This window comes from Ambystoma mexicanum, chromosome 8, assembly GCF_040938575.1.
Source record: "Ambystoma mexicanum isolate Mex_15411 chromosome 8, UKY_AmexF1_1, whole genome shotgun sequence".
Taxonomy (NCBI): Eukaryota; Metazoa; Chordata; class Amphibia; order Caudata; family Ambystomatidae; genus Ambystoma; species Ambystoma mexicanum.
The window spans coordinates 1,452,917,308-1,452,989,396 of NC_090929.1; positions in this window are offsets into that span (position 1 = coordinate 1,452,917,308).

Consider the following 72,089-nt stretch of genomic DNA (forward strand, 5'->3'; position numbering starts at 1 on the left):
AACTAAGAGTGTTAGATGGTAAGGTCTTGGATGGCATTGGTGGATGTCTGTGTGACTGTTTACTCATAGCCAATGAGCTAGTGGTGGAGAAAAAATTTGTGGAAAGGGAGGAAGGACTGCTGCTGTACTGGGGCACGGCCCTGGTGGTACTTTGGGAAGCACGCGTGCCACATTGTGTGCTTCTCACCATGCGGCCCAATGGAAATGGGACTCTGGGGATTATCCAATTAGGTACTGAGGGTGTGGTTCACTGAAAGGGGCAGTCACACAGTGTTACATTAACCTGCGTAGTGACGGTGGCCGAGATGGCGAAACACATTGTGTTGATTTTAGGTGATGCCTTTGTGATAGATCATAGGCATACACACAAATATGCCTTGGAAAGACACTTTGGTGGCAATTTCGGTTTGGAAGGAGTGGACGCTTTGTGGAACGCTGTCTATGAGCGCAGTTTCCCCGATATGCATGCACTTTGCAAAGACCTGGCCACTTTTGCGACTGTGGATATCTTTGTCCTGGACTAAAGCGGTATGCATATGGGTTACGTGGCTTGTTTGGGTTTGTTCTGTCGACTCAGGAAGTTGCTGAGTGCAGTGTGGCACCTTTTTCCCACTTCCCAGGTGCTCTTCTCATCCATACTACCAAGAAGAGTATGGGACAATGCTGATGAATGATGTTCGGAGTCAGACGCTGGGAGGTGTCTCATCAACAGAAGCCTGTCAGATTGTGTGTCCACTCGTGGGATGCTATTCTGCAACAATGACCTCATTAGTTGTGGAACTGCTGAGTTTTTTCATGAAAATGGCATTTCCTTGTCGCCCATTGGCAATGCTGTTTTGTTTGCCAATCTACAGTATGCGTTGAAGAGTTTACTGTAACAATGTGACCAGAAGAACACAGAAAATCAATTAATAACAGGAAAAAGGGTGCTTCACTACAGGTACTTAAAATGAAAAATGAAAAAAAAAAACTCTTTGAAGAGCCGCCCTTAAAAACAAACTCCCCTATGCTGGTTGGAATTCATTCCCCCACGGCCGCACGCAGCAGGAAAACCTCATCTGGGGATTTTGAAGATGGCCATGGAAATGGGACTGTGCAGGGTATTACACAATGCCGTTTCTGGGTTTGGTGTGTACGCAGAGGACTGGTGTTCAAAACTGATACTGTTACATGGAGATCTCTTCAATGTGATTGGTGGGTGCGTGTGGAACATTCTAACAGAACATAATGATGGCATGCAGGAAAGCAGGAATGGAAATTGAAGAAGAATCGTTGCTGCTTTAGTGGGCCGCGGCCCTAGCGGTACTTGCGGAAGTGCACGTGCCGCCATCTGCGCTTCTCACCATGGTGGCCAATGTAAATGGGACTGTGGGCATTGCCCAATCAGGTGCTCAGGGTGTGCGTGACAGGCAAGGTCGGCAATAGGGAGAAGGACTCCTCCTGCTTCACTGAGGCACAGCAGTCGCCGTACTTTGGGAACCGCATGTGCCACATTCTGCACTTCTCACCATGCTGGCGAATGGAAATGGGACTGTGGGCATTGTCCAATTAGGTACTGTGGGTGTTACACAGACAGGGGCGGTCGAACTGTTGTATATCACTCTGCGTAGTGAGGCTGTCTGACATGGCGAAGCGCATTGAGTTGACTTTCGGTGATGCCTTTGTGATACATTGTGCTGCGCTGTGTATGACTGCAGTTTAGGCAATAAGCATGCACTTTGCAGAGACCTGGCCACTTTTCATACTGTCGATGTTATCGTCATGCAGTACGGTGGTATGTATATGGGTTACCTGGCTTGTTTAGGTTTCCTCCGTCGACTGAAGAGGTTGCTCAATGTCGTAAAGATGCTTTTTCGCACTGCCAAGGTACTTTTCTCATCCATAACACTAAGAAAAGTAAGGGACAATGGTCATGGAAGTTGTTCCGAGCCAGAGGTTGGAAGGTGTCTCTTCAGCAGAAGCATGTATGTGTTCGTCTGCAAAAATGAACTCATTAATTGTGGAAATGCAGAGTCTTTCCAAGCAAAAGGCATTTCGTTGTCACCCATTGGTAATGCTGTTTTGTTTGCCCATCTACAGGATGCAGTGAAGACTTTACTGTAACAATGTGAGCACAAGAAAACACAAAATCAAATGAAAACTGAAAAAAAGTGTGATTCAGTAGAAGCATCTACAATACAAAAGAAAAAGAAAAGCTCTTTCAGAGCCGCCCTTACACACAAACTCCCCTACCCTGGTTGCAATTTATTCACCAATTCTCGCACGCAGCACGAAATCCACGCCCAGGGATTTTCAGGTTGGCCATGGAAATGCGACTGTGCAGGCTCAAGAATTGCGCAATACCGTTTCTGGGTGTGGTGTGTATGCAGAGGACTGGTGTATGGAACTCATACTGTTACATGGAGAGCTCTTCAATGTGATTGGTGTATGCGTGTGGAACATTCTAGCAGTAACCAATGCTGGCGTGCTGTAAAGAAGGAAGAGGAAATGGAGGAAGGAATGTTTCTGCTTCATTGGGGGCGGCCTTTGCCGTACTTGGGGAAACGCACGTGCCACATAAAACCGTTTGCCGCATGTTACCCATGGGAATGGGACAGTGGGGTTGCACAGTAAAGGACCTTGGAGAGGTACCGGCGGAAGCCCTGTGAGAGGGGCCGCAAGATAATGAGTGGCAGCTCCTGCTCAGGACATTCTGAGCTTGGCAAGCCACGGAGCAGTAGGCTGCCACACGCTCTCCCCTGCAACCTCCTGCCAGAGTCTGTGACTCACCTAAATACAGGGACAGCAGGACAATAGCAATCATATAAGTTGATGTTGAAATGCATGATGAAAGGTGACTTAAATATAAAGGCAGTGCTTTTTGTGAAGAGTTAATAAAAGCACACCAACTCACCCTTCAGGTCTGGTGTGATCATTGACAGGCCACTACAGGGGGCTATCGCAACTGAGGGTATGGGTTACAGGAAGGGCTGTTAATATTTTTCTTCATTACTGTGCATACTGAGCCGGGTTGCCATTACTTGTAAAGACAATGCAGCACAGCCGACTCGGTCCAACCTCACTTACAGGGCAAAGTACTGTGGCCTGCTAGTCTGTTCTAAAAAGCTACAAACAGATTGCGGAGGAGCTCTGAAGTGTGGCCTTTTGTAGGACTGCTGTGGAGAACTTGCACCCGTAAAACAGGCCTTAATTTTTCAAAAATATACATACATGTGCAACAACACATTGTGGTGTGTTTGTAAGTGTGTACTTTCTGAAAAACACTCCGTGCATTGCACAACACTGCACTTTTCCGCTATCCAGGGGTCCACATCGTGTCCCCGAAATAAGGGCATGGGTGCGGTCGCATGGTGACATCACCACTGTTCTCCTTTGGGATGGCTGTCCACAGGACACGTTTCGAGGGAAATACGTTGTGTGCATGATCATAAATGTCCTATGCACACCGTTGCCACGTGTCTACTGAATAATAGTGTAACACACGTGCACCAACCATTTTGGGAGACGCTGGACATTTATAGGGTATAGCAGGTGGGATGTTTATCTGTATAGCTACTTGTAGGACATGGGTGGGTGCCTCAAGCTAATTAGAGTTCCTTCACATATGCTGCACAGTGGCGGTGTTACCCGGACACACAGGAACAGATACACATGCGTCTACTTGCACAAGAAGCAAACGTCCGCTCCCACACGTAATTATAGATGGTGCATAACATGCGCCCATGAGGATCTTGTTGGTTTAGTACGGATGCTTGAATTGTCATTGAGCATAGGCCGGGCAGGTGCAGTGTTCGTAGGACACCTACCTTTTACTTAATTGCCGTCATTACTACGAGGACTGTGTGCCGCTGAGTCATAACAGATTTTCTTTTAAAAACAATACCACATATACACTCAGCAACAATTTAAATATCAACGTTTACTTGCACACATTCATACACACCATTTGGAAATGGAAGGGGTAGCAGAAGTGGATACTTATTGTGGGCATTTGAGGATTTCCATAAGTTGGTTGTGAGGGGAAGAAGAGATTGAGGTATCACTGTAATGTCTCCAATCACACAGATTTTGAGGGGATGACATGTGTAAGGGATACACATGCAGGTCTGCCAGTGCTGTTTTATTTTGTCCATAATATACTCTTGCATGCAATCTTTTAGGGCGGCACAATTGTTCACCAATTCGTCCATTTTGGCTTCCAGGGTGTCCATTTTGCTATTTACATAGTTTCTCTCCTTTCCTATGCCCGTATATTGTTGGGGAAGGGGTGCTGCTTGGGCTGCCTTGCTTTCCTTTCCTATATGTTCTGTTACCGAAAACAAAAAGGGGTAGGTGTACATGAAGCAATATATATTACATAATTTACGTTCCACACTACTGTGAGTAGCAATGGGGTTAGTATCGTAAGTCATTGCGTCATGAGGGAAATGTTCTTCCAGCCACTGTAAGGCGCTTGCCATTGCTACGTACAAAAAACAAACGTTCTGCTTCTGTGAGGTATGATTGTTGAAGGAGATGTCACTTCTGTTGTTGGTGCACTCTGTTATGGTGTACACCCTATGCCTTTGTGCTGTGTGCTTCTTAAGAACACATTTTTCAGACCTTCTCTATTTTACCTTCCAATTCATGTACATGCTGCTGCTTGCATATGTTCCTTGTGTTTGCTGAATGGTACCACTATGTAGATGAGCCCTGCCTTTCTGAGCAGGTTGGATAACACCCGCTGTCAGTATACAGACATATAGTCCGCGACTGCTGTTTGCATTAACATGGTGCCAGCTGGCTCACTATGTTGTACAGTACACCTTTACAAAGTAAGGGTATCCAGGTACAAATCTATGAAATTCAGTATGGTTACAGGTAAAACCAAAAAAAACTAAAATTTGCCAGTTATGGTAAGCTAAGCAACCATAACTCCTGCTACCACTGTGCACTGCAAGGACCACCACCCATGACATCAAAGATGACATCATAAATCACTGTTGACATCACATGTGTATTTAGTTTTCATGAAAAGCCTCCACAAGGGATTGTCATTGTAATGTTGGCAGAAAAATATCAGAGATCATTGGAAGAACTACCATGAGATAAATAGTTCATTAAGCAATGCATTGCTATAAACACCACTGCATTACAGAGTTCATTCCAGTACATGAATCAACTCATGTAGAAACGTAGCATAGAGGTGCAATATTGAAAATCTTCCCATGTTGGATAGTGAAATGATGAATGCTTTCGTTTCAGAGTTTTGTGTACTTTGTACATGTAACAAGTAGCTAAGCATGCCTCACTTACTACATAATTGTACTCCTATACACAAAACATAAAGAGAGCACAACGCATACAAATACGAGCATATACAGTAAAAGTATAGTAAGTAAAAAAGTAGCAATACTACCAGAAAGTGTTCATAACCTAACTGCTTATCTTCTTGCACAGAAATGATTGCTGTGCTTCAGGCTTCCTTCTTCCCATATGTATATGTATCATATGCTGTAACTGAACCCTAAGGACAGTAGAGTAAGTACATATGAAAATGGTTATTTCTACAAATATAGTACCTTTTCTTTTTTTTCATTTCCTGACTGTCAGTGAAGAAAAGCAACTGGTGCAGATAGGTCACTGAACAAAAAAAGAGGGCGTCAGACATGTGATGCCATCAGTGATGTCATCAGTGATGTCATCAATGACATTTGTGATGTCATCTTTGATGTCATGGGTATTGGTCCTTGCAGTGCACAGTGGTAACGGGAGTTATGGTTGCTTAGCTTACCATAACTGGTGAATTTCTGGGGTTTTTCGGTTTTATCTGTAACCATAACATCCCTGTAACGTTTTTTCACTGAAAAAAAAATAAAAATAAAAAAAAATATATATATATATATATATATAGAGGACATTTCCAAGAAAAGCACCATTCAGTGCCGGGTCGCACAGCGGGTGCGGCAGAAAAGATTGCACCATACAGGACCTCTTGGTCGAGTAAAAAGTATATTTAATAAGGTACAGTTTCCATAAAACACCAGAGAAAGAAAAGCAACACGTTTCATCACACAGAGATATCACCATAGTCAAGGTACTTGTGTCTAGGTTGCAGGCTGTAAATGGCAGCGGCCATCTTACAATGTACGGGTGCAAATAAACAAACTATAGCACAAAGCAGGAAAAGCTAAATGCAGTAGAAGCCTGCTGAGTAAAGTGCATAGTGCAAACAAATATCCCATTGATATCAATAGCAACGTATATAAAAACACACACACATTATAAACATCATCAAAAACACAATATCATAAACACATGACAGAATGACACAGTATATGCAAGCTGATTAAGGTGCAGAGGCACATGTGCCCATATTATTACGTATCCTAGAAGGAAAGATTAGCAAATCAAATGTGCAAAATATTCAAAGAAAAAAGAATACATATAAAATCCCAAATTCTAGCCGAAAATATGAAATACAATAGTGAAATGAAACTGCCCATGACAACCAGGGTGGCACAAAACATCAGCACAATCTATTGATATGATGCGCATATAAAGTGTTTAATGCAGATGACACAAAACATGACAATAGGCCTCAATCCGAGTTGGGCGGTAGGGGATACCGGGCACCGGTAAGGAGACCGGTGCCGGTAAGCCCCTATCACACAATTTCGAAGTCCCTTAACGGGAATCATAAGCGACGTGTGGTCGGACCACACATCCCTTACAGGTCCCGCTAAGGGACCAGGGCGCAAATAACGGGCTTGCCATTCACGACCCCGTTACCTGCACCCTCCCCATTCCCATTGAGCCCTATGGGGGCTCAAATGGGAATGGGGAATGGTTTGTTCAATGGGGACTTACCGGTCCCTCCAGGGTCGGAATGGACCAGTAAGTCCCCATTGAACAACACCGGCGGCGGTACCGGTATGGGAAGCAGCCATGGAGCTAATTGCTCCATGGCTACCACCATACTCGGAATGACCCCCAATCACTGGTTGTGGACGGGCAAGAGTCCTCGCAGTGTATCAACACCCGGAGTCAAATTAGTGCAATAAAAAATGAGGGGGACATGTTTGGAAAATGCGCCTGATAGTAGTATGTTAGGCGGCGACACACAGAGTAGTCAACACAAAGGTAGTATAAAGTGCAGAGCGCATCAGGATGCAAACAGAATTAGCAGCAAATAGCATGCAGCATAAAGTGCAAAGTGCATATCCTGAGGAGAAAACATGGCCTAAACCCACATAAGTTAAGACTCCATGCATGAATATAAAAGCATGGAGGGAATAAATAAAGCGTGCAGTGCATATTGCCCCCATAAGCCTGTGAGGGCATACAAAGTGCATAGATGCAAAGATTAAAGTGCAAAATGCGTAGACAACGTGCCAGCCTCAAGAACAAGGTAATAGAGGGTACATGAAAAAAGCAAAGAACAAAGCTGAACATAAAAGAAATTGCGAGAACCCGTGCCGATCCAAAACACAATGGAACAGGAAAATAAAAAGCAGTAAGAAAAGAAAACAGGGGAAAAGATGGACACACATCACCAAATGCATAAAAGAAAAAGCTGGAAACAAATAAAAAGAACTAACCAAGATATAAATGCAGAGGACAAAACTATCCCATGTCGTGTTGGCAGACAAAAATGATTCGAACCGGGGCAGACACAATCTGCAATCCTGTGAAAATGCATGCAAGCATCCCAAGACAAAACTGAAACAAACAAAAAATGTCTGAATTTATGTATTTATTTCTTTTTTATAACCGCCTAATACTGGACTGGAGTTCAGTTTCTAAGCGCGGATCCGGGATTCAACCCTCTGTTACTCTGCCAGCACTTTGCCCCTGTGCTATCCTCCGTTCGCATATCAAGGAAAAGAAGGAAAGAGATGAAGAGCCATGTCCATATTTGTAATAACATGTAAATTAGCAACAATGCAACAGCAAAACAATGAAACAAAACAGAATAACCGCCAATCCAATGTCTGCTCGGTCTCATAAATTACAGTCCAATTAAGGTCTAGAGCTCCACGTCAATATTATGTCCAAATGGAACCTTAGTTTGGAAGTCCACAATAGTTATATATTCGTTTTTGAACTTGTCCCAGCTGAACAATGTATCTTATCCACTTTATTCACTTAGGTTAATCAGCCTAGTTGCACATATGGCAGGCAAAGCAGTTCTCCATTACAATAATGTATACAGGGCCTGATTTATTAAAGGCTTTTAAACATTGTGTACTCTTGGCACTAACTTTTGATAAATAGATCACTCGTTCAAGGCCGGACTGGGGCATAAAATTGGCTTGGGCACCAATGAAAAAGTGTCTCACAGTCTCAAATGGCAGTTCATTACTTTTGTAACTGTTTCAATAGTACCCAAGGGGAAGTATTTTTGTAAAATGTGTTGCAAATTGCATATTTGAAAGAATATGTGTTCTGTAACATTCTCCCAAACTACAAGCTGCACAGTGAAGTACCTCATCAAACTGGCCCATTGCCAAAAGAACAGCCCCACCTTGGACCCCAAATATGGGCCAACTTTCATTTAAAAAACGTGAATGTTGGGCCTGCACTTCGGGTATTGACCTAGTGCCCCATAGGCCAGTCACAGCCTCCACAGTGTACTAGATCCCCACATCCCGGAAGTGGCCGCAATTACATCCAATGGCACTTTGCCCTAACCCTGCTTCATCCATGCATGTGCCCCGGGGATTTTAGTAAAAGAGCAATGCGAGTGCAACTGAATCAGGGGGCACTGGAGGTGCGCAGCGGGCTTGGTGTGGAGGGAAGGAGTGGTGCCGTGGGCATAATGGATGACAGTGTCACTGGCACTCGCCCAGCCTATCCGTCACTGCGCGTGCAGCCACAGGGCCGTTAGCAGGGAGCCTGCAGCCGCCTTTGTGTGCTCTACTAATATAACACACAGGCCTTGGGCACCTTGCCATCTCAGACGAAAAGATAGCAGCATGCATTATTTAGCACAGATTTCCCAACCCTGTGTCTTCTTTTTCATTTGTTTCATAATTAGATGCCTATGAAGGTAGAATACATCTATCGTAAAATCATTTTTAAACTTTAAAAAAAAAAGCTACAGAACCTGGGCCTTGTTTACTGTTACGCTTGGCATGAGTTGGGAAGACTATGGACCTCATTACATGGAAGGCGGTAGGGGATTACTGGCACCGGTAAGGGCACCGGTGCCGGTAATCCCCACCGCCCTACAACGAGGTCCCTCAGCGGGTCCCGTCCTTAACGTGTGTTCAGACCACACGTTAAGGACAGGACCCGCTGAGGGACTTCAGTGCAAATACCAGTACCGCAAATTGCGGTATCGTTATTTGCTCCTTCCCCATTCCCATTGAGCCCTATGGGGGCTCAAATGGGAATGGGGAATGGTTCCCAGAATGGGGACTTACCGTTCCCGCAAAGGTCAGAGTAGGCTGGTAAGTCCCTATTCCAGGAACTCAGCCTCCGACGGGGGTAAGGCGGTAGCCATGGCACTAATAGCGCCATGACTACCGCCTTCCGTGTAATGAGGCCCCATAAGAACACCAAGGGCCCGATTCATGGAATATTTTCCCGGTTCAAAGTGAATTTGCACTGCTGAAAAGCGACTTTGCACTGCCGACACAAACCCTGATTCATGGAACCATGGAAAGTGTATTTTTGGAGTACAAAGTCCGGGCAAAGTCATTGGGCCTCATTACGACCCAGGCACTAATGGGTTAATGGCGCCGTAAAAGGCTGCGGCACCGTTAACCTATTAGCGCCTAATTACGAGGTCCCTTTGCAGGACCCGACCTTAACGGCTGGTTTTACCAGCCGTTAAAGTAGGGACCCGCAAAGGGACCTTGGTGCTAAGTATGGTGCCGCAATTTGCGGCACCGTACTTAGCGCCTTCCCCATTCCCATTGAGCACTATGGGGCAAAAATGGGAATGGAGAAGGGCCATGGCAGCATGGGGAATTACCGCCCCGCCAACCTCGGAATGGGGTGGTAATTCCCCATTCCGCCATGGCGGACACCGGCATGGACCATGGTGCTAATAGCACCATGGTCCTCCGCCTGGGTCGTAATGAGGTCCATTGTGTACTGCAAAAATGACTATGGACTGACTTTGCACTGCAAGAATACACTTTGCTCGGTTCCATGAATCAGGGTTTGTGTCGGCAGTGCAAAGTCACTTTTCAGCAGTGCAAATTCACTTTGAACCGGGCAAATATTCCATGAATCGGGCCCCAAGTACTTAATCCGTGACCCAAATCGGCTGCTGTTTTGCAAGGTGCATTAGTTCCGTTCTGTGGCCACCCGCAGGGGTTCTTGGCTGGACATGAATAAACTTTGAAAAGAACAGATACATTCGAATGGTCTCTGTTAGCTCGGGTGAATGCAAGTAATGTAATTGAAAGAGAAAGCCTTCCCACCTGTTACCATCAAGGCTGGCGCTGTCTGTTCGCCGGGGGTAAGGGCGATCTGCAGCTCTGCTGAAATAACTGAACTCTGCACTGACATCTGACCTGATTTCATGGATCCTCACTGAGACCCCCTGCATCAGAGACCCTCATGACATGTCTTGCTGCAGGCGGCTGGTTTTTCTAGGTGGCCCACTGTATCCTGCACAGCACAAAGACATGGGTCCAGTTAGCAAAGTTTGCTCACGAGTTTTTCAGCACTTCAAATGGTTGCACTGATTTCTCAAATGTACACATAGTGCCCGGACCCCTTTTTTGGACTCCCACAGCATAAAGTGTTTGTATGTTACACCCTTCTTCATCAGATTGGTTCTGTTAGAGGTACCAGGACCACCTCATAGGCAGGCAATATCTCGGCAACCGCTTACCTTAGGATTGTGAGCTGTGTGTACAGTGGACTGCATCCCTTGGCTCTCCACATGATTTTGACTACAACGCCCGTCAGCCCTAACAAGTCCAGTTAATGGTGAGGCATCATGGGAGTCGTTGTTCAAAATATCTTGCTAACCACAGGTTGCAAAACCCTGTCCTAAAGCATCCTCCAGAGATGAAGCGCAATTTTATGTTGGATGTGCGTGGCTAAGTGAGGAAGAAAGCAGTGTTTTACCTGTTTAATATTTACTTAGTAGCAAAGATGAAGGTTTTCTTTTGTTGTCCTGTTTACCTAAATTTAACATTGACTCATATTATGTTGACTTATACCGCGCACCGCTACCAACCCATGGACAGTCTCCAAGCACTCGCATGGCTCTGCAAGAAAAGGTGGCAGGGTTTGTTAGTCGGGAGAGGGAGGTAGGGTAGGTTCAGAACCAGGAAAACTGGCACGTGTGTTGTCTTGTGTGTGAGTTGGTTGTGCGACCAGGCTTGTTGTATCCATAAGGTTAAGCCTCAGTGTCTCGGTTATGTACTAATGTTTATGTTGGCTGTGTGTATCATGTGCGATTAGGGTGGCAGTATAACTTATATGGTAGTATATAACTTTATGTAGTTGGCATACTGGCAACTGTACAACTAAAATAATCAAACTCTTAAAACGTACAATACAGTATAATACAAAAGGTAAAGGCACAAATAAATAATAAATAATTATAGCAGTAAAAATACATGTTTTATGGAAAAAAAGGCTACAAAGGGACAAAACAGGAATAGATTCTAAATTCGAGGAACGGCTACAAAGAATGTTTGTCAGTAGAAGTTTTTCGCACTTGTGGTATTTCCAGTTTTGTTAAAGACCTGTGCTGTAGCACCTTGAAGCGTCTTTTGTGCTAAATGGAATTACAATAATGGTCACAACCCAAATAATCGGACAGACTCAAGGAATATTGGAAAGTGCTACTTTATTAGCAATTCAATAAACCAGGGTCAACTGGCAGACATTGGACTGATGCTTCACACTCACACAGCAGCTTGATTACATAGAGGTTTTATACCCCAAAATGTGTCATCGATGACATCATTCTACTTGGCAAAATACTAAACCTATTAAGGGCAGGGATTGGTGAAGAGAACATATCTAATTATAGACCATATAAGGATTAGTGCATCATTGGCTACCCCTTATCTGTAGGGCACACCTTGAACTACCTCTAAATACGTATAGTACTGATTATAAAAGACATAACAACAGTGAATTGGTTCCTGCAACATTGAATCTTTGGCTGTCCCCCAACCCCTCTGATTGTTTTGCATCCTATTCCAACCTTGGACGTTTGGCTCTTTAGCATAACGTACGTGATAAGGAAATCTCTGTGTTTGAATCCCGTCAGACTACTCCCCATTTTCACAATTAGTCCATCATCTTTCATCGGTAGGCCATCAGTCAAAGTATTATGTTTTAGTTGACCTTGTTGCTGCTCACTGTCCTTGAATTTTCAAGGGAGTGTTAGCACACCACTATCTCAGCTTAAGGCTCTAATGCATAGACTTTGTTTTCAACTTCCAAGTCACATGTGAAAAGACCACGAATTTGTCAATTTCAGCCTTTCATTTAGTGCAATTTGATTTAATTATGTAGGGTTCTGTTGCTCCTCTTGGCCTCTAGAGACTTGCCCACTGTATCTCATATGAACTTTATACATTTTTAATTGATCAGCAGTTTGGCTCTCACAGATGTTTTCGTCTTCTTCCATCTAAGAAGCATGTCCCACCTTCTGTGCTTATCCATGTACTTCCTTTGTGCTCTTTGCTTCTACTTTTAAAAATAGCATCTTCACTATCTTCAGCCACAGCTCCCACCAAACCAGCCTAACACCCCTCTCCCATTTAGCTTCAGACAAATATCTATAATAGAGACAGAAAAAATCATACTATCTCTAAAACCTTCCAACTGCAAAGGAGACAATTGCCCTGCCCAAATTATAAAAGATGCAGCTAGAGACCTAGCCCCCTTCATCTCTAAACTCATCAATGCATCCTTTAAGTCTAACCTAGTGCCCATTAACCTAAAACAATCTTGGGTGCTTCCCTTGCTAAAAAAACAAACACTTGACCCCGCAATACCGACAAATTACAGACCCATCACCACTGTCCCATTTCTGCTTAAAATTATTGACAGAGTAGCGTACCTGCAAATTCAGGACTACGTAGAAACTAACAATCTACTAGGCTCACGGCAATCTGGCTTCCGTCCCCATCATGGTACTGAAACAGCGCTGATTGACCTTAAGACCCAAATTGACGAGTTGAAGGACAATGGCAAACCAGCTATGCTACTCCTCCTTGACCTATCTGCAGCCTTCGACTTGGTAGATCACGCAGTCTTATGCAATCACCTCAGTTCCGGCGCTCATTTTTCAAGTGATGCCATAACCTGGGTACAATCCTTCCTTGCAAACCGGACAATGAGAGTCTTCTCCCCCCTAGCAGCCGCTGATCCCACACAAGTTTCATGCGGTGTCCCTCAAGGATCATGTGTATCTCCGACGATGTATAACATCTTTACTAAGCCTTTGTTTGACAAGTTGGACAGACTGGGTATCATCTACACTAATTATGCAGATGACACTCAGATCCTTATGCCCCTTTCAGGCAACTTCTAGTAAATAAGATATATCTCCTCATCCAGGCATGGATGGCATCTCACGGCCTCTGCCTGAATGACGACAAGACTGAGTTACTGATCCTCGGCTCAGAGATGGCCATCAAAAAACTTGACCAAAACTATGCCTCATTCAACATTGACAATAATGTTATCAAAGTGATGCCTGCAGTCAAAACCCTCGGGGTCTATCTCGACTCAGCGCTCACTTTCAAGAAACAAACCAACTCACTAGCATCTTCCACGGCATATACTTGCAAATTGATCCGAGCATATAAACCATTTCTAACTGAGACTAGCTGCATTACACTAGCTAATGCACTCATCATATCCAAGCTGGATTACTGTAATGCTCTATATGCAGGATCTAACAAGTATATCCTTGATAAACTCCAAACTCTCAAAAATAACGCTATTAGAGTAGCTTTAAATATTCCTAACAGAGCTCATATCTCCACCTCTAGGAAAAATATCCACTGGCTAAATATCAAAGACAGGATTGCCTTCAAAACACTTTCTCTCACCTCTAAATGTCTTAACAATATAGCTCCCCCTTACCTGGTAAACAGAGTCAACAAGAGAACTTCAAACCGTCCCACTAGAATGACTAATGCCTACACCTTAGTGGTGCCCAGATACAAAAAGAGCACAGCGGGCGGCTCCAGTTTTCCGGTCATAGCTGGAATAAACTCCCTATGGATCTCAGAATGGACCAACCTTACCCCAGCTTCAGGCGGAAAGTCCTCACCTGGATACGTTCCAATGACACTTAGCTCGACTGTCCCACTGCCACCCGCTCCAGAAACCTTAAATGACTGCAACTAGATGAATTGATTTCTGGTTAACTAGCTTGAACTGTAGTTTTGCATTTTCTTGTACATGCACCTTTGTTACTAATGTGAACTGTATAACTGTATTTTTCCTGTAACCAAGTTCTCAAGTATCCTTGTATTGTCTGCGCCCAGCTTCCCCTTCGGGTTTGGTTTTGCGCTATACCAAATAAATAAACAAACAAACAAACAAAAACTTTGGGCCAACCCTGACTCATCAACGGCTCTGAACACAAAACTGTTTTCCTGTGTCTCCGGAGTCTTGCAGCCTCAGCCTGTCTCTGATGTAGCTTGGATAATTTTCCCAACACGGCCGTCCTTGCCACATTATATATTCCACTATTGCAAGCTTCTATACTTTATCTTTCTATCTTGCGTTACTGTGTATTTGCATTTATTGTTCAGCAAGTTACTTCATCTTCTTTAGATCCATGGTTACTTTAGCTTTAGATTCATGTTACTCTTGATGCTCCAGTTATATTGTTACTTAGCATTTTCATATTGTTTCAACATAGGTACTTATAGCTTCTTCATGACACCCCTTTGTCCTTGTCAGATTTCACTTTAACGTCCATCCATGATATTAATTGATGCATTCTGACATCTTGGCAAGCAACATTCTTCCATGCAGCTTTTTCCATGCAACATCCTTCCACGTTTTCAGTGCAAGGGTACATTTTATATGTCTGTCTGAGTGCATAACATCTCTCATACACTCAATGCAGTATAGGAATGATGTAGGAGGCCCCATTTATGGATCTTCTTCGACTGTTCCAATATGACTGTGGTGAGGGGGCGGGAACTGGCAAGAAAGTGTTTACCTGCTCCTCTACATTCTCCCCTCAGGTCGAATTTTCAACCAAATTCTCTTCTTCCATGATCTTTATCTACTCTTTGTCATTTACCAGCCTATTCTCTTCATCCTGCTTCTTTTTTTGGATCCAAATCTTTGTTACCCCCTCAGGTGGCCTGCATTTATTATGTGTTCATCCACACTCCAGGCCATATGACAGCACTATCCAAATGTTGAACAGAATATCGAACGTCCTGCATATCTTTTCCAATCCATGGCTTATTGGTTCATGGAGGTGCAAGGGTACTTTTCTTTACATTCTCACAGGTACTAGTTTCATTGTGCATCTGTTTACCTATTCCAGCATCAATATCAATCATTATATTTGTCCCCATAAATTTCTTGGATGTCTTCTTGCACTGTCCCATTATGATCTTTTTGAGGCATAATCCTAGCAACACAAACACTAGTATTGCTCCAAGCAGGTAGAAAGCACTTTCTAGCCAGCCTGGAATCCATGAGAACAGAGAGGTAAACCAATCATCATCTTCGATTTTTTCTACTTCTTCCACCATCTTTGTGTGCAAAGTTGACAACATGGTTATTGTGTCTGTCAGGGTTCCATTTCCTCCATCATGAGATGGTATGAATGTACAGCAAGAAGGGTCAACCTTGGTACACACACCTCCTTCCATTGCTGTAGTACCTGTTCTGGAGAGTCATCAGACTGATGTGTCTCAATTATTTTCTGTTTGCATGTAATCTTTTTTTGTTGCATTGATCATCTGCAGCAAATTCCATCTTGTAATCTTCAGCCACTTGGCATTTACTGCAGCTTGAAGTCCTTGCAAAAATATATCTGTCATTAATATTGCCGTCTTGCTGAACAGTTTATGCTCATTTAGAATATTATCATAGGCCTCCATTGATTTTGCTGAGAAATAATTACTTCTCTTTAGTTGGCGGAGTTTAGATGATCTCTTCATCCTCAGGTGATCATCCATTTTCGGAAATTCATCAATATGGAGGTCACTTTGGGGAATCGCCAATGCTGGTACATGTAGCATTACTATAGAACATATTCCTCCCCAATTCTTAGGCTGCATGTAGGCTTGGGATCCACAAGCCCAATATTGATCCATGAACACTGCAGTTCCTCCATTCATTTTTGGGACTTCATTTATCTGTCCATGTCCTTTATTCTTTCTAACCAGGATCAGGTAATCATTCTTGAAGCATGTTGTTGCATTCCTCAGTGGTATTATAGAAACTGGTCCTGCTTTGTTGTCAACCGATGTGAGTAACTTTGAGAACCTAGCCCATGAATCCAGGCATTTGTCACTCACTATCTGCACTATGCTTACTGATTCTTTCTTCAAAATATGTGAAGGGCAGGCCAATAGCCCTTCTCCCTGATGAGTATTGATGAAAACACATCCATATATCACTAGCTGAGGTCTCTCTCCACATCTTGGCTCTCCTGATTTTTCAGTTATGTCTGAGCAATTCAGTGTCTTCATCTGGACAACCTTTATTAATTCTCCAATCTGGGATGGATACATTAGCTTCTTGCTTGTCCAACCTAGTCCATGTTCCATCCTTCTTGTCTTCACATAAGTGTCTTCATATTGAAATAGCCTTTCCTTTTTGATCTCTATCGTAACATAGCACATTTTCCTTCAAATTGCCCTCTGATTGTGCATACTGGTAATTGACCGAGGCATTTTGCATCACGTGTAGACATTTCTCTTGCAATAAATGTTCTTGCTGCATTCATGACATATGGTATTAGGGAACAAATATAACAGCCTTCGTCTGACGTTCTTTCGCCCACCTCTTTCACGTGCTGGTACCATAGGTTATTCTTGAAATTAACTGAATGTTCAAGATATGTATTCATACCTTCATGGTTCTCCTCAACATCCCTTTTAGATTGAAATAAACTCATAGTTATATTATAAAAAATGCTGTCTGTGCCTCTAGTGGGAGCAATAATAAATGTTTCATTAGTACCCAGCACTGTGCATCCATGGGAAACACTCAACAAGGATTGGCTCATTTCCGAGCCATACCACAGTGTAATCCTGTGGATGCACGAACGTCGTTCACGTGACGGGTACACTCTTTTGTTTTTTCTTTTTTCTGGCGACCATGGAAAGGGAGAAGGGACCACAAGTAGTGCCTTGTCAGATTTCACTTTAACATCCAATGTGGCCAGTTTCCTCCCATTCATTAGTACGGAGCAACTTGGCCCAAAATGGCACCCTGTTGCTCCGTACTAATGAAGCAGTACGCGCATTCTAGTATTCCTAGAATTAACGCATACTGTGACTAAACCTTTTCAAACGGCAAAATAAATGCTGCTTAAAAAGATTTCATCAGCCATTAGTGTTCCGATGCGGCAAACTTGATAAAACTAGTTTCCCGAGCCTGCAGACCCCAGAATACTAATGGCAATAAGCCCCTCGACGGTGGGCCAATACCGCCCACCCTAATGCCCCCGGGACCTTCTTTAAGGCCATCGCTATGTTCCGCCTGTAACTATGGGCCCCGGGGGCATTACCTGGAGCAGTATTGGCCCGCCGACTCGGGCTTATTGCCACATTAATACCTTCTATATTTGTACTACCTTTTGCCACATTTCAAACTGCCATAACAATAAGGCGAATCAGCGGCCAACAGAGCACTTCCAAGAAGGCATCATTTCCGAATTGTACATGAATAAGGGTCCTGCATTCAGCCAAAGAGCACGTCTTTCAGCACCCACAGATTATGTTTATGATGCTGGCTCCTGTCCGCCCTAGGATTACAAGGACACCAACCACGCATCTGGGCAAGTTCTATAGCCCTTAGAATCAGCAGACCTCCAACAGTTACCTTAAATCCAGTGTGAGAGGAGAACCTACATTTTAAATGCTGCTATTGATCTGTTCATTGCACGACCCCTGAGAGTGAAAAATGTATGTGTGCTGAAGGTTCGCTCTGGTATTTGCACAAGAAGATGTGAAGACATGGGGCAGCAGGCATTCATGTCCTTAACATTTACTGCAATACCTGAGCCTGTCAAATCATTCTCCCTCAGTGAGGATACAGACATCAAACTCTGACCTCCAGAGCAAAGACCTCCTCTAAAGGAATCGCTTTCTGGACCCAAACTTGTGAGAGAGGGTTCAAGATGCCACCCTGAGAGTTTTCCTTTCTGCTCTTCATTTTCCTCTATGAATAACTCCGTTGTGCCCAAACCTTGAAAAAATAATGTATCTTATAGCCCCTAAGCAAATGTTTATTTTATGCATTCCACATAGTTGGATGAATGATTGCATTTAATATATGTGAAACGACAAAAAAAGAGGTACAATTAGTCTCAGTAAGTAAATATTGTTCAAACAAATTGCCAAACGATAGTCAACGTTACGCTGTTGCCCTCAATCTAATGGGGGTGCTTGCATGGGAAAGAAATGGAAAAAGACATTCCCCCATCTCCTTGCATCCGCGTCATTCTAGTGAGGGCTGCATGGCAATTCAGACTGGAATGCCTGTATGCACATTCCACAGCAAGAAAATAAATCCTCAGGCAGGCTGGTGGGGTCAGTATTCCGATCCACAGGTGCTATCTGGATTTCAGATGACGCGTCGCTAACCACTTTTCCTGTATGACCTACAAGCAGGTGCGGTCCGTTGAAATCAAGATGCAATGATGACCACCATGTTTGTCATGGCGGCCTCCGTTGCAGAGCTCTGTCCTTCACGGTGAAAGACATGGCATCGAAGGCGGGCCAAGGTCCATGTGCCTTTCACTAAATGGACGCATGACCCCCTGTTCCATCTTGGCCTTGTGCGGGGGCCAATCAAAATCTGTCTTAAAGAGCCCAACTGCGCGGAATGCGCGAGACGTCAGACTCTTTAACCTGTGTTGACCAGCTTCTACAAGATGAACCTGTAAGAAGAATAAACTGCAGATTAAAAGAATAATGCATGATGGTGCCTTTAATTCTACTGGTAAAATTCTCACCGCATTGTGGGTGTAATTGCTTGGAAGAAAGCTTTGGAACCCGTAACTTCCAATCAAAATTTCCAGTCTTTCATTGGCCATAAAAGTAGACTCGTAAACAGCCAGATAAAACAGCCCTTCAGTGTCCCAGATGCTGAGCCGGCTTTAGGCATGGGCGACCGGGGCGATTGCTTCGGGTGCCACAGCAGCCCGCTGCCACGCCAGCTCGGGGGAGTCCTTCAAGGGCTCCCCCGAGCTGCCTATTAACAGCACCCTGCTCGCGTGCTGGAGATGGGCGATCCAGCACGAGAGCAGGGCGCTTTCCGTTTCAATAGAGTGCCGCTGCTACACCAGCATGGGGCAGACTTGCTGCCCCCTGCTGGTGTGGCCGCAGCGCCACCGCAACCCCAAATTTGGTTTGCCCCCTCCCCGCCGCTGCTTTGTTGCGGAGACACCAAATTTAGTTTCCCCCCCCCCCTCCCCCAGGGCGCTGCCAGGTCTAAGGTTGGCCCTGCCCAGGAGACAGAATGACCCCATCTTTCTCTCCCTGTAAACTGCCGCTTGTGGAGCCGGGTGTGCATTGTGCAGCGATGAAGTTGGAAGCGGCTCTCCTCTGCTTCTCCCCACCCCCACTGAGGAGACTGTAAACACACTTATGATGATAAAATGTGCTCCGCTGAAGGTTCAGACACTGGGCTTCGAGGCATTTCGCTAGATTGGAGGTGTTTATAGAAGAAGGTCTGTTGTTTGTATGCAGCCGTCTGTGCTGCAGAACCCCGTGATTTAAGCGACTGTTATTGTGAGGCTGGTTTCCAGGAGGCGTAGGTGTGCACGAATGAGCACTCTGTTGAATCCAGGTCGCTATTCCTGGGTTGTTTCTGGCACTGCTTGCTATATATTTCATGAAGTGGTTTGCAGGTGTCCTGCTCATGTAATGAAAAGGTTGCAGGAAGGAGTAATGGTTTTACAGAGTTGGGAGCTAACAGTGCTGGAGATTGTAACTCTTTCAGGGTGCAGAGGTCACTGCTCTCTGTTCCCATTTCTACAGTGAAACGTTATTAACCATATGTGTGCAGTGGGTGGATGGTCTTAACGTCCCGGATGAGTGGCAGGTGTAGGCGTGCACAGGAATACACCTTTCTGATTGTCTCTTCTAAATGCTGAACCCGCCTCCCAACCTCTCTCCAGCAACCGCTGCTTGCCTGTTTTTATTTTATTTATTTATTTGCATTTTTAAAGCGCACAGCTGCCCTCGAGCATCGTGGCGCTGTTACAAGAGAGCTTACTTGGCATGGTGAATATTAAGGAGAACAGAAATGGAGTATTTATTTTTTTATTTATTTGCATTTTTAAAGCGCACCGCTGCCCTCAGGCCCTGTGTTCGAGATCAGCTCGGTGAACCTCTGTGAGCAATGGATGTGGGATGAAAAAGCACAGGTTAGGATTCCCTGCACTGGGTCAGAATAACTTTGAACAAACACAAGGAAAGGTAGACAGCTGGTATTTAGAAATGTCCTTCCTCCCAGTAGACCAGCAGTTTTTCAATATGTTATATAAAAAGGGGGACTCACAAGACACCATATACACTATTACTGTCCCCAAGCAGCTGCGTAACTAAAAAAAAGAAGAGCTTTTAACAGTAAAAACAGTCCTTTTAGAAATATAAAAGGTTCTTTAAAAATATATAATAAGAGTCTTTATACAGTGCACTGTAAGTATATTACAAAAACCTTTCTTGGGAGACAGCCTGGCCAGGGCTGTCTCAAGATCCTCTCTTGCTGTATGTCTTCACTTTACTGCCCCTGGGCGTTTTGGCGGAATGCAGGGCAGCAGCAATGTTTGGGGGCTCCGAAAGCTCTTGAAGGCTGGACAGCACCTACAAGGTAGAGTCCTGCAATTTAGCAGCAGTGTAGGGGAGTCTCTTTAGGTCTTTATGGGCCAAGCTGCACATGTCAGATGCAGCCTGGCACTGAATTGAAGCAATGGAGGACCTGCGTCTTTCTCCCCTACCCTGTGACATGTCTGCCAGCAGCAGCCCGGTGCGTTTGGCCCTCTTTATCAGGGGGCAGGCCCTTCGCGAATCATGCAACACTCCCCTTCCTCTCACGCGGAACGTTTCATAGGGCAAGTGTAGGCTAGGAGGTGGTGGTGAAGAAAGGAGCTCCCCGTCCTCACGGGGAGTGCCAGTGATGAAGCACCGGGCCCAAGGCGGTGAGGAGAGAAGGCGGGAGGGCGGCAGTGATACGTCTGCTCCCCTCTCACGGGAAGCATCACACTTTTGAGCCTGTGCCACGCCGGGTGATGTGGCGCCCAACGTGGCCACGGGCGCTGCAATACAGGCAGGATCAAACAGGTATTTTGTGTTTTTTAGCTCGGCATGGAGCAGAGCGCCTCCTACACCCTCGGAAATTAAGGTTGGGATTCAACTTACTGCAACACTCACAATTCCCTCACACTGCAAGTAACTTTTTTTTCTTTTGTATGAAGGGTCCCCCGCGCAGCATCACGCGCTTCATTGTTTTTTTATTTTTTTTTATTTTTGTGTCTTTTCCCCTGCATGGGGTTAAATCTGGTTAAAATGACTACTCCAGGTCTATTTTAGGAGAGGGGTGGAAGGAGGGATATGCTGTCCTGATGCCCGGTTTCTGGGAAGTGGGCAGGAAGGGAACTTGCCAGAACAAGCAGGTCATGTTCAGTTCATTTGTTGAGGGTCGGAGGGGGGGGCATGAAGGCCCGACAGGCTGGTTGAGGCAGGCTGCATTCTGGCTCTGGGCACCACTGACTGCAGGGGACTGGTGCAATGGTGTTGGAGATGAAAGGGGCAGACAGAAAGAAACCTTCCTACCAATTTTCACTGACAAATTACAACGCTAGACTGACAGAGAGTCTGAGAGAAGGCGGAGGGGTAAGAAAACGGACAGACATTGTGCAGATGCAGAGGTGTAATGTAGAGGTCATCAGAGGTTGCAAGTGCGACTCCCAATGGTTGCCCTAAGGACTCCTGTACTTGCCTTTTCGTCCCTCAACCCTCTTAGCCCTTCACCGATTCTCAAGTTCCCAATGGAGTCAAAATGCTGCCAGTTTTGTGCAAAACCTCTTCATATGTCAACGAGTCAAAAACTAAGAGCTTCACGTACTGGCCTCGATAAATGATTTTGGTGGCAACAGTTAGGGTCAACCGTCCCCCCTGCTCTACACACACAAAGGAGATAGAATGGCCCTAAATGCAAATCTTCTCCTTCCCAAGGGCAGATTGACTAGAAAACCATCTCTGGTGCCCTTATTAAAGCTAGATCTCTTATAGCTCATACCAGGGAAATTGCTGACATAGTATCCACCGATGATGTTGACCTCATGGCAGTAACCAAATCCTGGCTCCATGATGCAGCAGGCCCTGCCCTCATGCTAGCTATCCCAGACAAAAACCAAATATTTAGAGCGGATAGACCCAATGCCAGAGGAGGCGGCCTAGCTATTACAGCTAAAACCAACCCGGAGTTAAGAATAACCACACCCCCTCAAATCAAATCATGTGAAATATGATCTGCCAAAGTACCCATATCCAATAACTGCACGCGTACCATCTTCTTGATATATAGACCTTCAGGACCAATAGCCACCTTCGAGGAAGACCTATCAAGCCTCCTCACCAACAACACTAAGGACACCACACAACGGTTACTCCTAGGGGACTTTAACTTGGGCTTCAATGACCCCGAGGACAAACACACCCATTCAGTGGAAGCCATCCTTACAGAACATGGTTTCACCCAAAAGGTCTTTGCTCCCACACACATCAAAGGGAGATCACTTGACTGGGTTGCTAACTTGAACTGTACCATCACCATCACCAACATAATACCACAACCTTGCAGCGACCACAACCTCATCAATTTCTCCTCCACAATCGAGCCTCAAAAGCTGTCCAACAAAGCTATGGCAGCCCCCCTTCCCACCAGAAGTAAAAAAGACATTACAGCGGAAAAACTACTGCCACACCTCCTCCCTACTCTCGCCTCCCTCAAGGATAACTCCAACCCCAATGATCTAGTTGAGTCCTTTAACAACATCATGACCTCAGCCCTTGACACTATTGCACCAATCAAAAGGCGCAAAAACAAGCAAAAGACCCACCTTAACACCTGGTTCACCCCCAGCTTAAAGAACTACGATTACAGAAAAGAAAACTCCAAGACATATGGCAACACTCCCCACACAGCCGAAAACAAAGTAATTCTGACCAACCTTGCAAATAAGTACAAAAAAGAAATTATCCTCACCAAAAGGAACACGTTTAATGACAGAATTTCCATGGCCAACTCTAAAACCAAGGAGCTATTCACCATCCTCAGCGAAATGGAAAACCCAATTCCTCCCACTGATAATGTCCCTGAAGATAAGCAATGGTGTACCAGCATCCAAAATGTTTTAGTTAATAAAATAGCCACGCTACAGACCAAAATAGCCGACAAAAAAGCTTCCCTACTCTCCACCGAAATACAGACTACCTTACCGACTGTATTACCTAGCTCCCACATACTTTTCAGATTTACTAATATCTCCATACCAGAAAATGAAAAAGTTATCCTATTTCTAAAGCCTTCTAATTGTCAGGGTGACAGCTCTCCAGCCCAAATCATCAAGGAGGCAGCTAGAGAGTTAGCTCCATTTATCTCAAAATTAATAAATGCCTCCTTCAAGACTAGGACTGTCCCTAACAACCTTAAAGAATCCTGTGTTCTACCATTACTAAAGAAACAGAAATTAGACCCCTCCATCCCCACTAACTATAGACCGATCACGACTGTCCCCGTCCTCCTCAAAATAATTGATAGAGTAGCTTACCTCCAGATCCAGAACTATCTTGAAACCAACCACCTATTAGGCTCCCACCAATCTGGATTCAGACCACAACATGGCACTGAAACGGCAGTAATTGATTTAAAGACTTAAATTGACGAGTTGAAGGATAAAGGTAAAACCGCTATGCTACTCCTCCTCGACTTATTGGCAGCTTTTGACCTGGTGGACCACACAGTGTTATGCAAGCATCTGACATCAACCGCCCACTTCTCGAGTGATGCCATAACCTGGGTACAGTCCTTCCTAGCCAAATGCACAATGAGCGTCTTCTCCCCACAGCATTCACAGACCCAATCCAAATCCCCTGTGGTGCTCCACAGGGATCATGTGTATCACCGACTATGTATAATATCTTTAGCAAGCCTCTCTTCGACATATTGGACAGACTGGGTATCACCTACACTAACTATGCAGATGACACCCAGATCCTGATACCCCTTTCGGGCAATTTTGACATGGACACAGCCTTGGTAAACAAGATATACCACCTTATACAGGCATAGATGGCCTCACATGGCCTCTGCCTGAATGACGATAAAACGGAGATCCTGATTCTGGGCTCGGACACCAACCTAAAAAAACTCAGCCCCAGCTATGCCTCATTTAACATTGATGGCAATGTAATCAAAGCAGTAACCGAGGTAAGAACATTAGGATTTTACCTTTATTCTACCCTATCATTAAAACAAAAGTAGCGTCATGGCATCCTCAACTGCCTATACGTGTAAACTTATTAGAGCCTGTAGACCCTTCCTTTCTAAAGCCAGCTGCATCACACTTGCCAATGCACTAATAATGTCCAAACTGGACTACTGCAACACGCTTTATGTGGGGGCCAATAAACACATCCTAGAGAAAATGCAAACACTACAAAATAATGCCCTCCGACCAGCTTTGAACATTCCTAGCAGAGAGCACATCTCCAACATCAGAAGAAACGATCACTGGCTAAAAATCAGCGACAGGATCCATCTTAAAACTGTCTCCCTCACCTTTAAATGCCTGAACAATGCAGCACCCCCCTACCTCTCAGACAGAATGATTAGAAAAGCATCTACCCGCCCAACTAGATCATCCAATTGTCACTGCCTAGAAGTCCCTAGATTTAAACTTGCCAAATCCGGTGGAACGAGCTTCCCAGTTAGAGCGGCTCTATCCTGGAATGCACTCCCCCTAGCATTGAGAACTGAACAGCCTTACATCAGAGTCAGATGTAATATGTTAAACTGGCTTTGTGCTGATGACAATTAATATCTGCCTGTTTTTGAAGTATAAGCACGTGATTTCCGGACCACCCTCTTTTCTCCTCAGTTAAGCTTGACAACAGCTGACTGAACCAACACTGCTTGTATGTCTCATTGTTCCCCTGGCACTCCCAAATGTCATTTCTGTACCTTTACCATGTTGTAACGAAGCTTGATGTATACTTGTAAACTGCTGTGCCCAGCTACCTAAGGGTTTGGTGCGCATTACCAAATTAATAAACAAACAGACAAACCAGTTATGAAAACCCCAACTTGCATGCTACTCCTGCAACGACCATGCCAACCTCTTTCAAAAAATGTATAATATTTTTATTTGTAAGTACAACATAGAATCATCAACATGAGCCCCATTAATAGGTCAAGCATCCCAGTGCTTCAACATGCCCCTGTAAAATCACAGCTGCCAAATGTTGGAGCAAGTAGCACCTCTTCCCAGAAGAAGCAATGAAGTAGAAGGTGAATATACGACTGCAAGGAGAGAAACACAGGGGAAAGCGGAGGGGATGTGAAAGGCTGGTGGTGGGGGGAGACAAGTATATGATCGATGACTCTACTAGCATCCCACAGACCAGTGGAGGGACCCTGGATTGTCTTAATCTTAACTCTACTTTCCCCCAGGGAGAAAATGTTTCCCCATTCACCAAAATAGTGGCCGTACACTGCAGCCAATCATTGTGGGAGAGTCGAACACTGCTTTTCCGATTCTTCATCTGCTGCGCTTGACCTGCTTCGGTGGGATGTGGTGGGTGCATTATTTGTTTACACCTCAAGGCATGATTGCTCATTATGTGTGCTTCCAGATGTTTTTGACTACACCTCTGATGATCCTTCACCACTGACTATGCTGGCTAGTGATAATGGGAAACCCAAAACATAAGGAGGGCCACATGATGAGTGCCTTGATGCATAGATTGTGATTCTAGAAGTGAGGTTTGGCCGACCCTCCATCTCCCAACAACCCCGCCCTTTCCTCATTTTAACCTGCTTCCTTGCCATCTGAGGTCAGCTCCAAGTGGCCATGCAAGCTTTCACAAATGCTCACATTACATAAAGACATACTCTAGGGTTCATTTATTTTGTTAGCTGTATATTAATCATTTCTATCTTATTTAATCGAGGAGATTTGGCCGAATCTAAATCCATCAAATTTCTTTTTCTTTTAAGCCATTTGGCTGCAAATATATGCGGGGGAGACTGCTCCCCCGGCACTCCACTTTGCACCCCCACCTTAATTATTACCCTTACCCACCCCCACATATATTTTTGCCCAAATTCGGTTGAAAAAATGTGATGGCTTTGGCTTTGACCAAATCTCCTGCGATGACACTTCCCTATCCCTAATCAGGATCGAAAGCCGTGACTTAGCCCTTCCTGCGGTGTCATCATAGTTGCAGGTCATGTGATTTCACTTCTGATATCCCGTTGTTTCTGATGAAGTGCTGACAAAGGGGAAAAACCTGAGCCAGTTCTTCGATGGTGCTTACCTAGACAACGTTATAGAGAAAATCAGTGTCAATATTTTATGCGACTCATAGCATTGCTTCTGGGCCTCTTCTTGTGTTCTTCTGTTGATGGCATCACACATGACATGGAGTGTTTTGTTAAGAATGTGTAGGTAGTGATAGCATCAATATTTACAACCGAAACGGCAGCCAGTGAAAAGGACTGAACAAATATGACCCTACAAACATGTACGCTCAATTTAGGAGGATGCCAATTGAACTAGGGTACGAGGGGTGCTTGCTTCCTGATGGCTGCACAGGGAGGAGAGGATATTTGCTACCGGCAGAGTCACAGGTGAATTTCCCCCAGCATCATTTATTTATTTTCATTTCTAAAGCGCATAAGCCCAGAGGCATCAAGCCACTGTTACAAAACCAGGTACACGCACAAAAACAGTCACAAGTTATGGGTTGAGGGCATAGTCTAAGCAAACTGCAATGTGCAGTTATGCAATTAGCCATGTTTTCAAAGATTTTCTAAAAGCCTAGTAAGCGTTTTCAGCTCTCAAAGCTGGGGGGATGGAGTTCCACTGCTTTACTGCAGAGGTCCGAAAGCTAGCGCCGCCTGCTTTGGATCGTTTGTATTTTGGTTGCATCAGTTTGTTGGTATAGTCTGCTCTGCGGGGTCCGTTGAGTGATCGCAGATGATTTTCTTGGACAAGTAGGGGGAGCAGAGTTGGACAGAGACCTATGTGTGATGAATATTTTCTTGAAGAAAATTTGCTCTCTGATCGGGAGCCAATGAACATTTTTCATGGCGGCTGAGATTTGCTCCCATCTTGGGATATTCAGAGCTGCTCGGATAGTGTTGTTCTGGATCACCTGTGGCTTTTTAATGTTATGGCAGGTGGTGCCAGCAAATAAGGCGTTGCAAGAATCAAGCCTTGATCCTATGATTGCACGGGCAATTGTAAGGAAACTGTCCTTAGGGAGGAAGGGTCTTGCAGCGTTAATCAGTTTAGTCGTATGTGCAGAGGAAGAGGTAATAACATTCACTTGGCGCATGAGTAAGAGGGTAGCGTATAGGTAAATGCTGAGAGGTTTCACTGAAGTTAAGACAGGTATTTGCATGCCGTCATTGCTAAAGGATGTGTATTGCACATTAAGATTCTTGATTACTGCTGGCGGCCCTACCAAGAGGAGCTCTGTCTTATCATCATTCAGACAGAGGCGAAGAGTGGCTATCCAGGCCTGGATCGTGGGATAGACATTGTTTAATGAGCAGGTATCCTCTAGATAGTTGCCGGACAGGGGGAGAAGGATTTGTATGTCATCTGCAGAGTTGGTGTAGGATATCCCAATTGCGTCAAGTAGAGGAAAAAGGGGTCTGGTGGATATGTTGTGTTGTAAAGGGTGGGGGACACACAAGATCCTTGCGGGACTCCACAGACCATGGGGGCAGGTGAGGCGCAGATTCTCTCAACAAACACTCTCATGGATCTGCCCCTGAGGGAAGATGCTACCCATTAAATGTAGGGGCATGATTAGTGCATGTTAAGGGTGATAGCATGACGGGGGAAGATCGGATTATTGAGTTTAAGACGGAACACCTTATTTTTTCACATTTTAAAAGTATAAAATGTGCAGTTGATATTTTTGTGGTCTATATTTTTTGGTCAATATTTTGTGGTGGACGTTTATGCAGTCAATGTTTTCACATAGAACATGGGATGTTTTGTAAGTTCAGTCTAATGTTGGAATCTTTTTTTGTGTATAACCCTCTTTTTTGTTACTGGGGGCCTGACTCATGAGGGACCCAGAAATATCATACACACACAATTGAGCACAGGCTGCCCAGCCCTTCCACGCAACGTGGCTGGATATTAATATACAACTAGAACGGAGTGAACATTCACCCTTACATATGATCAGTCACCAATCTCAATAATTAAAACAAACTGTATTCCCAATTAATATCAAAAATACACATATTCCAAACATAAACATGTCTAAAATATCTGTCATACTAATATGTACAGAAATGTGAAAAACCCTCTGTCAGTGTAGTTAGTAAGAGTGTGAACACATACACTCTGCTGCTTCAGTCTAATGTGACAGGCCCAGCGACATCAAGGATTGGCCACACGGGTGAACATGTAAGTTACATTCTTTTTTTATAACCATTCATTTGGATGAAAGGTTTAGCTCTTGCATTTGGTTACATATTGCACTTGTTTTCTTTGGATACATTCGCAGTTCTTTGTGGATTTAAAGTTATTCTCCAAGGTTGCAGTGTTTCCGACCCGACAGTTCAATGGGATCTTAGGTTTAAGACTCATTTTCCCAGCATGCAGTGCGGGCCTTTAGAACTCTCATTCCCAGCATGCAGCAGTTTCAGAGAAATAAAAGTTGTTTTTTTAAGGCACTATCTCCCAGCATGCAGTTCCGGAATGCAGCAGATATTTTTATTCCCTTTGAGCTTAGAGGTTCTCCTTCCCAGCATCTAGTGATGGGTTCGGGTCCCGTAAATGGGGCCTTACCGGGCCATTCCGACCTTGGAGAGCCTGGTAATTCCCTTTCGTGGGACCCGGACCCGGTACATCCCCATTCCCATTGAGCCTCTATAGGGCTCAATGGGAATGGGGAGGATGCTAACAACGGGCCCGTTAATGCTGGGCCTGTTGTTAGCATCCTGGTGTGCTAGCAGGTCCCGCTCTGCACGTCTGGTCTGGCTAGGCGTCCAGAGTGGGACCCGCTGCAGACCTTGTAATGTGGTGGCCCGGAATGAACGGTGCCGGTCCCTTACCGGCACCATTCATTCCGCGGCCGCCTACGTTGTAATGAGGCCCATTATCATCACTGGAGGATACCAAACCCTGGACCAGCCAGAGTCACGCACACAATCTGGACATCAACCCTGCCATGAGAAGGCATCAAGTATCGCTAAAGAGGTTTGCAGGGAACACTACTTCCTGTAACTGTGAATCGACTGAACACTTCCCTGGCTGGATGCCTGGGACCCTTTACTTTTCTCTTGTTTAGCAATGAACTTTGGACTGCCAGTCCACAAGAGTAGTAATAATGAAAGGAGAGAACATTTGATTGCCAGTCCTTTAGATTGGTATCCCCAGCTCAAACTTTGCGTTACTCCAAACTCCTGGACCTATGTTATCTAGATAATCCTCTTCTTAAATAACCCAGGCCCTGTAGGCATCTTAAAACCCATCTTTTTTAATGCTAAAGAAAGACAAGAATTTCATCCAATGTTGCTTCATGTTACTCTGAGACTGCCACCAGTGACAACTCCAAGAAATCATTTCTCACGATGGACCGAGTCTCTCTTAGCATTTGCTTCCAGAAGATCCCACACATGCCCCAGCGGTACAGCCCTTATCGGGGTCCCTATAAAACATAGCCATGGCTAAGCATTAGCGTTGTCCAAAACGTTAACCTCCCTGGCATGTGTGAGGAACAGTTCAGCACGGTCATTCAGCCAAAAGCATGCCCAAAACAGCAGGGCCCCATTAATGCTATTTCGGTAAAGTGGTACAAGACAAGTTCCAAACGCACTCTTGGCCTAGTTGAAAAAGAAACCTCTCTGCAACCCCTCAATCTCCAAATCTATGAGATGTCCCTGGGCCCCCTTGGAAGACAGTACCCGGTAGCGGATTGTTACCCTTCCATAACTCTGTATATGATGAGCTACTTAGCTGATGATTATTCGATTATTCTGAACCGTGAATTATATGTCTATTTTCTCACATGTCTGCCCATTTTTACCAACTATTTTGGCTGGCCTGTCTTCATTTCAATTTTAGCTGATCGATGGGAATAATATGATTTATCGGCTTATATTATGAGGTTGACTAAACATTTGCGGCTTTATTCTGTATGTTTTGGCCTTGCTAACATTCCCCATATGTGTTTATGATTCCAATATGGAATGACTGCTATCTCTTGATGTTAACCATTTGCTAACATGGGGCTTTTGGGCTGTTTTGTATGTATATTTCACTGTTATTTATTGATTATGTTCATATTAGATGATAGATCCGGCCGATTCATTAATGATGTATATTTATTTCTTATCAAGGCATTTTATAATACTAGGTTGGGAACGCATTACTTATTTTATCATGGTTTTGGCCATTTATAACTGACCACAATATTGTAATATAATGCATATAATTATTTGTGCACTGTGCACTTATATTTTAGCATTTCCCCCATATTGTTACCTTTATGAGGGATTGACCTAGTGCCTTTATTATCGGCACTATGAGGTTCCATGTATTGTTTATTTTACCATGCTTTGGGCTATTCATAATATGTATTGAATTTATTTGTTCACTGCGCACCTATATTTCAGCATTTCCCTAACAGTATTATTATTTTTATGAGGGGTAGGCTCAGTGCTCTTATTATTGGCACCATGAGTTTCTATGTATTTCTACTCCCCTCTAGTATGGCCGCCTGTGTTTCCTCATGTAGCCTCACCAAGCTGATGTCATGGACATAGTCAAGGGGCTGCCTGTGTGAAGTGTATTTATATTTGTTAAACCTTCTCCCCCTCAGGAGATGAAGCGCTCAGTGTAGCGCGAAACGCGTTGTCTGCAGGTTGCTACACCACGGCGTCCTGCCTGTGTTTTGTCTCTATGTACTGTTTATGTGTTGTGCATTGCTTTGCACAATGCATTTTTCATTTTTATAACATTAAAGACACCTGTAATTTGCACACTGTGTCTGTTGTGTTTTGTCCGGACTTTTGGAATATATATATAGTAGAATAATCAATTTGAACCAAGTCACACATGACACAGCGCCACCTACTAACCATCGCTGCAAGTTCACCTCCAGTTCAGAACCACATCAGCAAGGCATTGCAGGTATGAAAATTAGCCCAAATGCAAGCCTTCTTCTCCCTCCGGGAAATACTTTGTCTTACAAGGCAATGCTACAGTATACATTGCCTTGTCAACCCGAGACAGACATTTCTCAAGGCTGCAGATACCTACTTACACCCTTATTAGGGGTTTTCAGTATCAGTTCAGTACAGTTTTAACAGCCTTGTGATTGGAGCATTGGTGTAGGTTTAGCAAACATTTGAGACAAGTCACCCATGCCACATGAACTTCCAGTGATGGTTGCTAGGTGGTACTGTGGCGTGTGGCACTTGGCTCAAATGGATTGTTCTACTTTCACATTTCAGGTGAAAGGTTTATTTCAAGCCTTTTTAAACCCATCATACCTTTGCTGGTGTTTGAGATATATATGCATTTTGCCTATGGTTGTATATATGTGTCCAGATGTGCTTGGGAATCATTGGAATCTGGCAGCCTGGAGCCCTATTTGAGCTGGCACTTAAACGGTTAACTTTAAGAACATACGAGGGAATAAGACACACATTGAGTAAGGTAAATCTGGAGAGAAATAACAGCAAATAGTGCATTAATTACCCTAGCCAGAAAGATGTGAAGATGAGAAGATAGCAAACCATTTTCCTTTTCAGTTAGCAAAGATGTTATGTTATGTTAACGGTACTTATATAGCGCACCGTCACCAACGGAATTGGTCCCCAGGCGCTCTGGAGGATTTGTAAATGAGAAGGTGGGATGGGTTAGTAAGGTGAAGAGGGAGTAGGATAGTAAGATATTTCACATGTTCCCAAATGACAGGATGAAAACTCTGAAACGAGCAAACTGCAATCATTTCAATGTTTCTTGATATCCTTAATAATGTACACAATTGTAGCTGATCAGCCTCTCATCGCAACATAGATGCCCCCACTCGCAGCATCCGTGTAAGCTGGCAAGCATTTCCTGCTGAGGACATCACCTATTAATGGGTGGAGTAGCAGTAAAGTATTCAGTGGCACCTATTAAAATCAGATCAGCAAAACATCAGCAAGGCCTATCTATCCAATACAGCTGCCCCAAGACCCTGAAACTGTACAAGGACATTCGAGAGATATGCTGCGTTCATCATCAAAACCTCGCCGATGCTACCGGTGAGACTCAGTAATGACTCGGTCTCTGTTTGACAAGCATCATAGATATAAAGTATGCTGCGGCTGGTGGAGTTACCGTTCGCGGCGTGTCGTTGGGTCACAGTATCCCAGAGAGTGTTAGAATACATGACATCGACAGCAGTACAAGATCTGAAGCACTGGTGCCTCTGGGAGAGTCTAAGTAAGGGTCCCTACCAGTGTGGGCAAGCGTGCTTCACTTGGGTAAGGGCTATCCCTGGAGCAGGATACATTGGTACAACGGACATTGGTCTAGGCAGACATCCGGCAGGGGCAAAATACATGTATGACCCTCGTGCCCACCACTATTTAGGAGTAGACACAGAAATATACAATAACCAATACCAATAATAGGCAATAATATGTGCCAGGCTGCAAATATAATAACGAATCTCCAGGGTGAGATTAGATCTAACATATATTCCATTTCCGGTTTTGTTAAACGTGGTATGTTTTTCGGGATAGACCCCACAATATTCAGGTTCTCATGAACTGGAACACCTCCTCAGTGTGCACAATCTGATCCACACAGATGCGGTCTATGTACATTGATTGTACAGGTATGTGGACAGTGAATTGTGCTTCGTCCTGCAGTTGAATATTCTTGAACCCCAAACCTGTTCTCTGACGCGGGGTGGTGGATGTTAGGAGCTTTAATGGTGACATCAATACTTTTTGTAGGACAGAAAAGCAGTGTTTGTAAGATCAATAGAATTGCATATGGGTAGCTGGAACTATGGGCATCTGCCCAGGGGGCCATCGGGCATCCTATGCCAGATGGCATATGGAAACCCTTGGATGAATATACCATATACCACATAGTTGACGGCAACAGTATGATATGTTTAACCGCTGCAGGCCTTTTTCAGCTGCCGCTCTTTTCCAATGGGCCGTCAATGTTTGGGGTGGAGAAGGGAGGCTGGAACTATGGGCATCTGCCCAGGGGGCCATCGGGCATCCTATACCAGATGGCATATGGAAACCCTTGGATGAATATACCATATACCACATAGTTGACGGCAACAGTATGATATGTTTAACCGCTGCAGGCCTTTTTCAGCTGCCGCTCTTTTCCAATGGGCCGTCAATGTTTGGGGTGGAGAAGGGAGGCTGGAACTATGGGCATCTGCCCAGGGGGCCCTCGGGCATCCTATACCAGATGGCATATGGAAACCCTTGGATGAATATACCATATACCACATAGTTGACGGCAACAGTATGATATGTTTAACCGCTGCAGGCCTTTTTCAGCTGCCGCTCTTTTCCAATGGGCCGTCAATGTTTGGGGTGGAGAAGGGAGGCTGGAACTATGGGCATCTGCCCAGGGGGCCATCGGGCATCCTATACCAGATGGCATATGGAAACCCTTGGATGAATATACCATATACCACATAGTTGACGGCAACAGTATGATATGTTTAACCGCTGCAGCCCTTTTTCAGCTGCCGCTCTTTTCCAATGGGCCGTCAATGTTTGGGGTGGAGAAGGGAGGCTGGAACTATGGGCATCTGCCCAGGGGGCCATCGGGCATCCTATACCAGATGGCATATGGAAACCCTTGGATGAATATACCATATACCACATAGTTGACGGCAACAGTATGATATGTTTAACCGCTGCAGCCCTTTTTCAGCTGCCGCTCTTTTCCAATGGGCCGTCAATGTTTGGGGTGGAGAAGGGAGGCTGGAACTATGGGCATCTGCCCAGGGGGCCATCGGGCATCCTATACCAGATGGCATATGGAAACCCTTGGATGAATATACCATATACCACATAGTTGACGGCAACAGTATGATATGTTTAACCGCTGCAGCCCTTTTTCAGCTGCCGCTCTTTTCCAATGGGCCGTCAATGTTTGGGGTGGAGAAGGGAGGCTGGAACTATGGGCATCTGCCCAGGGGGCCATCGGGCATCCTATACCAGATGGCATATGGAAACCCTTGGATGAATATACCATATACCACATAGTTGACGGCAACAGTATGATATGTTTAACCGCTGCAGCCCTTTTTCAGCTGCCGCTCTTTTCCAATGGGGCGTCAATGTTTGGGGTTTAGAAGGGAGGCACGAAGGCCCTATTCAAAGCTATTTACCGAATTTCGCATATTAAACAAATTCAAAAAGAGAATGAAAAAAAAAATGATACCAAAAGAACATAAAATATAACCCCAGAGTATGGCAACAAGGAAGAAAACACTACCTGGCACCCCTAACAGTCACTTTCTCACGTGTGTGTGTCTGTCTCCCTCCTCAGCACTCCAAAGAAAAAGACAATCTTGCAACCCTGCCACGCAACCATACCCCTCTCGTGGCACCTTCTACTTTCCCCGCCCCAAGAAGGAAATCAAACTGGACAATAATTTGTACACGAGTTTAATTGGGAAATAAAGTCAGCAAAAACAAAACAAACAGTGGCAGGACACCGTGGAGCAAGTCCTGGTACAACGCTTTTCGCACTCTACATAGCGCTTGGTCACATATATATATATATATATATACCAAAGGTTTCCAATGGGGCAGGGGGACGGATACTGGCAATAGATTGATTCATCTCACAGGATGGAAGGCAGATGAACATCCGATATTTGCTCAATGCCGAGATGACATGTTAATGGGGGTTTTGAGTGTTGTTTTTAACTCTATAACATTTTAGATGTGTGTTTGACTTGCTGGGTAAGGTTCACATTATTGCAAGCAAGTTGATGCTGCCTTTCCTCACCCCGAAAATGCACGTCGTGACAGGTTGGACACTAGGACCCAGTCCTCCGATTTGGAGACTGGAGGCCACGCATTGCCAGAGGCATGAACAGGAAGTGGACGTTCTATGTTAGGTCAGGCATTCCACTCAACCTGCTGAGTCCCCGGGACTAGTGAGTGAGAGTTCTTTGAGGTGTATGGGGGATATAGGGCTTGTGGTGTGGGTGATGGTGACACCCACCAAATGCAGGTGAGTTCTGAGGTATGGAAAAGAATGATGGGAGCATAGCGCCCCCAGAAGCAGAACATGCATTGTAGGGAAAGGGGACTGGTGTGCGTAACTAAAGTTATTAAAGAAGCACAGCTGTCTCCACCTCAGATCGTGCCGAATGCACCGTGGCACCCACACCTCCTGAGGGTCCTGCATGGGATTGCACTGTCTGCATTTTAAATGCCATCCTTCCTTCTTCGCTGCTTACCTGGTAGATCAAAATTGATTTCGTTTAAATGCTAGGAATCAAATCAGGCGCTGCCGCTACGCCTCCTTGTGTCTTCTTGCCATATGTAAGTGCATATTTCAGCCCACCAGGTTTGCCTTCCCATATGCGCACGCACCGTGCTGCAGTCTACTGTGAGCTGCCTCTATAAAACAATGTTCTTTTTTCGATATCTAATTTTCTCATGTTCCCACACACTACGCCAAGGGAGAAAGCGATGCCTGTAGCAGTGGTAGTGTTGGTCATTTTGTCGAATACTTTGGGCCCCCACCCACCAAAGCAAAAACATACGTATTAGTAGGCTGATCTACTCTCAACCCCGCCCCCCCCACACCCTCTTGTATGGGGCTCCTGTTTTCTCCATGTTATGCCACTCCCTCATCTTCATGCAAAGGCCGATTTATTAATTCCTCTGTGGAGGGAGTACGATTGAGAAGGTTGCCCGCTTGCCACTTTACGCCTTAGGGATATGAATATTGTAGTTGAAATTGGTTATTTATTTATAAGTCGATTATTATCCAGAGGTTTCTAAGCGCGGAACCGAGGATCAAACCTGTGCTGCTCCGCGTTGTCTTGCTTCCAAGGCGAGCACGTTGCTCCTGAGCTATCCTCTAGAGACAAATATTAGGATAGCCACTGCCGCACACTCCCTACGTTGTCCTTACATGCCCCCCCTTATCATCCACGACCAGGTATTCCACTGCACACTGTCCTCTGACACAGACACCAACCCACAGGCATGCTCCCCAGGTCCTCCTTTCATGTTAACTGCACTCTCAGCCAGGAGTAGTCACTGGACAGAGAAACCAACCTTCCATGGCTGTTCCCTGTGTTTATTGTTTACTTGTTAAGTGCTTACACAATAAGAATATACTGTTTCAAAGTGCCTACAGGGCAGGGAGGGAGGATGCATTACAACACAATATTAAGATATAAGGGGAAGAGGAAGAGGGGACGAACCTACTATGCCTTGTGAGTATTCAGAACGTGCAAGTGCAGAAAGGAAGAGGGAAGAGGGGGTACGTGCTGGGTATGGGTATGTCCTCATTTCATGTTCCTTGCACTCTCAGCCAGGACTAGTCACTGCACACTGTCCTCTGCCTTAGATTCCAGCCCACCCACATGCGTGCTCCCTATGTCCTCATTACATGTTCCCTGCTCTCTAAGTCAGAACCAGTGACTGCACACTGTCCTCTGCCAGAGACACCAAACCACAGGCATGTTCCCCATGTCCTCCTTTCATGTTCCCTGCACTCGCAGCCATGACTAGTCACTGTACACTGTCCTCTGCCAGAGATGGCAGCCCACATGCGTGCTCCCTATGTCCCCGTTACATGTTCCCTGCACTCTCAGCCAGGACCAGTGACTGCACACTGTTCTCTGCCAGAGATATCAGCCCACATATGTGTTACCCATGTCTCTCTTACATGTTCCCTGCTCTCATCCAGGACTAGTCAGTGCACGCTGTCTGATGCCAGAGATAAAAGCTCACATGCATGTGCCCCATGTTCCCCTTGAATGTTCCCCCGCTCTCATCCAGGTCCAGTCACTGCATACTGTCCTCAGCCAGAGATAAAAACCCACAAATGGGTACCCCAGGACATCTCGTCACAAGTACCTTAGCTGAAGGGCACCATTACCCAGACATTATCAAGAGGCACCTCTCCCTGAGATGTCGCCATGCTCCTAGTGGTTGAGTGCTCTAAATCACCCACCAGGCAAGCAAATATCCTCCAGACACTCTTGCCAAAGTCTACACTCAAATGCCCTATATGCAGAGAGACTTTCATAGAGCAATTTAACATCCCTCCAAACAGACATCAAACAACAAAACCTTTCACTCATGCAACCAGCTTACACTCTACAGACCTGGCCAATGCAGCCTGGCATATTGAAAACTCAAGCTTCTCCTTTGCAGATCTATCCTCTTGCCACAGAATCACACCCTTTTTGTGTTTTTCTTCCCACTAATACATCAAAGAATACGATTACAGGCAAATGCGAGGATTAGGGCCACAGGTTGAGAAACAGGATACCCACGTGGTCCAGATGACTTCTGTAGGGGGAAAAAGGGATAGGTAAGGTCAAGATCAGGTAGGGCAATACAATGCAAAATCTCAAGAAACAGAAGAGTCACCTACCAGTAACCACTAGGTGGAAAGGCCGGAATGGTGGGGTAATGCCTGTTCCCTCAGTGGGCTGAGATTAGGGAAGCTAGGGGAGGAGAGAGGAATTGGCACACTGGAACACCTGAGTAGAATGCTCCTGAAGGTTAGAAAATAGGAGCACGAGGATGTCAAGAACAAGTCCGGGTATGTATTTGCCAAAGGAGGTGACTGAAGCTTATCCAAGAGGCAGTCCGTGGTCAGTATTCCAATAAGCCAAAGAGAGGTCCAAGCAAAGTACCAAAAGGGAGAAGCAAAAGGAGTCCTTAATACGTAATCCGAGGTCAAACAGTAGATCTAGGCAACAAGAACGAAGAGTGAGCTCCCAAACGGCGTAAGTGAACAGCTGAGAAGCGCTGTGTAATAAGCTTGACCTCCTTATATACTGGGAAAGATATAACGTGGTTTCTGGGGATGCGTTACGCATCACATGATCCTTACGTTGGTTGGTAGGAGCTTGGGTTCTGCTGGATCCAATGTCCAATGAAGACACTGTCATCAAAAGGGGCGCGGCCGTTGTCACGGCGACCCGCGATGCTGTGCTGTGATGAACAGGTGAGACCGTCTGTTGTTTTGAATTGCGGGCGGCGGGAGCCGTATCCTGTGACCTGGTGACATTCTAGGTATCGTGCAGGCTTGGCGCCCGTAGAAGTCGTCTACCAGTGGTGGACCAATTCTGCAGTGTGTACATACACCAGAGGAGCCACCATTTGTGATAGAAGCAATGGCCCCTCACCTGACGCATTCTCCGATGGCTTCCCCAACTCCTCCCACCAGCGGGAGACCTAATCTTGTAAATGGGAGTGGGGCGTGGTTGTAAGCGAGGACTAGTACCCGGTCTGGGACATGGTCGGGAAGTGGCACAGGGAGGGGTCAACAAACATGTGGGCATGACAACCAGCTTGTGCCGCTAGACGCATGGCCCAAGAACTCGCCCCAATTATGACAACTTTTATAAATAAATCCCTAACTCAGGGGATTGTCCCATATAATTTAAAGAATGCCATTATTACGCTGTTGTTGAAATAATCAAACCTGGACCCACCCATTTTGAAGAATTATCGCCCTGCAGCTGGCCTCCCATGGCTAGGTAAACTCCTTGAGAAAGTGATTACTTTCCAGCTACAAACATGTGGAAAAGGAGCAGCTTCGGGACGGTCTTCAATCTGGTTTTCATCCTAAATTTGGGACTGAAACAGCTTTGTTATCTGTGCAAGACGACCTGTTGGAGGTTGCAGATAACGGGGGACTTTCTCTGCTGGTATAGTTGAATCTCTCTGTGGCCTTCAACACGGTCGACCATCATATCCTGCTAGACCGACTGAGAGTGGTAGGCAGGGTCTCTGGTCAGGCCATTAAGTGGTTTGGCTCATTTCTAGCCTGCCGACAACAACAAGTCAAGGTCGGGGGCTTTATTTCAGACCCTGTTGAGATGGGATGTGGTGTGCCGCAAGGATCATCACTGTCACCCTTGTTGTTCAATATTTACATGTGTCCCTTGATGGATATTCTGAGGAGTAACGGGCTGAGTTTCCATTCTTACGCCGATTCACCCAGATATACATCAAAATAGGGAACAAGGTTAAATCATGCCTGGATGATGTAAACCTGGATGGCTAAAAACCAACTCCAACGGAATGCCTCAAAAATGGAAGTCGCCCTATTCGAACCTAAGCATCTCATGTTGGCAGCCAAAGAAGGTTTGCTCCAAATATCTTGGGGGAAGAATTAAACTTCGCCTCTAAGATCAAAAATGTAGGTTCCATCTGACAACACAACCTAGGTTGCGAGGCACAGGTGAGCGCTAAGGTTCAGGCAGTCTGTTCAGGCAGTCTTTTATACACTCTGAATGCTTTGACAAGTCCTTCCTTTTATTCCCACCGAAGATCATGCAACTGTGATAGCGGTTCTGACGAATGCTCACCTAGACTTTGACAATAGCCTCTTGATGGGTATTCTTACAAAACAAATTCATAGGCTTCAAAAAGCCCAGGGTGCAGCCGTCGGACTGGTGGGGCACTTCAGGAAATCAGACCACGTTTCCCCCCTGCGCAGATCACAGCACTGCCTAGCAGTAGAGGACTGCATTAAATTTAAGGTACCTTCTCTGATTTTTAAATGCCTGAATGGCTTGGCTCTGGAGTATTTGAGAGACAAGATTCACTGCTATTTACCTCCTAAGTCCCTCAGATCAAGGGGCCAGCTACCATTAACGTGTCCCTCGGTCGGTGAGACAGAAGGTTTGCTGTTTTTGGCCCCAGACTTTGGAACAGCCTACCTATTAAAATCAGGACTAGCGAGACTCTCTTTCAATTTCGTAAGACCCTTAAGACTTTCCTCTTTAACTAACGAGAGAGGCTGCTGCGAGTTTGCTATCAGTCCACTAGTTAGGAATATGATCACCCTTCCTTCTTGCACTTTGGTATGCTAATATTGTTAATAACAGCAGCGCCTTTATACGGTAAAGTCCGTCTGTGCACGATACAAATGCACAAAAATCAAATCAAAAATGTCTGTAGGCCTGCAATTAGACAGCAATGCAAATGGTGGATGGAAGCAAAATCCTTTTACAAGGCAGTGGCTTTACCACACGCGAGTACCTCCTACCAACAAGGTAATTGTTGCTTGTAGTACCTGGAACAAACAGTCAGGTGGTTGGCTTTCTTTTGGAAAACTCGTTTGCACTCCGAAGGCAAAGTGCTCGGAGCACAAACAAGTTTATCAGGATAAATTCAATACAGGAAAAATGGCCCCCATTGGAAATGGAAAGGGGGAGCTTTCACAAAAGTCCATGCCTAGAGAGGTGTGGAACAAGGCAGACACCAGAGAGGTTAGAAGTGGGATTCTATTGGCAGACAATGCCTTCATTTTAAGCATTCTGATTGGCTAGCACCGGCTGCAACCTGTGGATCTCCAGATGATTTGAAGTTCAACTGCCATGATCACTTTCCATTACTCATGCTGGCTCTGGCTAAGACTTATGGGAGTTGTAGTATGAAACATCTTGAGAGCCAAAGGTTGCATACCCTGTTCTAGCGGAACACATTTGGTGCAAATCACACAACTGTGCCTTTTCTGTACAAATTATATTTCCTTTTGCATTGACATAGAGCAAGCTATGTTTTTGAATCTAAAATTAAAAATGAACTTTTAGATGATACAGCTTCTTATTATTTGTTGAGTCCAATATTGTGTTGCAAATATGTGATAAATGGAGGAAGTCCCCCACAGGACAGGTTTTTGTGTGCTCGTACTCACTAGCTGTAAACATGTACCCACTTAATGTGCACAGGTTGTCAGCTCATGTTTGATCATAATTCAGACTGGCAAGACAAGTGAGCGTTCCCGTACAAGATGCTTGGCCGCTGTGGTTCCAGGGGATAAGTGCACACATACTCCTGCAGTTCGGCAGTTAGTAAATTGCTTGGCTGCTGAACATTGCTGTGGCTTTAGGGCATGAGTGCACACATCCTCCTGCAGTTAGGCATTTAATAGATTGCTTGGCCGCTGAACAGTGCTGTGACTTCAGGGCATGGGTGCAGTGCAGGGTTCTTTGGTGCTAGGCTTCTTTGTTCTGCACCAGTGATTCCGCCAGAGGGACATGGGCATCCTCTTGCCGCTCTGAAATTCCCTATGTGGGTGGGTGCAAAGTACAGAAACCTTACTGCGTGGCCCATGTTTCCCGCCTCCCTTGGCTAATGACTAAGCCAGGCACATGGAACACCATGAGAACCTGCATGAGACCAAGCAGGCATTTCCTGCTGTGTATGGGGCATCAAACATTGATGCAAATCGGGTAAGGACACATCCTGCAGAGGTATTACATGCACACGTGGCAGGAGGCGCTATACAAGGAGGCAGGCAGCAGCACCTGTGGTATCTGCATCCACGGATTCCATGCAGGTAAGCTGCATACCCTAGGGGTCCTCTACTGGTTAGCCCCAACATAATACCGGCGCTTAACTTTTGCCTGCCGGCAGCCTGCTTACAGTAGCTTCTCGATTTCTCCCTAGATGCACTATGCAATGAAGGCATTACGGGCTCCATGACCGTTCTTCCAGGCACACGGACCCTTCCTCGCTCAAGTCCCACGCCTACTCGCCTCCAACTGAGCTGGTAAACCATAGGTATGCTAAACTTTGAACACTACTAGATATCTATGCCTAATGCACTTGCACTCAAGTGGAATTTCAGTAGCATCCGTGTACATTTCTCTTCCTTTTTGCTCTCTCCCACGGCACGCTACCGCCACAGCCCTGCTTTTTGGACACTACAGGGTACAAACAGCTATTATCCTCTACGCCATAACAAGGTACTGCATATACCCCGAGACTGGATCCCATTCTACACGATCCAGATCAAGCTTGGTCCTCCACCTCCTCCACTCCCCAGCCCGGACATATCCCAGGTCAGTTGTTTTAATCCCTTTTTTTAGACCAGAATACACCTTTGTATGTGTATTCCATTGTTGTTCTTTTTAACTGTTGCCCAGACTGTACTTGCCGCGGTTGCATTCTCCCGTGCTTGTCCTTCATCTAAATTCCATCCCCTTTCTTTACACATTATTGTAGGCCTCCACCATCCTTTTGGCCCAGAAGAAGGCTGATAATTCTAAGGCCGAAACGTCACTGCAGCAGGCTCCTGCCTGCCTCCAGTTAAACATCAGGGATTTTTCATTTCCTGACGTTGACCAAGGATTGGCCACTACTCCACTAATGTGCAAAACTTCACTACAAAACATCAGAACTTGGCTTGTCTAACCAAATTGCATGAAGCCAGACTCTGCACTTTCTAAATAATGCCACATTTGTGATATGTGTTTTTCTTCTCCTGACCACAATGTTGTGTACATAATGGCGCCCACAGAACACAATATACTTAACTTTCTGTGAGCATTTTCTGTTTGGGTTAATTGAAATACATTCTGATGCCATACACACTGATTGCATTAGAGAACATTTTAGCTCTGTCAGCAGAGTACAGTAGCAATACAAATGTATAGATTTACGCTGAAAAAATTTACGGTTCATGTACTAAGAACCAACCCTCTTCTGCAGACAGGTTCATGTATAAGAAATATCCTTCTAACTAAAATACAAATGTTGGTTGCAGTCCTAAATACAGAATCTTCGTTTTGCTTTAAAAATGGACAATCCTAGTGTTTAACATTGTCTACTCTTTCGTTGATTTATACACTATGGTAAAATGTAGCATAATGAGTTTGCTTTGCCTGAAGATGTGTATATGCTTTTCTTTTAGACCACATGTAAATAAACACATGTTCCCTGATTAAAAAGGGCGCACAAAGAATTGCAATGATTTAATCTGCTTTGCTATTTTCTAGATTAATGCGAGTTCATGTTCAAGTTCTTGCAGGTTTGGAATAGGGTGATCACTTCTAAACACCACTACAGTTCCCTCTAAATATAACATTCTACACTCTAAGAATTGTTTAAATTTGAACGGCGGGAACCACCCCCCTTGTTATACAGCTATACAAGGAGGTGCTATACAAACAGAAGATAACATAACATTCATCACATTACATTCTTTTTTTTATCAATCATTAGTAAAATGCATACACTGTAACATGTTAACAGAAATTGACACCGAAAACCAGAAAATATAACTAGCACTAGATAAAGGCATGCTTGATTTTAAATAATTAGTAACACTGGGTTGATTTTAAAATGGGGGTTTGCGAAGCAGTCCATAGGAGTTGTAAGCACCAATATAGGGGTTCTGTGTCAATTTTACCCCATGTGACGCATAAATGAAGCCCCAAAAGTGGTCTAACTGCGGCCAACTGCAGATGTTGCAGACATTTGCTAATTAGGAAGAAAAATAATAGATTACATGCTGAGGTCCACATATCTGGTGGCACACGCTCGTTGCACAGCAAATCGACTCGAATCACAACTAGTCCGCAAAGAGAGGACCCGCAAACAATCCTTCTTTTGTCAAGCAGCTGCCCTCTGGAACTCGATCCAAGTATTGAACGGAATGCCTCCACAATTCTCCAATTTTGCAAATCTCTCAAAACGTGGCTTTTTCAATAGCACCTGAACATGGACTAATCCCAATGGATGAACAGAGCCCAAATCACAGTTAAGATACACGCGCATACGCTGGCTACCCAAACCTTCCACAGTGCTCCGCTGCTCTTGTGCTAGGTCAGCTGTTTACACAATGAAATAAAAATATAATAAATATGTTCCCAGTTTATAACATGTAGAATATTATCATCAAATATTCATTTTCAAAAACATGGCTTCAGATGTATCTAAAACATGGCGCTTGGGCCAATGTAAATACTGTATCCATGCAAACTCAAATGACATACTTTGAAAATGTCTAAGAGCTCTATCATATTTCGAAAACTACTGATCTGTTTTTGTTCCTTGGGGATTATCTGGCTATGTAGACTTTAGCAGAGTTCCCTTGATTGAAGCACAATTCAACCGGTTGTATTCTTGGCATGGGTGTACTATGTGATTGTGACCAATCCTGTCTTAGGATGGGGATAGAGGGCCTAGAAGATGAGGCGAGCCCCTCGGTGCACCCCACTTCCATGGTGTGTTGGGCCCTTCAAACCTGCCTGACCCTCACACTGTTGCCTTATTCATTAGGGTGATGAGACTCTGCCCCCAAAACCCAGCCAACCAGCGTTAATTTATAGTACTTGTAATCAACTTTTGAAATATCGGACAACACAAAATGTACCTTTTGCCATTATGCAATACCATATGTCTTGGCGAGCTGTCTTTAACACGCGTGTTTCTTGTCATCCCTCACCCATGTACCTTAAAACAAAATAACTGCACCTCCCCAGGTGTTGCGCTACAAGCAAACTGCACTGTCCATGTGCAAGGTTTTAGCCATTCACGACATGGAGCATTATCAGCTATCCTGAAGTCTAGACACTGAATGGCAACCCATAGATGGCACCTGGCACATAGTTACATACTATGCTCTGTATAACATGACATATGCTTGTATGTGTGCTTTGAAAAAAGCAAGCAGTGTTGTGAGCACGAATCCCGCATCTCCACCTGCACATGAATAGAAAACATTCATTGTTATGACCTAAAGTGGCCTACAAGTGGCTACTATTACAACACTATTGAACGGTTGCACAAAATATAATTATACATCTTAACCAAGGAATTTTGAAGACCAGAAGAGATACAATGGGACATGGGAATCATTACCAGCGTTCTGCTTTTTTCTCTTGTTTTTTTTTTTAAAGTAGAGTCCTGTGGTGTCTGGTACCTCTGGGATTCTTCTAGGGGTGTAAAGGCCTAACGCTCCCTAAGTTTGTCTATGGGACTTGATGCTTTTCTTGTGCCAGTACCAAACACCTGGGTCTATTCTCTCACTTACTCCCTTTTTCTCTTCACCGTGATCTTACAACTTCTTTCTCCTTCCTCTCCTCTGTTACTCTCCCCACATTCTTACTCCGCTACTGTCGCCCCTCCTTCCCTCCTTCCCTCCTCATGAGAGGTTGATGAACCGCCAGTTAGCAACATAACATACAGTTCAAGTGCCTGCTGATGTAGTGCTTGGAAAAGGAATTGCATGAAACGGGCAGGAAGAACATGCACGATCTGTGTGCTCAACATACTACCTGAGATGGCAAAACATTGAGTGACAAAAGACCTCTCTATAGACTCAATTCCATACCTGAAAGCCATGCCGTGGGTGGTGTGGCTAGCCGGTTCAGTACTTAGAGAGACATAGGAGGGGTGTAAACTGATCCTGCACCCTGATCCAAAGTTTGCACCAACCGACTGCAGCCCAAGCATGAAATCACCGGCTGGAGTGCGAGCGCTGATAGCCCTGTCAGCAGTGAAGTCTTTGGGGAATGAGAGCAAGAAGCCGAATGACCGAGTGGAGTTGGAAACCTCTGCAAGATATGCTCATACAAGTATACTGGGAAAGGTCAGCAATCACTTGACATCAGAGTCAGTGGCGTAACACAAAATGTGCCTCCCCACACCCGGGACCCATGCTGAGGGCCCCTCCCAACTCGGCAACAAATCACGGGTCACACCTCGTTCTAGGCTGGCCTGGATTGCAACGCTGGTGCAATACACATTTGTATTTGTATTTGTATTTATTTTATTTATAAAGCGCAGCCAGGCCCATGAACATGCGGCTACAGGGGTACGCCGCACACTGCACTAGGAGAACAATATGTATCTGTTCGAAGGAACACTCACCCGTGAAGAGAGCTGCATTTCGTTTTGGGGGAAGTGCATCCAATCCAGCACTGTGTGTTTGCCGCTCCTCCCAACGCATCAGCGTGCTTCCTGGAGGAGGCGGGGTAGGAGCAACACGTGACTGGATCACGTGATCGCAGCCGCCTACAAAGGACTAAGGCAACCACCCTTGTGGCGTTAAGCCCGGCTGGAGTAAAGCCCAGTGACTGTTGTGCGGCTGTTTGGCGTAGTTGGCGCAAAAATCTATATGTGACTTGCAGGAGAACCAACAGCAGCCAATAACAGCTGAGGTGAACTTGAGGTAAGGTCTACATCGTTTACAATACTTGTTCATACAACGTGAGACTGCGGGAAATTATATCCTTTGATCACGCTGTTTTGTCTAATTACGACTCGATAAAAGACCTTTTTCCTCGGGTCTGATATAACTAAAGTGACTACTTAGCACTACATCTTCACCCTTGGTAGTGAGCACTTCTGACGTAAAGTGACTAACTACCCCAGACTTATTTAAAGTGTAGACACATCGCTTACCACTTTCTACCAACAAACGGTGTATACATCACAGATTGTTGATTAAACTAAAACTTGATGAAACTTCGTAGCACCAAAGACATGGAAGGGGCAGGGAATGGATCGTATCTAAATCAAAGCTGTGAAGTGATCATACCAACTGCTCAACTCGCTCAGGAGAATGCTAATCTGATGAATGGACAAGAAATCCAAGTTCTGGTACATGCTGATGAAAAACATAGTACTCCTACAAAAAGTCAGATAGAGAAAAATCTAAATATCGCTATAATGAATAATTGGAAAAAAGGGTTGGAATACGCTATCTCAACAAGAAAAATACAAAAGAAAATAGAAAATCATTTCGGGAATAAACGACATAAAAGCCACAGTGACATCGAAGGCGAATCCCTCATTCTTTGGGAAGAACCAAGACACTCTCAAACCCCGACTTCTAGTACAGAAATACATATTGTTGCAGCACACCTCGAAAAAGAAACCTGTACCTCATCTGAGGAAGACAACGCATTCACCCCAACCCCACAAAATCTACAATCTTCATCAACTGTTGTACAGCTAATGCTGGAACAAAGGGACTCAGAAAGAAAAGACGATGAAGAAATAACAACACATCCAAATACAGACACATTGAAAGCACTGAACTTTGTTCTTAGCTCATTGGTTTCAGTCTTTGAGATGCTAAAAGGAGAAGTCCAATCGCAAAATGGGACATTGCTAGAAATGACTAAAGAAATTTCTCTTTGTGACTCTACTTTAGTGGGCCTGACAAATGCCATCAATACAAAACTGAGCACCCCAATTCAGGCACTGAATATTGAGATTGTAAAACAAGGACTCGACATCTCCTCTATCCAGCAATCACTGAAAGAAAAGAATCAAATTGAAAACCAAAACAACACACTTTTGAAAGAGATTTTGTCAGCGTTGAAGGGACAACGGCCCCCAGTTCAAATAGAAGAAACCCCAGAAGAAATTCAGGAATACTCATTGGAGGACACCCCACTTTCAGATTCAATAATGGAAGAATTCTTAAGACTAGCTACAGTACTAGAGGAAGAGGCAGATATTGGAAAAAACACAAAAGAAACTAAATCTGATAACCAAAAAGCCAATCAGGTAGGAAACCCTCAGGAATGGCAAGAACAAGGGAACAAACATCAAGAGGCAGAAGAAAAAGGAGAAATCACTTGGCAAAGAGAAAGAGCTCTACATCTTCACAGTCTAAAAACAAAAGTAAACATAACAAAGGGCTGAAGCAAAATAAAATTGGAAAAGAAAAAGGTAAGATCCAGGGAAAAATACAATCAGTTGGGATTGTGGGCGACTCTAAAATCCCTCATATCGGCACAAAAAAAAATAAACTCAAAATAGGAAAAGGAAACCAGAAGGCCAAAATTGACATCTGTACAAAGACCAATTTAACTAAAGACAAACAATTGGACGATATAGTTCCAATAACGAAAGCAAGCATTGGCTTACAAACAGAGGAGCTGACAGGACAAAAAAACAATCTAAAAAAGAAAAACATAGAGATTGGAAAGGATCTGGAAAAACAGATAAATCTAGAGGAAACAACAAGAAAAAAAAACCTAGTCGCTCAACCTCAAAAAGAGAACATAGCCAAAGCAGTCAAATGGGCCCCAATTTTCACACAAAAAAGAAGGCAGTCTGTAGTAAAAAGAACTTGTGGGAATGTCACTGCCACAAATCAACAGGAAAACAGGAAAATTGCCCCCATCTTTCTAACAAAGAAGCCGTTGGCTTTCAAGGACCCAAGCACAACCCTTCCAGGTGTAACTGTTCCAGCAAACATGCTGGGGAAAAACACACCTGAAATAAATGACAACCAAATCAAAAACGGAGAAGGGAAATTCGTCAAACTTGATACCCAGATGCATCGTGAGGAGAATGCTGCAGGTATCCACTCACTCTCCGAAATATGCGATAAACCAACTGAAAACACATCAGTGGGAAATGCCAATGAAAGGATTTGGTTGAGATTGCGCTCAAACCACGGCCACTATAAATCTTTAAACCGGGGAGTGATTCTGAACATAATACAAAAAATAGGAGACCTCCACTCTTTAAAATCCAACGACATTGAAAGCGTGAAATTCCCGTTGTCAAGTGATCCATTCCTGGTTGAACTCATTATGACTTCAGCGAACGCAAGAAATGATATCTTGCGAAACTCAATTGAGTTGGAATCCTATGGACTGGAAGTTTCATGCAATGATAAGAAAAACAACATTATGGCTAAACAATGCTTTCTCCAACGCCCAAACAAAGAAACAATATATCAAAATGAGGCAATCCTCACAAAGCAAGGTAGTTTAGAAAAAGATCTCAAAACAAAAGAAAACACCCTTATGCTCCTACCAGACATACTGTCAGAAGTTCTGAAGAAGTTGGGCTTGGGCACACAACGACTTTAGAAAGAACCATGTTAACATCTTTAGTTGGAACACAAGAGGCTCTAGTGTCATCAGAGGCAAAGAAACAAGGTCATACTTATTCCATCAGGGGGATGCGATTCTTTTACAAGAAACCTGGTTGGTTAATCCGCTAAACATTGAAGGGTATATGGTTCATTGTTTGTCAGCCGTACAAAAAACACTGGGCCGGCCCTCAGGAGGCTTACTAATAGCACTAAAAACCAAGTCTTTAAAAATGTAAAGGAAATATGGAATAATCCCCAGGGCATTCAGGCATGCAGAGCTGAAGTATCTATACAAGAAACCACCACAACTTGGGTCTTTGTAAACATTTACTGGAACCCTGCAACATCGAAACTAGACTGTTTTCTAGAGAACTTAGCATCTCTATTCGAACTACTAAAAACAACTCTAGTTTCTAGTAAGATCGTGGTAGCTGGAGACTTCAACACGAATTGCATACATCCCCTAAAAGGAGACCGAGATCGAGTAACACATAGGAAAATTACTCTGGGAAAACAATGGCAGGATTTTATGGAACAATGGGATCTCCATATGGTAGTAGGCTTACAGGAGGGTGTAAAAGAACCATATATAACCTGGAGAAGAGGGAACTCATCCTCAGCCTTAGACTATATCTTTGTTTCAAAAACTCTGCATGCTTCGCCCTATACATTAAAAATAAAACAGGAGTCTGGCAGTGACCACAGTAGACTGGAGTTGTCACTCGAAAATATTCTAACAACAGAAGCTGAACGAGAACTACAGTTGCTTGAGGGGAAGAAAGGAAAACTTAGAGTCGTAAAATATAAAGGTGGGGGAACTAATTTAAATGGAAAACTCAAAATGATTCCTGAACACATATGGAAATCACAATGCGATCCACACCGATTTAGCAACTTCCTATGGGCAACTCTAGCACCCAAATACTTAGCGGGAGAAGCCAAACAGAAACACCTGCACGCCTTTGACGAATCCACACAAAGAAGAAAAAGAGAGCATAGGAAAACGTTAAGAGACATCAAAAAGGCAGGACTTTCAGTGGAGGATATGAAAACTGAAATAAGAACCCAAAAAGCCAATTACAAATCATGGTCGATCTCACATAATGCTCTTCGGATACAAACAGATGGCGAGCACATACTTAAAACACTCAGAGAAAAAAACAGCAAGAACTTCTGGGAAGTAATGAACCAGTTCGAAGGGGCGCACGCACAATCATTATGTAACCTAGTTTCAGAAGATGGCTGGGTGAGCTACCTGACAGAGATATATAAGAGCGACGACACCCGCGAATTTAGACCCAAACCAGATATCCATTGGCAACTTAATTTCTGTGAAGAAGACATACGGGAAATTATAGCCAGTTCCTCATCATCTAAAGCATCGGGTCGAAACGGCTTGACCTATCAGGCACTGAAAAGCGAACCAACATTGTGGTCAAAGTTATTATCCGCTCTCTTTAAAGAAATACTAAAGCAACGAACCTTTCCAGCATCCTGGAAAACGGCCCTTATAGTACCTTTCTTTAAATCCGGGGATCGACGTATACCAATGAACTATAGACCGATAGCATTGCTGGACATTGAAAGCAAAGTCTTCATGAGACTATTACTGTCTCATGTCTCGAAATGGGTCGAAGATTTTAATATTCTATCACGCTTTCAAACAGGATTCCGCAAAGGCCACTCAACATCTATTAATGGCCTGATTCTAAACATCTTGAATGAGCAAAAGAGAGGGGGGAAAAAACAAATGCTGTACGGAGCCTGGATAGATCTGTCTAAAGCTTTCGATCAGGTTGAACGAGTCCTATTGTGGGACAAACTCCGGAACTGGGGAATGCCAGAATCTCTTCTATCAATTTTAGTGGAACTTCATAAAAACACCAACCTAAGAATACGGCTCGACGCAATGGGTCATCTGTCTAGACTAGTTGAAGTTAATAGAGGTGTAAGACAAGGGTGTTTGGGGGCGCCTCTGTTCTTCAACTTGTTCCTGGCAGATATGGGCCATTTTCTAGAAACGTCTGCCTTGATAAGCCCAACACTAAATGGGAGGAAAATCTGCTGGTTGGCGTATGGGGATGACATAGTTCTCCTCGACAGAACACCAATTGGGCTACAACACCTACTTGACAAACTGAATGAATATGTAGGACTAAACAAATTGACAGTTAATCCATCTAAATCAAACATTTTGATTTTCAAACACTCATTGTCAAAAGTAAAATACATAAACTGGAACATGGGAGGAGAACGGATTAAAACAGTAGAAACCATAAAATATCTGGGATATAACATCTATGCCCATCCAGCAACATACAAAGTAGAAAATGAAGTGTTAGCTAAAATAACACAATTCACATCACAGATGATTAAGTTAAATTACAAATTTTGTAAGTTCTCCATTTTGCCTCTGGTAAAGTTCTATCTCGCCAAAGTGGTTCCAGTTGTTCTATACGGACTAGAAGCAAAACCGGATCTTTGGTTCATAAACTGGGACAACTACGAGGGTCGCCTCTGGAAAAGAGTTTTGGGTCTCCCAAATTGTGCATCCTTAAAAAGCCTAAGATTTGAACTAGGCCTAAAATCTCTAAACTGTATGGCCGACTGGAAGCTCACTTCATTGTTCAGGGAAATAACACTAAGCAAGGACTCGACGTTGTATGGAGACCTCAAACACGAAGTACTATTGAAAAAATCCACTATTCTCATTTCGCTGGAAAGGAAAACGTTGGAAATGCTAAAGAAACTGGATCTAAATGAAGAGACTCTGGCTCTAAATCCACTTAAAGTAAAATGCAGACTAGAAGAACGGGACTGGATTGAAACAGTGGAGAAAGTAAGAGAGGACCCAACTCAAAACATATTTTTGAAGGGAGAAAAGAAACTTGGATCTCTCTCATGTTATCTACTGAAATCTCCAAATAGAAAATTGCGTTCAGACTTCCTCAGAATGAGACTGAACCTCGTCCACTGTGGGGCTGTTCTGGTAAAACGTAATCAAGGGCAGATGGCAATAAAATTATGCTCAATCTGCTCAAACCCTGCCAAACAAACGTTAAAGCATATCCTAATGGATTGTGAAGGCACCTGGCCTCAGCGACTAAGATTCTTTAGAGATCTGGTACGGAGGGAGGAAGACATAGTTACAGACTTCCTCTGGGACAGAATTATCTCAGGAAAAAATGCTGCACTTACGTTTGCAGCAACCCAGGTGCTAATAGAAAGTGGTCTGACAATCTAACACAACGATCCAAAGGATAAATGTACCTAAGCATGGAATTTACAGGACTAGAAAAATTTGGCAGGGTTGGTGGACAGTAAGAAATTTTAACACAAGTTTTGTCTTTTTTGTACTTAATGCAAATTGTTTTGTATTGTTTTCCCTTTTTGTAAAGGCTTAAGCCAAAACAAATAAAAAAAAAAAATATATGTATATGTGTTTTAATGCATTATACAGCACACTTGCTGAGAAAAAGTGGCTAAAAGGCCAGAGCATTTGCAATTGTTTTGTAGAATAACACCAATTCAAAAATCCAATACATGTAAGTCACCAACAGTACACAGGAGCGTTAATGCATTCATAAATATAATGCTTTACTATTAAAAATGCCATGCCACAATGAAAACATGCCCAACTGGCTGCACATTCTGGACACCTCATAACATATTACAGTAAAGCATGCCAGGCCACATTTAGACATACCTATACTGGTTGCATCAACATGCCAGTCGAAGCAATACAACTTATCATGGTTATTTTATCACAGATGCCCAGAAAAATATAGAATGCAGCAGTATGAAATGGCTACACTGGCAGCACCCAAATGCCAGTATAGCCAGGTAAATAGACTTAAAAGGACTGCTTTATCAGTGATGACCAGTTAAAGCAAAGTCAGGGGAAACTAAGAAATGACTAGACTGGCTGTACCAAAATGCTTCTGTAGCCACTAATACCACATAGCATTTCTGCTTAGCCTGGACACAGATGGCCATTACGATTTATCGCACAATCCCTGTTCCACCCCACCCCACACACATCCCCTCTCCCTCCCACCTCCTGCCCCAACCCCCAAAATCAGCTTCTCATACTAGAATTACCTCCATGTCCCTTTTCCTTGTCCCAGTGCTTACGTATGAGGCTCCTTGCCTCACAGGTAACTACTGGGATGAGGAAGAGTGGTACTAGGAGTAATGACAATTACAAATAATTAGGCCAGGCATTACCTCCATGTCCCTCTACCTCATCCTAGTACTTCTTTCTGTTTGAGGCAAAATGCCTCATACACAAGTACTGGGACGAGGAAGAATAGGGCTATGAGTAATGAAGATTACCAATAAGTAACCAAGGGATTAAACACAAGTAGTGCTGCAACACCATTGAGCTAAGTGGGCTTCAGTCCTCCCTCCCTCCTGCCCCCTGAAATGTTGGGCTACGTTGACTCGACCTGGCTGACCTGGAGAGCCATCACCGGACAGAACAGAACACTGATCATAAATGGCACCTGGGTTTCGCTGTTGACAAAGACCAGGCAATTACTAATGTAAAGCATTTCACCTGCATTCAAATGCATAACTTTTAGGTAATTGAAATCTTGATGTGAGTTTAGTACTTGCATGCCAGGAAGTGATTGGAAGGGTAGAGAGGGGGCAGAAGACCGCTTATTCTCACAGCAGTCCAGTGGGTGATTTCAGACTTAAGGGTGAGAGTTAACTGCTTGTAACATTGAAGCTGCACTAAAATCGTCTCATTAGAATGCATAAAGAAGTTAGATCCCCCCCACACAAACAAGTTTGCCCCTCCCCCACCACCCGTGAAGTTAGCACCTCTCGCAACATTTGAAGGGTTAGCCCTCCCCTCGAAATGTAGGTCACACACCATTTACCAAACACACACATGCAGCCCCAGCCACCCATACAGTTAAGTGTGTACCCTTTCACCATACAGACACACAGAGACAGCCACCCATACATTTAAGTGTGCACCCTTTGACCATACACTCGACACGCACACCCAGTCACCCATACATTTAATTGTGCACCCTTTCACCATACATTGCACTTGCCACCAGCTGGATGTTTTATGTGCTTTATGTATCTTATTTATTCCACTTCCCATGTACTGCACTTTCCCCTCTCCCTTCCCCCCTCGCACTTTTTCTTTCCCCCCTTCCCATGCACTTGTGTGATTTGAATGACACCTGGCCTAGTAGGATTGTTGGCTGTCCTCCCTTTGATCCCCCCCTTGCCTCGTCACGCCTTGAAACAATTGTGCATAGGCGCGTTATAAATGCCATATCATATCATATCATATCATACATTCACACTGGCAGCAGACTATACATTGAAGTGTGCACCCTTTCACCATACACTTACACAGGCAGCCACCTATACATTTATGCGTGCACCCTTTCATCATTCAGTCACACCCAGACAGCCACCCATACATTTAAGTGTGCACTCTTTCACCGTACAGGCACACTCAGGCAGCCAACCCTACATGTAAGTGTGCACCCTTTCATCATACACTCAACATGCACACCCAGCCACCTATACATTTAATTGTGCACCCTTTCACCAACCTCTCACACACGCACATGTCATGGAGTTGATGGGAGCACTATTACTTCAAAAAGAAACTATTTCTGTTTGATGTCATAGGGCCTCATTACGGGTCCAGCGGTACCCACGCCGGAAAGTCAGGCGCCAGTAAAATGTTGTTCCCCATTCCTATAGAGTCCCACAGGACTATGTGGGAATGGAGACCATGGAAACACTGGCACCGGTAATAACAGTGCCAGTGCTTCCGTGAAACTTCGTGGCCGGGTGCCAGAGAGCCCGACAGGTCAGACATTTCGGTCCCTCCCGCCGGTCAGACCTGCCCAGCAGAGTTGTACTTTGCCAGTCTGGAAACAACGGTGCCGGTAAGCTTACCGTTGTTTCCGGACCGGCAAGGTTGTAATGAGGCCCATAGAGTTGCCCCCACCCCATGACATGGAGGCCCCCAGCCTAGAGGCTTCCATGTCATCAGGTCGGGGGAGTCCTCAGACTTCAAAACGAAATTCTTTCCAAGAAGAAAAAAATGTGTACATTTGGTTTTCTGTTTTTAAAGTCCAAGCGGGCCCCATTCCTATAACATGTAGTGGCGGGTCCCCTACTCCGCAGGGGCAGTAGGGGCTCCTTGGTACGCCAGTGATCAGGGTTCAGCGACAGCCCAACAAAGGCTTGCACAGCTTTCCCATAGTAAGATCCAGCATGTCTGACTCACCTTATTTAAGCTTTGGGCCCCACCCAGGAAAGTCATCAGAATGCTGCACTTGAGAACCCTGCACGAAAGGGTAGAAACACCAATCCTGTGTCAGCCCACCAGGAAGTCCGCACCGAGCGGTGGGCGGTGGGTGATACCTTTAAAACCGAGATGCTTATTCCTGGAAGCGAAATAGAGCCTAGCGCAAGAGGAGGGCATTTTATGAGCTGCTGTGCTGGGAAACCGAGGGGACATTTGCCACCCCTGGACGGAGACTGTTAGCATAGAGGCTGAGAGAGGAGTCTTTTTGAATGCATGAAGTGAAACCGTTTCTTGAGAAGCTCTCCAGCTCCCTCACAGAATGGATCAACTCGATTACTCGCTCTGACAGCCAAGGAACCCCACTGTGAAACTAGCCCCTTTATAGGGCCGCCATAGCTCCCTAGGCAGACTCTAGGGTTTTGATTTTCCAACCAGATCTCCCTGAGAGGTTCAGCAGTTCTGATAGGTCAGTGGGTGTGGGTGAGGGACTCGTATGCAAATTCAAGCGCGAATTCATGGTTTGAGTAGGGAGTTGAGAGAAGCTAAAGTTTGTGAGGCTTTGTATTGTCGTACGCACAGTCGCTGCACTGCAAGGGTCGTTAAAAGAAATCAGATCAAGCCAACGGGTTGGGGCTGAAACATGCAAACTCATTCTGTTACAGAGGTGGTAGACACTGGAACGTGCAAAAGCTTGCAAAGAAAAGGGTTAACGAGTGGATGCTCTGCCCATGATTATTTAGTTAATAGGGGCAATAAACTGTTAGACCTTCCTCATAAACACTTAGAGGAGTACAGGTGTTATTTTAGCTAGAGTAATTAGCATTCTGTTCATAATAATGCAGGGGGTGCATACTCCACATTCCTCATCCCCTCCCTGGGCCCATGAAAGGATTGTGTTGCAAGCTGACGTACAATGAAAAAACAACACCATACAATCAATATACTTTCGTAGTGTTGTTAGTGCTTCCACTGACTTTTTGGCTGTAATGAAAAAGTTGTACAATTATTGTAGAGTTGTGGGAGGATCTCATTGGATCCAAAGGATGCTCCAGGCCTCTGATGATCTCTGCTTGCATTATATCGTGAAATGACGTTGAGGATACACCGGATTAGATGCACGGGACTATCAGCGTTTGGTTTTTGAGTGACAGTAAGCACTGCAACTATGAGCAATTATTGGGCTGTTCCACACAGAGAGACAGAATTCCTATAACATCTTAACAGGGGGACAGCAGGGGCCATCTTAACTTGTCATTATGCAACCGACAGTCTATTGCTCTAGTTGTTAGATTGCCATTTAATCACACACTCGCTGAATTTAAAAAGCAAACCACAGCTTCATAGCTGAAGACAAATCGAATTGGCAACTGCTTTGAACAGCGTGGGTCAAGATATTTTAAGTGTATCAATTATCATGTTGCCTATGTCTAGATCCATGCCTCTGTAATCAGACATTGGCCCTCATAGTGGTAGCGTTGCACGGTATAAATCAACACAACACAACATAACATTACAAGTTTGGTGGTATCCCGCAGGTAAATCCGGGCGATACGACCAAATGGTAATACCCTTACTGGCGCCTAATCAGCTGGTACTACCAGCAGATTACAGGTGGCAGCAACAGTAAATTAATGCCCATTCCATGGAGTCCATGGTGGGGGGACTGCTGGTAATACCGTCTGTTTTTTTGCGGGTGGGGTGCTTACCTTACCTCTAGCTATTCGCTTGTAGTTTGGCAGAGCGGGAAGAGTGGCATTAACAGAATTACTGCCACTTTTTTCCCACACCACCAAACTTGTAGCCAGCCTGATTTTCTTTGGTCTGCCTGCATCTTTGTTTAGCAGAACACATGTGCAATTCATTGAAATTGGATGCTTAAGTAAAGCAAAAAGTAAAGCACGTTTTTCACGGGTCCCAAAATAATTCATGATGCCTCTGAAATGGGTTAAAATGTTTCAAAACGTTACCTCCAAAACATCAACAAAGCTATCACTTTTGTCATCAGGACACCCACAATGTTTGTGGTTGATTCTAAAAAGAAAATGCAGTGAGCATTGGCAGAGCCAACCATTTGTAGGCATGTGTATGCATTTGCCTGGCACTGCCATAATAGTACTACCTGGGCATGGGATGTAAACAGCTGTAAATAATGTGGCTGCCTGGGCATATAAAAGCAGTGCCTGACAAATGCCTGTGTAATACCTATACACTGTTTGCTTTCTCAATGCTTGCTTTAAACAGGACGTCAGAGCAAGGAACAGCTGAATATCAAGGGGCTGAAGGCACACTTGGTTAAGACATTTTTATAACACTAGTAGTGAATGTACAGATGCAATTGAGACACTAAGGGGGTCATTAGAAGTTTGCTGGGGTCCCGCCGGAATACCGGCAAACTGACCTGCCATATCCGCTGCCTGATATTCTGGAATTTCCAGGATATTACAGGTCACAGAAAGTGCAGTAAATCCCAATTCCATGGAGTCGGACTCAAAGGAGGGGATTTCCGGTGTTACAGACACCGGTAATACTGGCACCGGTAATGCCGGCATTTCTTTTCCAGTTGCGGCCCGATTTACTTCCAGCTCTTGACTGGTGGTGAATCAGTCACCCCCCCATCGGCAAACCTGTAGTTTTGCGGTGCGGAATAATTGGCAGTAACAGAATGACTGCCTCTTTTACCAGCACTTTTCCTGCACCGCAAAACTTATAATGCCCCCTACCCCCGACGCAACTCTTTGCAGACTGCTTGGAAATAACACTGGCAGGCCAAAGTTTGATAATACTGAGGCAATATTAACTGAGGCGGCCGGCCGACCCTGTCAGTAACAGCCAGCCGGCCAAGTTAAGGGCCAGAGCAAAGAGAGGGTCACTTAACGAAGGCGTTGGGGCCGTTACCAACAGGGTCGGACCTCCGCCTTGGTTAATATCGCCATTAGCACCCATGTAGCTCCCTACATGGGTGGTATGGTGTTTTTTTTTGTTTATAAAAAAGAAACATTTGTTTGTTGGCGGCTCGGTGCCGTGCAGTGCTGCAATCAGCGAAGTCTGTTTTCCATGTTGATGACTGTGATATCACCAGCATGGAAAACTGACGTGGCTGACTGCAACACTGCATGGCGCCGGGCAATGCAACAAAGGTACATTTTTTTCTTTTTTTATTTTTAAAAATATGACACCATTAGCACCTGTGCAGGAAACTACACGGGTGCTAAGTGATGAACGGGGAGTGGGGAAGGGAAGGGGGGCTGGCTGCCCGGGCAGCTCGATAACGCAGGCTTGTACCGTACAGTACAGCTCATGTTCAGAGCCTCCTGATTGGCCAGCGCCCCCTCCCAGGGTGCTAATGGTTGATGGACCTGCCTCAAAGAGATTCCAGAAGGATGCATTTAGGGTGAGAAGGGGCAGGCAGTGGGTGTGAATGACCACAGGGAATAGCCGGGCCATGGGCAGCCAATGGGTGAGTAAATAACCAAACAAGACCCACAAGCTGCGAGTCCCTTCTCAATTTCATCTGCCCCCTAGCTGTACTCAAAGAGTGCAACCTAATGGCTCAAACTGAAAAGGAGTAAATTGCAACATGCGCAGCTTGCTGCATGCCAGACTCGCTTGCAAAATATGCATATGTGCTAATTTACAAAGCATCGATGGTCCACAGAAAAGTTGGGCCAGGTAGTGCCAGCCTTGGGCCAAGTAGCTACCTCAAGTTTTCCTCTGGGTTCAAGCCACTGCCCGCCCAAAAGACAACTGAGCCCATTTGCAGAAAAGTAAATCAAAAAGAGATCTTGCTGTGGGCGGGCTCCGTTCGGGCCGAAAGTAAAAACTGCTTAATCTATGAAAATCAAGCCCTCTACTATTGCTGCCAAACACTCTGCAGTGACCCCCACACAGATGCAGCCGACCTAATGTCCCCCACAACTGCACCAATGACCACAGCACCATTCAGCCACCTCTTCCAAATCAGTGCCGGGGCAGGATGGCTCGTCCATTGCTTCCTGCCCCTCTTCTTCTATTTTCTATACCCATTCTGATCAATGTCGGCACCTCACACGAAATTCCCTCGCCTCCTATTTAATGTGTGGGTGGCCTCCCACTCACAGGGGTCTTGAACCCTCCATCGTTACAGAGTCGTTATGAGAGGTGTCAGCTGACATCATGACGGTGATGCAGAAGTGTGTCCTGGACAACATTGGAGCGACCATTGTCTGTGATAAATGCTTGTACTAAGATCTAATGAGTGTCAATGTTCAGTGATAATAACTACCATGATCACGTGGAACACCCCCACTGCTAGTTTGACACACCCAGAAAATTGTGTTTTTTAGGAACATCTATTGTTTTTTTAAATTGTGCATATCCATACCTGTGTAAAAGACTGACTACAAGCAGGTTATTTTATATCACAGTTTCTTTCATTGAGCATCCTCAAAGCACACTCCAAAAACCCACAGGAAAGTTATTAGGCTCACATTACTTTACATTCTGGTACTTCTAGGCTGCCATTATACTCTATTTGCTTAACATGTTTCTATGAGGAGTTATATATTCGTTAGGAAATTAGGTAGTTGTGCTGATGGTTTGCGCTTTGCCAATAATTAAGAAGAGATAAAGATCGTATATGTCAAATTCTTCTATACAGTTCAGGTTTTACAAAATATAGGATTTGTAGTGATTCAGAAATAGTTTCTGTTTACAGCCAACACGTGTTTCGACACAAAGTCTTTTTTAAGGCAATTGCAGCTTAACAATCTTGCCCATTAGATTGCCAGTAAATATTGCAATAATGGGCTGTTGACCTGAAGGTAACTCCTCTGTAGTAGTTTAAATGTTGTGTCATTCAAGCTGGGTAATATAAATGGGCATTGGAGTAGTATCCTCTGGTGCTTCTTATATAGTCCTCATTAGGAAAACGAAAAATGGAGTGCAATGATTCCAGGCACCTCACACCTTGCTCTTATATATTTGGTAGATTGGATTATATTATGTTTTCTGGACTTTTAAAGTCATCTTTAAAAAAGTAGAATATTATTTAAGCTCTTGAAGCCAAAAACTCTGGCTCTACACCAGCTGGAGGTGAGAAAATATGTGGTGAAGTGTCTAAATTGCAGACTGGGCTCAAATCCTAGATGCACCATTTTTTAGCTAAAGTGTGTGATCCTGGCCAAATTGTTTTTCCCACTGTGCCTCACCTGCCTATATTTTGAGTATCAAAAAGTGGTTTAGTTCACAGTTTCCTCTATTAAAAAGAAACAATGGGGGGACGCTCTAGAACCCGACGAAGATGGTCACTTTCCCATGGAGCTCCTGACCGGTTGAGTGGGCCGGGCCACGGCACGACTGCTAGGTGCCATCTGAAGGGCCAGCCTGCGACAGAGGGGGTGAACGTAGACCCCCAGGAGGGGGCGGTGTGACTTGTGGCCCCTTAGCAACGCAGGGGGCTGAGAAATCAGTCTTTTGGAGGAGGCCCGCAGTGCCACATGGATGCCCGGATGGTGCGTGATTGAGGTGCCTGAGCTCCGAGGCGAAGTTCATACCATCGGAGGAAGAGGATCTCATACGCCGTTGTCGGGACCTAAACGCGGCTTAGGAGCCGGAGCACACATGCCCACCCAGGACAACACTGCAGACCTGGGAGAGTAGGCGGCCCATCCAGGGCCACATGGACCCGTGAGTGCAGAGGAGTTGGCCTGGGGGCAGGTGGGGAGAGCAGACGGCCAATGGGGGTCGGCCTTCCCCAGACAATGGTACCGGCTTGCTCGCTAGCGCTAATACCTTGTCATGGTGGTGGCAGCAGACACAGAAGTGGAACGGAGAGCCATTGCATACGTCGTTGTGGATTTTGCACACTAGTGTTGTGTTCAGTGGAGCGTGGGACTGCACAGGACCCTGGCGAGCAACAGTGGAAAAAGCTCCCCAGTGTAAGGGAAGTGTCCACCTAGGTTACCCGCACGGGAGTGAGGGGCCCTGCACAGTCAGTGTAGGCCTGCCCTTGGCCCCCAGGGGCGTGAAGAAGAGGAGAACGCGCCTGGTGGAGCTGAAAGGTACGATCGTGAACTGTGTCAGGGCCTTCCCCTGGTGTGCCTTCTTTACCAGCCTGCTGAGTGCTACTGTACAAGGGGAAACCTCCACAATTTGGAGAGTGGTTGGCGCTGGGCAGCTTTGCTGCACCCTTTTCTTTCCAATTGCGTCTATCTAGCTGGCTTTGAAGAGAGGTGTGTGAAATGGCTTTGGGGAAGTCTAATCAAAAAGCCAAGGCGTAGGAGGTAGACTTTTCTTTCACTACGTGGCAGATAACATAGCCAGGAGAAGATAGAGAAGTCGATGGCGCGGCTCAAAAACAAATTTGACAATATGAGCGAGAAACTGGCCAGCAGAGACCGAATGAAATGGACCAACAATGTGCATACCTGCTGCTACTGGTGCCGCGAGCCGGGCGTGATCTAGATGCTGTGCTCAAAAGGAATCCGGCAATGGAGTCCAGACTAGAATACTTAGAAAATGTGGCACGCACAGCGCAACTACGGATCATCGGTTTCCCATCTGGAGTGGAAGGGGAGGACGCTGTGGGTTTTATTGCCAGTTGGCTCCCAGAGGTGCTGGCCATGGAGGTGGTGGAGGACCCCATATATGTCGACAAATGTTATCGTATTAAGTCTCCCTCCTCCAGTCAGTCTGCAAATACATTTGTGGGTCCAACGCTCATAGTCAGGTTTGTCAAAGCCCGGGACAGAGAGAGGGTTTTGAAGGCTGTGGCAACTAAGAATTCTTTGACATTCCAGTGGCATAAGCTCCAGGGTTTTCCTGATCTGGCACCAGTGACTGAAAAGAAAAGGAAGAGGCTAAACGTCATAAAGAAGCTGTTTTGGAGCGAGGAATTAGGGCCGGGTTGCTTAGACCAGCTAAACTGAGAGTGTCCTGGAACGAGAAAGACTACATATTTTGGGATGTTGAGAGCGCAGAGAAACCGCTGGCGACTGTACCTGCAAGGTCACCACATGGCGAGGGCGAGAGATGATGTGTGCCGGTGCCAGGGTTCTCACCGTCGGTTCTGGCGCTTCCTAGATCTGTTATGCATGACCGACCATTCTTACTGCTGTCTTTCTTTAGTTTGTTTGCTGTGTACCATGGAGCCTGTTCTCCCAATTTGAGATACGGCTGTTGTGCGTTTTGCATAGTGCTCTAGTGGGCTCCTAGTTCACAGCGAACTGTTAGCGCTGCCACCAGGGATATACACTTGTTGAGGCCTGGTTCCGGTGGGCGGTCGGGGGCCCGGGAGATGATGACATGAAGAGTATCGATGCAAACAATGAGCGCTTGACTTAGACACCTACTGCAGTTCTGAGGACCTTTCGCGCTACTTGAATGAGGACTGCCAGGGTGATCCAATGCTCTGATCGGGCGGGACTTAAGTCTGTGGGTGTACGTGAGGTCTGGGTCACCTATGCAGAGGGTTCTCCTCCTGCTATATTGCTGTTTTTTGTTGTTTGTTGAAACTGCAATAAAATACAAATAAACAAAACAAACAAAAACAATGATGGTTTCAAAGTCCACAGAGTTGCTCAATGAAAAATAATTACGACTGGTCATATATTGGACACCAGTTATTGGTCACTTGGCACTCTCAAGTCAACTTAAAAAGCGGATGTCCCTCCATGTGAATTTTGTTTTTTGTGATACAGTATACATTGAGGCCAACAGATAAGAAAGACTAGACTGGTCGACATCTTTTGCTAGAACTGGCCCTGATCTCCACCATCTCCATGACACCATTAGACGTGGGGGAGCTGGTGGGGCTTTGGGAGGTGGGACAGCAGGCATTGACCTGGCCATTCCTTCGACGTCGTGGCTCGTGTTTGGCTCCTACAGCCAAGTCAGACCATCTGCCTCGGCTCTCGCGGAGCTGCATCCATGAAAGCTCGGGCTCGCCCACATTTAGTGCACAGTGCAGCATTTGCACATATGGCAAATGTGTACATTGGGGAGCAAAAGTCTTAAGGATGTGACTTTCTCAAGGGTAAGTGCCTTCTAAGCACTTCAGAAAGTTGGCTACCACTGTAGGGAATAAGTAGACCGCTAGGACAAACTGAATGGTGTTCCAACACATTTGCCCATCCTCCAAATCTGGCAAGTGGGAACGGGTGCCCAAGTTGTGATTGGGAAAACAGGAGCAATCATCTGCTCCTGTTTTGTGACGCAGCAACATACAGAAAGGGTATCCCAAAGTATGGGTGCCCCTCGTGAGCTTTGCTTGTCCTCCTTCAATCTGTTGCCCACTCCCCTTTTGCATTTCCCAACTGTGTATCATCAGTCTCCTGTCACCTTCCAGCACCCCTCTTTAAAACCGGAAACTGCCGACGCTCAGCAAAATATACACAGTGCAGAGATCTGGATGAGCATTCTGATTTGTCCACGTTGGTGAATTGGCCGCATTTTCCACATGCTCAAGTTGCTTGCTTGCGGGCCTGCCACAGTGTAGCTTTGCTATTTTTGCCCCTATGCGCTTTTTCAGATCTCCTTTTTGGTGAACGTCCTTAAGAAAATGTGCATTCTGACATTAGGGTGTAGTTGCCATGGATACAGTCTGCATAATTTGTTGGCATGAGGAATATGACCAAGTATTAGTGAACATGAAATGACACGCAATCACACTCCCTCTCTTGTGAGAGTCATTGTTTTTGAAGTCCAGGAACTTAGCTGTGAATATAGATAAATATAAAATATGCACAAATAGGATATGTAGCAATAAACAGAAATAGTGGCCATTCCCTTTAAGCAAGGGAGAAATAGAAAACCGTTCCATGGTGTCAAGGACCTTCATGATAGCTCACTGAGAGGCTGATTCTGAGCTCAGGATAAAACGTTTTTAGAAATACGACATTCTCCCCTCCAGTTTCCAGCACCACCATTTTGAAGTGGGTGGAAGTATTTGAGGGGAGATGTCGTGCTTTCCAGCTGCAAATGCTGCTTAAATCATGTGCTGTGGGGGGAACATGTACTCTAGTGGCATTGGGAGCATTTCTTAAAAGAATGCCACTTTTCTAATTTAAGAAAGTTTTCTTAAACTTTCATTAAACTAGAAATGTGGTTCTACAATCTAAGAAATACTATATTTATAAAGGGGAAAAGCGTGCAGTGGAGTTTAACAGCACCTCAAAGGTGCCGCATTTTAACTCCTTTTTCTGCTGTGCTAAACCAGTGCTGCTGGGAGGAGAATCCCCTCCATGTGGCTGTCCTAAAGTCCTAATGGTTGCTAGGGCTGTTGTCAAGCAATACATCAGAACCATGCAAAAGCTGATGCTTTCGTGTCCCTGCACCACATTCTTTCTGCTAGGACTTTGGTGTTTGTAAGTAAAGTGTTCCGCCTTCATGGAAGAACACTTTTTTACGTTTGCACGTAGCTCAGCTTCTGCCTCACAGAGTGTCATTCCCATCACCATGTTAGCATTGAATGTTAGACAAAGAAATGATGTTGTTTGATCAACATATTCAGTACAATATCACTGCTGAATAAATCATCGTCACTTTAATAAAAAATGCCCACTTAGAAGGTGATTGGGAGCGAGGCAGTATTTAAAATGTCATTTTAAAAAAAAATGTCGGCCTGATTATAGGTCATGATGCATTAATCTCATGTGGTATTCCATGAGTACCACATACCGCAAACAACACACCACTTAGGATGGAGTTCCACATATTTTTGTCCCCACAGCAAACATTGGTGAAAAAATTGCTATCCCCCACCGTGTTAAAAAACAGGTGTTCCTGAAGTGAAAGTGCACAGTAACACGGTTATGCCACTTAGGGGACAGATATAAGCAGGGGCATGCGCAAATGGAGTCATCATTTAGGGAACTCAGAATCCCACATTCTCACACCCTTATTGCGTGGTAACCAGACAGGCGATTACTATGTGCATTTTCACTTATGGTGCTGAGGCCTGGGAACCGCTGCTGAACCATAAACAGTTCCATCCCCCAAACAGGGATAGAAATGCGTTTCATTTTTTTTTTTAAACAGGACATGTAAAATGCTGAATGATGTTTTGTGTGAAATACTGCCTATTTTCTGTGTGTTTACCCCCATAGGTTCTTAATATATGGTGTCAAAATCAAATATAACGCTATTTTCCCTACTCACTGCTCCTGGCACAAGACCACAGAGTACCCCACAGGGACAAGTCGGCTAAAGTGTAACTGATGCCAGCACTTACCCACAATCTCCTGTCGCGGCGGAGGGGTTCAGTGCGCTGGTGAATTGACCTTCCTGAGAATAACGCCAAGGTGAGGCTCCTTCAGTTTAGCAGTGATGTAGGCGGGCCACATAGGCAAAGGCTGTGTGGGTACTGTTCCCGCCGACTTGGGCTCAGATCAACCACACCCAGCATTGGAGGAGCTGCTCAAACTGGATCCTCCATGTGTGAACCTGGGCTGATCGTCCATGTACTGCTTCAGCAAGATGCCAATTTACCATCAAGCTACCTCAATTTACAAGTTCAATACAAATTACCCTAAAACACTGGTGAGATGACACAGTCAATCTGGTGTACATGTATAGTGTTTCCACCAAGTAATTCAAATAATTAGGCAGCCTTTCAGAGACAAAAACAAAGAGGTGATGGCTGGAAGGTTTAGAATGATTCTTAACCACTGGCATTGCTCTGGGCAACCCTCCAGACCATTGTTCTTCGCCTGCCAAGCCATTACAGAGGGGGAAAGACCATATGCAAATCCGGCTTGGTCCCACCCCAAAGGGGGCAGTCCAGCCCGAAATGCTAGGTCACATCCCCTCTGCACGAGACCACAAGCATCCCCAGACATGTTTCGGCCTTGTTGGGCCTCTTGCTCCTTACTTTCCATAGAGCCACACTACTGCCGCCCTGGAGGGCCGCAAAGTGCTCTGTGACATTGTAAATAGACGTGTTTCTTCCTCTGATTCACTGTGGTAACTACTGTGCGTGTAGACCATTTCTCAACACCGATAGCTGCATCACCATCGCCGGGTGCTCATTGGATCGAGACTGGACTAGTGCAAGGCCCTATTTGCAGCACCTCCAACCGTAACCTTAACAAACTACAGCTGATGCAAAACAATGACCTGACCTCAGGGCGGCCCTCAACATCCCTGAGCAGGAACACATTTCAGCAGCAAGACAGAGCGTGCATTGGCTACCTGTCCGAGGGCGCATCATCTTTAAAACACTAGCTATCACTCAGAGATGACTCTACAACAATGCCCCGAAATGTCTGTCCCTCAATCCTTAAGCCCTACCTGCACCACCCATGCTCACCAAATATCCATTCCTTGCTTCAGGCAAACAAGAGCGGGGGGAGGGCAGCTTCCCAGTTACAGCTGTAAAAACAAAACTGGAACCACCTTCCACTCTCTCTAAGAGCTGAACAATCATACTGGGCTTTCTGGAAGCACCTCAAGACTCTACTGTTCGCGGCTAAGAAGCTCTTTCTCTAACTCAGGAGGATAGCTCAGCAGCAACGTGCTCGCCTTGGAAGCAAGATGACACGGAGCAACACAGGTTCGATCCCCGGGTCCGCGCTTAGAAAACTCTGGGTATTAAGCATGTTATAAAGAACCTATCATATGATAACTAGCCACCATACCTGCGCTCTCACTATCCTTTGACCAATTCTTTTGTAACTGTTTTCTGTAACCAGCGCCTTGATGCCGCTGTGCTTGGTGTGCTTAACAAATGCTAAAATAGATAAGATAAAGAAATATTGATTTATGGAACAAGAAAATTGAAAGTCAGATTTAAAAAGTGACTTTCTCAATATGTAGCAGTCAAGATGGTGGCAGGCAAATTCCGAACAGATGGCTTCCAGAGAAAGGGGCATTTCTGTGACTCACACCTTACCCCAGGATTCCCAGCCTGACTACACATATGTTCACTTGTCTATATGGACGTTTAATGCAGCACTTGTAGTTGTCATTGCACAAGGCATATAAAGGCAGCACCTGCATATGTGGGTTATACCTTGACATCTGATTGAATTATTATGACCGATGAAGTCGCACTTGACATATGACAGCCAAAACCTACTAGCTTTGCCAATGTTTGTGTCTATTCACACACATCCTTTTCTTGCTTGGAGGATGACTGGAAATTCACTGGAGTCTGAGCAGTTCAGCATGTCCTCCCTGGGAAGCTGATGCCATGACTCAACAGGGGCATTCTTGAGGGTGCCTCTCCATAGCCTCGATATTAGGGATGCAAAATGCAAGGTGACTCAGCCAGACAGCAGCTGGGTCTAAGCACCGCGTGGGATCGCGCCGTGGTGCCTGCACAGTGCTAAATGGAGATGTCATCTCATTATCGTGTTCAGGCGGGCAAAGCGGCCATTGGGGACCTGAAGTGGCGCTCCGTGGACCATCATCTCGGAGGATGATGTTCAGCGCACACATGTATGTCTCCAGAGAACCATGCCATCAGAGGGTCGGGGTGGTAGAGAGGAGAAGTGGGAAATGAGGGAGGAAGATATGCTAATGAGATTACATGGGCATCATTAGCTCTGCATGGAGCGGAGCGCCAAGTCTGCCCGCATCGGAGCCGCCGCGATGATTAGTGGGAGATGGGGGGTTGGGGGGGGGGGGGGCTGACTCAGGCAACTTCATGATCACTATGTTTTTTTACATAGAAGGCAACAATATGAAAACTGGGGATACATATGATTATTTGCTGTATAAAGTGACACAGAGTTTAGCCATCCACTAAGTGACACATTTCACAACTGATTAGTTTTAAGCATGGCATGGAGGAGCACTCTTAACGAGGTTGGTGGATCCGCTTTGGAGCATCGAATCGCAGGCTTTGATCTGGCAACGTCCCATATAGCCACATTGCTCGTTCGGTGGCACCAGTAGGGCACCTAGTAGTCAGCAAACGCCCTGTCCCACTGTCCACCTGCCTGCTTGCCCGATCACTTTACAGCTTTGCAAGGTAACTCAGCTCTGCAACCGATCCCAAATCTTTGATTGGTTCCCGCCTGGCTTCATAGCTTTGTCCCGACTTGACAATCCGGGTTGATTCTATCTGCCACTGTGGCATCTGTGAAGCAAGGAAACCTAGCAGTAACATTTCAGTGCTGCTGGTGTGCATCAGAACCTTGCCTTCACTTTAGACCAGAGTTTTGGCCTAGCCACCCGCTTACGCAAGCGAGAGGTGAGAGAATTGCATGTCTTGTTCACGTTTACCGGTCAGTAGGACTGCCCTCCTGTCACTCGATTCCTCGGTCAGCTCCTTCCAATCAAACATATCTCATAACATGTCATCGCCTTCCCTCGCTAATTTGTTGACACCAAATGCATGTGTGATTCTGGGTAAAAAATCTCTATGCTGTGTTCCATGTATTTCAGCATTCTCACTTGGAAAGTATATCCTTAGAATCTGTTGTATACTCTAGAATTGTTATTACTTGTTTGTGTCAGTAATGCATATGTGCTTCCAGCAGTAGGTGATGCGCTCTGCAGGCTATAATAAAATGCCCACTTACCTTTTGAATGGTAATCTCTTCAATGGCGACGAGTGGTCACTGAAGGGGCAGAACGTGGAGCCTGCGGATGCCCCCCTTGGTGATGCGGGCAGCAGCTGCTGGGATTCGAGGATGTCTTCTGAGCGTCTGGTGTGCGAGGTGAAACGACTGGAGGCGGCGCCGAGCGTGGTTGCCCGCGATTCGGTGGAGAAGCGATGACCCGCTCCTTGTGAGGTGAGGAGGCCCGGGGTTGTTTTGGCAGCCCGCTGTGCCCCGCGAGTTCACCCAGCAGCGGCCATGTGGCTGAGGAAGAGCCGTGTTCTTGGCAAGGGACATTGAAGTAAAGGACCCTCCTACATGGGAAGGCATCCACACCAGCACGCAGGCCCTTCACATGTGCAAACTACATCGTGTCATCCCAGGGTGAGTGGCCTGGTGGAACGGGTAAGTAGATTCCTTAAGGAAGGTATTCAGTTGGCATTGAGAGCTGCTTTGCCCTGGTGAGTCGTGCTCAGGCAAATGTTATGGGGATATTTCACCACTCCACACTCAGTCACAATGTTGTCCCTTTTTGTATCTTTGAAGGGTCGTGAGCTGAGTAGTATGTTGAGTGGATGGGCTCAGTGGTTCAGGTATTGGTAGACTGTGAGGCGATTATGAAGGTGGTAGAACAAAGGCAAGAACATCATAGGAGAGTTTTTGATGACTGCCATGGTATAAAAGATCAAGTGTGGGCTGTTGCTGATTTGGTTTTGGTGAAGAATCCCAGAGTGAGACTCAAATGTCTTGAAAGTAAATTCCTGGGTCCCAAGAAGATTACCACAGTCAGAGATGGGGTGGTTATTGTGGAAGGTGGTGAAGTGTGGTCAATGGGCAGATTAGCACCTTATAAAAAGGTGGGTGTGGATGGTGATGTGGCCAGTAGATGTGCAAGTGGTTTGGTGGGACGGGAAAGAACTGGAGGTGCACGCATGGTGGTTAGAGGATTATACCTGGTGGTGTCAGAGAGTGAGGAAGGTTCCAGGTCAATTCAATGACTTTGTGCAATGAAAATTGTATGAAATGATGATATTGCTATGAAAATTGCCATTCGTTATTTTGAGTCATGAGCACCTTGTTATGGTGTTCGGAACTGTTTTCCTGTTTTTCCTTTTACGTTCTATGTTCAAATTGTTTCCTTATTTCCGTCTTTTCTACATTAAGGTGGGAAGATATGTTGTATTCAATGTACTTCAGTATCATCACTTGGCATGTATATCCTTGGAATCTGTTGTATAATCTAGAATTGTTATTACTTGTTTGTGTCAGTTTTGCTTATGTGATTGCAGCAGCAGGTGCTGCGCTCTGCAGGCTGTAATAAAATACCCACTTACCTCTTGAGTGGTCATCTCTTCAACTGCTAAACTGATTTCTCACGTCAAGGTACAGAATCGGGGGTCACGGTGCAGCATCGAGTTGAAATCAAGGTCCACTCTCTCCTGCTATTGAAACCAAGTGTCCATGATACGTGGCTCCCTGCTGCTGCCTCCAGCCACTCGTCCTTTATCGAGCCACTCATCCTTCTTTGCAGCTCTGCAGGACTTCAAAATCTCAGTGATTGCAGCTCTAGGGGTAGTAGAAATTTGGTGAACCCCAACTCCTGCAGGGAATTCACAACATACGCCAGGAAAGGGACCCTCCCCCGACCATGTACAGTTTCCCTTCAAGCAGGTTTTACCCCAGAACTTAGTACTGGGGAAGTGGTTGCTTCTGTCTTGAATGACCTTGGGTAGGAACTACCCACTGGCACTGCAGGAGCTCAGTTGCTCTTCAACCGCTCTGCAGCTATTGATACAGTCGTCCATGCCACCGTGCGGCCTCATATAGTTGCCGTTGGGGTTGGGATCAGGCTCTCGCGTGGCTCAATTTGTTCCTAACAGTTAGCTCATCTTCTGTCTGTGCTGCCATTTGATTCCAGTTTCTGTCAAATCACCTGTGCTGTTCCACAGACATCAGTATTTTTCCCCATTCTTTTTTTCATCTTTTTCCCCTGTTGGCATGAACTCTGTTTCGCCCTAAGGAGGTTTCCATTAATAACTACACTGATATCATACAACAGAAAATAGCACATATAACTAGACTACTTGTGAGGAATTCGCCATCCGCAGGGTGGGTGTGCTCTCACCTGGCTATTTAGAAATTTTATATGAAATTGAATGATGGTAGATCAGCCTCTGAAAAATGTGTGGGGCTAATAAACTGACGTGCACATAGATCCATGTACTCGGGGTGGACACAGTCTACTGGTGCCACCCCCTTTCCATATTTAGTTGGGATATGACAGCCAAGCCTACACTGTGTCCTCTCAGAACTGTGAGGGCAAAACCTTTGTCCTGTCATGGCTAGCCTAATTAACTATCAAAGGACCAATGGATCCGCCCTCTCCATTTGTTGAGACCTGCAGAATGGTGGCAGTGATTATTATAATTAGCATACTAATAGAGTATTGTTCAAACAGGCCCACATGGGGCCTGGCTGAAGAGGTTAACAAAGGAGACAGGAAAGCCCAACAACCTTTGATATGCATCTGTCTCAATATAAAGCGAGCTCCCGCCTCTCAGTATCAGGGGCAGTGAACTGTCATGTCTGGGACAGCTGTTTACCGTAGCCATCCCATCAGGGGGACACCATTCAGAAGGTATGAGAATATGGTTTGCAGAAGCTAGAAAGTCTGGTCACACTGCAGCTTCAAGGGAGACCTGCTTTAATCAGGCACCCCAGAGAGCTCAATTAACCAGAGAAACCTTTTGATCTACAGCCTACACCAATCACTGTTTCCCATTTGGCTTTTAAAGAGGCCATCTGAAGGCTTTGCGAGGAGTAAAAAGAACTCAACTTTGGACTCTGGCTTAAGGTTCAAGTCTGCCTTACATCTTCCACCACTGAAGGAAGGTCAAGACCTTCAAGAGGGAATCGAGATCCCTCTCCTTATCATCCCCAAGGGAGCAGAGGAAGATACCAAATCCAGAAGACCCTCGAGCAGCTCTAGAACCGGTAGCCAGCCAGCACACAGCATGCC